General features: G+C 40.7%; 2 protein-coding genes across 6 annotated transcripts in view; both read left to right on the top strand.

The window, feature by feature from the left end:
* socs2 (suppressor of cytokine signaling 2) overlaps positions 1 to 6291 on the top strand; it is a 10553-nt gene extending 4262 nt beyond the window's left edge. For all 3 annotated transcript variants that reach the window (XM_048268626.1, XM_048268625.1, XM_048268627.1), the window contains exon 3: positions 5555 to 6291. In XM_048268626.1, the coding sequence (XP_048124583.1) occupies positions 5555 to 6060 (506 nt within the window). In that variant the 3' untranslated portion in view covers positions 6061 to 6291. The remainder of the gene's footprint in view (positions 1 to 5554) is intronic.
* An 8242-nt stretch (positions 6292 to 14533) lies between these two features.
* On the top strand, positions 14534 to 71433 carry cradd (CASP2 and RIPK1 domain containing adaptor with death domain). 3 transcript variants are annotated; one of them, XM_048268600.1, is made up of 3 exons: positions 14537 to 14700; positions 15037 to 15302; positions 69459 to 71433. In XM_048268600.1, the coding sequence occupies exons 2-3, from the start codon at positions 15164 to 15166 to the stop codon at positions 69752 to 69754; spliced, it is 435 nt and encodes a 144-aa protein (XP_048124557.1). In that variant the 5' UTR covers positions 14537 to 14700; positions 15037 to 15163; the 3' UTR covers positions 69755 to 71433. The 3 variants fall into 3 exon arrangements, with proteins under 3 accessions (XP_048124556.1, XP_048124557.1, XP_048124558.1); XM_048268601.1 differs by having other exon boundaries at positions 14537 to 14743; XM_048268599.1 differs by having other exon boundaries at positions 14534 to 15302.
* The last annotated feature ends 656 nt before the right edge of the window (positions 71434 to 72089 follow it).

Below are 72089 nucleotides of genomic sequence, written 5' to 3'. Positions count from 1 at the left end.
ATGTAGAAATAAACCAAATGTGGAAATAAACCATATTTGAAATGTGGAAATAAACCATATTTGGTGCTAGATTCATGTGATGCTGCACATAAGATTTCCTTTGAATGATGCAATGCATACTTCTGCCTTTGAGGAAAAGACTGTTTTCTTAACTTTGGGTATCTTAACTCATCAATGAAAATTATCTTATCCATCTTAATGCCAATTGGCAACACTACTCATGTTAATAATTGCTACTACTAAACCATAAAAATGCAGTCATGCTAATTAAGCACTTTGAATTGGAGAGGCTGCAGTGTGAGCAACAACAGTCATATTCACAGAAATCACCTCAAACAGATTAAACCATTTCATATTGACAACTTGTGTGTGTGTGTGTACGAATACTCACTTTCGGTGCTAATGTGTGTCTGCACATTACTGTTCAACATCTGTGCATACATATGCTTGTATATACAGTAATGACTCACCCTCTGTGAGAGTGAGTGAGTGAGTGAGTGTGTGTGTGTGTGTGTGTGTGTATAGGTGTGTACATGACAGCTACTTAACCATCTGTGCCTAGGTGTGTGTTCATGATCATGCACCTCTGACTATGCTCTGTGCTGATATGTGCAGATGTGTGTGTGTGTGTGTGTTGTGATTTGCACAAGTGTAGAACCGTTTTGTAGCTGTGGAATTCATTTGTCTGTGTGCAAAAAAAAAATGCGTACCTGCAGAAATATTTTGTGCACTTGTAAAAAACATTTGTCCACGGGGATTTAGTTTGAACGTGTGTGGAACCGCTGGATCTACGAAGCTACAAAACTTTTTTACAGACACGAATTTTGGCAGTGTTTTGTCGTCGTTTCTAAAGAGCCAATCAGCGAATTTTGGCACGGTCTTGACAGCGTTTCTGCAGAGCCAATTAGCACTTTGCATCGCCTATTGACTAGCCAATCAGGGGATGTCCTGCATCACATCTCTCGGCCAGGGTCGGCGAGCCGGGCATCATAGCACGCGCAGGCAGGCAGGCAGGCACAGAGCTAGCGAACTTAGGTCTTAAATCTAACAAGTTAGGCCTTTTACAACAAGCTTTTTGATGGAAAAGTGGTGTTTAATTTTTATAATCTTTGTTTAGTGAACGCATAAAACTGTCAGTTTGTAAGCAAGAAGAATCAAGAATAAGAAATCAAGAATTACGATCTTTGAATTTGTTTATCGTTACCTAGCAACCGAGGCTTTAAGTGTTAAAAAATATTGCAGTTTCATTATGTACAAGATGTGCTGTAGCACAGTGGTTAGAGGAGTGAGCTTTGATCTAAGGATCATTGGTTCAAATCCAGCATCAATCATTGTGCCAATGTTAGTTTTGGGTTAGTTTTCACGCACACATGAAGCACTGCCTTGCGCTCTATGCCGTCCAGTTTGGAGGAGAAAATAAATCCAACTAATAACTAGATGTACCGCAGAGCGGTACAAAATATGACCGCCGCCCAGTCCAGCACATTTTTTCCACAAAAATAAATCACGCTGAAAGGCCTATATGATTTTAACTGTCTCACTAAATTGCATTATCCACACTCAATTCTCACTGGTATCTGCTAGACAACAAGTACCAAAACATGATTGGTTCATAGATTTCACATGTAAAATTCATTTTATACAACCCCACCCCCATCTTGCCTGTTCATAATACTAAGAAATTCTTGAATTGTGTGCATGTGTGCGTGTACATGTTTATGTTTATGTGTGTGTGTGTGTGTGTGTGTGTGTGTGTGTGTGTGTGTGTGTGCGTGCTTGTGTGTTTGCCTCATGTATGTGTGTTTGTGCATGTGCATGCATGCGCGCATATGTCTACTGTGTGAGTATGTGTCATAATGATGATTACTGTGAATGTATGTGTGTGCGTGCGTATCTGTTTATGCACATGTGTGCACATGGAATGGGTTAACATGACCCCTGGAGGCAAACATAATGGAAAAATTGGTCATCCTAGGCCCCACGGTTCTCAAGATATTCACAGAAAACTGTGTCTGCCCTACCCTCCTTCGGGGTCCAGTACAGCCGGGGCTACAGATCAAAACAAAAACGATGGTTCCATGCTATCCATGTGGGGTTACATGCCCACCAAGTTTCGCGGTACCCGGTCTTTCAGTGTCCCGGGAATCCTTTGTTGGTGTACGGTCACTAAATGTACACATACATTATTTTATTGTAAGGCCCCCATGAACGAAAAGTTCACAAAACTTGGCATGCATTCGAGGGTGTCATAATGATCCTACACTTTCAATTTCGTGCAGTTTTGACCATGTCAGCCAGAGATATTGTGATGAAAACACCTCATTTTTGCTTTTAATTTTTAACTAGGTGGCTTATACATGAAATAAGTGGTAATGGGATGGGTTGACATGCCCCCTTAAGACCAACATACAAAAAAAGGTGGACCTCCTAAGCCCTACAGTTCTCGAGATATTCACAGAAAACTGTCTCCGGCCACCTACAGGCTAGTTGGTGTATAGTAACATAAATTAATTTATTGTGTGGCCCCCCATGAACGGAATTCCACGAAACTTGGCGTGCACTCAGAGGGTGTCATAATGATCCTACACTTCCAATTTTGTGCAGTTTTGACTGTGTTAGGTCACAGATACCTGCGATTACAACACCTCATTTTTACTTTTTTGTGTTTAACTAGGTGGCGCTATACATGAAATGAGTGGTTATGGAATGGGTTGACATTGCCCTTTGAGATCAACATACAAAAAAAAAATGGTCCTCCTAAACCCTACGGTTCTCGAGATATTCACAGAAAACTGTGTCTGTCCTACCCTCCTTTCGGGGGGTGCAGTCCAGCGGGGGGGCTACAAATCAAAACAAAAAAGAATGGTTCCATGCTATCCATATGGGGTTACATGCCCACCAAGTTTCGTGTACCCCGGTCTTTCAGTGTCCCGGGAATCCTTGACGGAAATTTGGACATGCGAAAAAGAAAAAAGAAAAAAAACTGACTAGCGCTGCGCGGCGGTCATAATAAGCTACTTTACCATGATAAGCCCATATAAAACTCTGAGAATAGAATAATAATAATGGTTTCCACACGCACATAGACTCAAGTAGACCTATCCTGTCCTGACTTGAAGTAAGCCTATTGCCTTTGATAAAGGTATACCTACATTAAAAGAAGACCGCTTTGTGAATTATGATGTTTTAATCGCCACCGCTCAAGCAACACAACCAACCCATAATCAGCAAAGTCCTTATCCTCACTATAGCTCAGTGGCGTAACTATAGTAGGTGCAGCAAGTGCAGTCGCACCAGGGCCCGTGACCTCCCGGGGCCCGTCGCTACCCCCGCCCTGCCTCCTTTTTTTTTTTTTTAGAACTTCACCATTAAGAATCAAACTATCAAATAAAAATGGCTAAATCAAATTACCATCTTGTCGTCATACTGTTTCGGCAGAGTATCTTTCTTTCTACTGAGATGCAGCAAGGATTTCTTGGTAGGCTAAGTGATTTGTTGTGATTTTTTGAATGGATGGTGGCTGCACATTTCAGTCATCGTTCCGACCAAAATGCCCTTCAAACACAAGAGCGGCTGCAAGAAGCGGCAGGAGCGTAAAGAGCAAGGGGAAAGGGTGTACTGCTCTCATGTTAAGACCTATAGCTAAGGAGCAGCATGGGGCAGGAGAGGCTCAGTGGGTTAGCTATCCTGTCCATTGAAAATAGGAGAGCCAGAGCATTAAATATTGGGAACATCATTGACGATTTTGCACAACGATAGGCTCGTAAGATGGCCTTTTTCTAATGGCCTAATTCACGCATATTGAGGATTGTATGCATATGAATGATTTTATTTGGTTTCTGCACGGTTAAATAAGTTAGGCTTTGTTTCTGCGCAGTGCGAGTTTATAAGCAAGCAATCTACGCTTGCAGTTTCAGCAGAGGGTTGAAAAGGCACATTGAGCGCATTGAGGGCCAGATGTACGTACATTTGCACACGTAGCGTTATCAGCGCCATGGACACACCGCAGATTGCGAGCGCTGTCAGTTTCCGTCAAATTTATCAATCGTTCAATCCTTAGTGTAAACTGCGCCTTTCTCTGCCCTTCTCCGCCCATAAACGCAATTTACGAACGTCCACAACTGAATGGCAGCGCCTACAAGCGCAGTTGAATGAAGTTAACTGATGACAACATTAAAAAGAATCAAACGTTTAGCGATCATGAAATAATACCATACATGATAAGATGTCAACAAGCAGGGAGATAATGAAGATCAGTAGTTCTACTCAAACTACTTGTGCACGTAGGCTATGGAAGATTGGTCAAATCTAGCAAGTAGGAAAGTTTAAGTGAATGACGGAAAGTGAAAGTAAGACATCACGAAAAGGCCAACGAAAAGTTAAGGTTGCTTTTGGTAGTACAAATACTTTCACCACAAAAACTGGTGTTCTAAATAGCGATTCTGTTGTCTTTGAAAGGTTCTCTTATTGACGCATTGAACTGCAATGTGGATTAACACCTGCTTTTACAAGGCGGAAGTATTTAGGCGCAGAATAGACGTGCGCTTTCAGGAGCAGTCTTTGTACATACCGTGGAAATGCATAACTAGGCGCTCTTTACTCTTCCCCTCCCATCTTTTTACGCTAAACTCCCACTTTCCCCTGGATCCTCCCATGAATGCATATGCATGACATGACAATCGCAATCTGCCACTTTCAGCTCCCGCGACAGGCAGTTTGCGCTTTTACATCATTGCGGCCTGTTTGTACATACCTCGCAATGATTTTATACGCACATTGCGAAACAAATACGCCTGAAATGGGTGCAAAAGCGTTAGTACATCTGGCCCTGAGTGTTCCCATAATTCCATGCGAGTTGATGTTAATGCAGTAATATTAGATTACCCTGGCCTGCAGGCTGTTAATAAAATTATTTTTAATGTTTTCACATGTAATGGATCCTATGTAGTTGTGTGTTTTTTATTTTAAATTGTAATCTGTAACTACTAAACTACTTCGGTGCCTCAGGCCCTTTGCATAAACAATTGAAGTCACCCTTAATGTGTATTGCATGTATCAGAGCTAATTCATCCTGGGCCAAAGAATGTAGGTGTGGGGCCCGCGGAGCGCACTTGCACCTGGGCCCACCATTGGTTTGTTACGCCACTGCTATAGCTAGCAATATAAATGCACTTAAACTGTAGACACACACTAACAAACTCTTATTTGGTTACTTTTACAACCTTTTGTGTTGGCATGTAAATATCCAGTCCAAAACTAACATTGGCAGAATGACTGGATTGGATATCAGTTGGATTTATTTTCTCCTCCAAACTGGATGGCATAGAGCGCAAGGCAGTGCTTCACGTGTGCTTGTGTGTGTGTACATGACTACTCACTATCTGTGCTTATGTGTGTGTGTGTGTGTGTGTGTGTGTGTGTGTACATCACTACTCACCATCTTTGTCTCTGTGTGTGTGTGTGTGTGTGTGTGCGCTGCGTGTGTGTGTGTGTGTAGATGACTACTCACTATCTTTGCCTCTGTGTGTGTGTCTGTGTGTGTGTGTGCATGCAGGCTGGTACTGGGGCCGCCTCACTGCCAACGAGGCGAAGGAGATCCTTGCAGACTCGCCGGAGGGCACCTTCCTGGTGCGGGACAGCTCCCAGCGCGACTACCTCTTCACCATCTCCGCCATGACCGCGGCCGGCCCCACCAACCTGCGCATCGAGTACGCCGACGGCAAGTTCAAGCTGGACTCCGTGGTGCTGGTCAAGCCCAAGCTGAAGCAGTTTGACAGCGTTGTGCACCTGGTGGAGCACTACGTCAAGCTCTCGCGGACCTCCTGCAAGCCTGGACAGGGTCAGGGTCAAGGTCCGGGTCCAGGGTCAGGTCCGGTGCCGCTCGGTTCCAACAACAATGTGACCGTGCAGCTGCTGCTGACCAAGCCGGCGTACGCAGCCACGCCTTCACTTCAGCACCTGTGCCGCATCGCCATCAACAGGTCCACGCGGCAGGTCCGTGCCCTCCCTCTGCCCAACAGGCTCAAAGACTACCTGACGGACTACACCTACCACGTCTGAGTGTGGCCCTTGTGGCGCCGCTGTGATCGTCGCAGCGTCCTCCAGGGCCCAGCGATGGCTTGAGCGTCACCATGGTTACGCTTACCTTGCCTGCAGCAGCTTTAGGGGTCGCCACTCGTAGTGAGGCCCCCCTCCTCAGGCATCGGGAGACGGAGCGTTGCCCTCCCACCGCGCACCCTTCTTGAGGACTACTTGATGGACTACACATCCGCAACGTGTCGGGGGCCCTCAGGAGGGTGCTATCATGAGACTACACTTAAGGGGGTGCTCTCGCGCCCTGCCCTCGGTCATCAGGTTAACATGCGGCCCGAGACAAAGAAAGACTGTGGTGGCCGTGTGTGTGTGTGTGTGTGTGTCTCACTGTTGTGCACCTTTTGTAGTGTTTTCACTACGTGATGAACTGAACTGAATTGACCTGAACGGCCCGCCACGACTGCACTGCAACAGGGCATATATATGGCCCCTCAGTGCGGTGCGAGGGCCGGCAAAGCACCTTTACATTGATGCTGAGCGCATTCAGACAAACTCCGTCTGTCCGCGTCTCATCCGATGCGGCTGCCGGACACTGTGTATACCTTTTTTGCAGTTTCTGATTCATTTTGTTTCTGTTTGTTTTTTTGTTTTTTGAGGACCTGTTTTATTTGCTCATTGGTTTTTGTACTGTAATCGGTTAATGAAGGGTCATTTTGGATGGGGGGTTTGTGGGGGGATCTTCTGATTTCCTGACGAATGCTTTCTTGTACATTACAGCAAGCAATACTTGAAACTCTGACGTTGGCTCGTTTTTATTGGAGTGTGCTTCTTCTCTTCCCGGTGTTTTTGTGTTCTGCTGAGGTCATGTCCACATTAAAACCAGAAGTTATAATATAATATAATATAAATAAATACACATAATTATTAGCCCTTCTTTCCACATTAAAACAGCGTATTCCGACACTGAAAATGATACTTTTCCAAAACAATATCTGAGGTGGTAGATAAATTTGAAGACTCCAGATTTGCGTTAATATGTATAGGGGAAACAGAGGGCTTCATATACGATGAGGTGCGGTTGCTATGATGATGGTGATAAAAGTCGGAGTTCCAGATACTACCAACAACAAACACTTCTATGATGTTTTAGTGTGGATGCAAAACTTTTGAAAAACAATAATGTGGACCGAGATCGTTTTCACCTCAAATGTGAGTATTTATATTTACATGGCTTAATGTGGACTGGACAAGTCGAGATTTGAAACTGGCTACTAGTACAGTAAAGTTGGTTCTAGAGCTGAACCACATAGCAGCTTCACCATGTTTTTAAAATGTATATACCGTGTACACACACACACACACACACACACACACACACACAAAACACACATAGAAGACTTATAGGACTTAAAGAGACATAGGTCAAAACTCATTGAATGTGGACTGAATGTGCATTTTCACCTCATGTGTTTTTTTATTTACCCAGCTTAATGTAGACACAGCCTCAAGGGATTGACAATGATGGAAGTCGTCAGAAACATACCACATTTGCATGCTGCTATTTTCTTATTGGCTGGAAGGCTTGATTGCTTATCTGCCAGTGTGTGTGTCTGTGTATTTGCATAATCGAGTAATGACACTAGCTTCCGTTAGACTTGTATATCATTTATTTTCATAGTGACTGCTAAAAGATTAGTTTTAAAGATCCCCTTCTATTTAGCATGTCTCTCAGTTAGTCATATGAGGTTTTAAGCCTTTTCACAGTGAAGACTAAATCAAATGCAGGAAAGGAATGTTCTCGGGCGTGGGCCAGGCCTATAGCATAATCATAGCATAATTCACTGGAGGCAGGTTGTTACAGTTAGCCTATAGCTCCCTTTTAACTATACTGTAGGCTAGCTATAGGTTAATGAGAATAACCCACTTTCAGTGAATTAAGCTACGCTAGGCTAACAGTGTGAAACTGTATTGCACGCAGATAAGAGGGGTATGTCTGTCTGTCTTATTTATGTTTATGTTTATAGTATTTGGCAGACACTTCAGAATAACTTACAGAATATGAACACTACAATAGTTAAAAATAATAGTTTCAAATAAAGTTGAAAAGCCTACATTAAGCATAATAACAATAGTATCAATAATAATAACACTATCAAATGAAAATAATGATTTTTTCATATTAACAAAAACCATAAACATACCAACCATAACTCTGTAACAGAATTAATTGATTAAGTGCAAGGTGAACAGATATTTCTTAAAAATCCCAAAACTATCACAAGAACTCTTGTCTTGACTATGACCTCTTAGTGTTAATGGATGGCCTTGTCTAGATAGATAGATAGATAGATAGATAGATAGATACTTTATTGATCCCCAGGGGAAATTCAAGGTCTCAGCAGCATACAGACAACTAGCATCTAACTCTGGGGTAGATAGCTAATAAGCCAATAAGCTCATTTCTGGATTAAGGTGCCCTGTGACATGTAAAAAAAAACTGCACAATTGTGCCAACCATATCACCAAAAGACGCTTTTCACCGTTGACACTCTTCCTGGTGCCAACTGCTCAGCTAGTTCTTGCTTGCGCTTTAGAGGTGAGTTTGCATGGTTTAGACCAAATGTCCTTAACGCTACTTTAAGGACGGACATTGTGCTGTGTAACATTGTGCTTTTTGTGCTAGTGGCTTTTTTGTATTCACAAACACAGGTTTGAAGCCTTTTTCCTACCATCTCCAAGATACTTGGCATGGCGTACCCATCCCATTTAGGTTATGTACTAGGCTACTGCACAAGTTGTTATTTTTATTTGGATTGCAATGCGATTTGACATACAGTAGTTTGATTGCACTGAGAGTTTATGTCCATTGCTGATTTACAACAGTTGCCCCTATAGTTGGGCCAGCAAGCCAGTAGTGAAAGTTTGAGAATCAGTCAGTGCAGAGAAAAGGTGATCCCCTCTCAGCCTGAAGATTAGCTGGGAACTGATACTCAACAAGTGACTGTGACTGATACTCACCTCTTTCAGTTTAGGTCCATTAGCCTTGTACGCATTATTGGTCATGGTGATTACTGGCCAGTCGAGTCGTTCTTGGAAAGGTTACAGCTATATTTGACTTTTACTTGTCAAATACTGTATGTGTTTTTTTCCTTCTTTTCTAAGCAAACCCAAAGCAATTGAAGAGACTGGTGGATTTGTGTTAAATCCTATTATAGACATGTGACATCATGGAAAGAGGTACATGGAGGGCTACACTTTTTGCACACCCTCAACATGCACACACACACACACACACATACACTTTTTGCACACCCTCCACATGCACACACACACTTTTTGCACACGCTTCACACACACACACACACGCACATCCATTTTTTGCACACCCTCCACATGCACACACACACACATACACCACCACTGGCATTTTGATGTTCTTTTAGGGTTTCTGCCGACACTGAGGCCAGGAAACACTGTGTAATGCTCCCTGTCATTTCCCATTTCTCCCAACCCATTCACAGCACGCCTTGACTTGCAAGCAGAAATATCATAGCGTTCCTGGTTATTCCTACGTGGAATCAGTCAAACTCTCCGGGCAGAACACATAACTGATCCCTGTACCCCAACAGAGGGCTGCTTGAATGATGATCTTTCAAATGGATGAACTATGCAATCGTCCCACCTACTTTTAAGGCCATATAACAATGAAATCATTATAACTATGTTTAAAAAATAGGATAGGTGCTAAAATGAACGGTGTGTGAACCTGACACAAAGTAACATTCATTTATAATGTGACCACTTCAGTTCTTTACCTTATATTCTTCATTCTTGCTTGTAGAATGCATTCATTGGAAGTGCAACTACTCTTTGATATGTATTCATGTCATTCATCATATTCCATATCAAATATCATTTCATAACATCAATGAAGAAACTTGTGTTCTATTTGATTTCAATTCAGTTCTCATATAATTTCAGTCTACAGTATACCCATTATTTTCAAAGAGAGTGAGATAAAGGGCCCTATTTTTGCGGTGCAAAACCTGGCGCAAAGCGTATTATTATTCTGACGCAAAGTTTTTTCCTATCTTATACTTCACTTTTATTAAATAATGCGCCCAGGGGTGTGGCAATTACTAACATAAGGTGTGGTCTGGCACATGATCTAAAAATCGCTATCTTATACTGTCTAAAAAGCATTACGCCACTGACCAAGAAAAGCCTGGTCTATAGTAAAAGGCACATAGGAAACATGTCACTTTCACGAGATGTAAGCAGCAATTCCTCTGCAGAATAAATATCCTTAGGTTATTTATTCAGTCATTCGAACATTATAGGGGGAAGTTTTGCTTTTTTCAGGCAATGTTTTTGCCTTTTATATTGCTAAATTAATGCCCAAAGTGTGTGTGAAAGAGAATAAGAGTGAGTGAAAGAGTGGGATCATTTCTTAACAACCAACCAACAACAGGATCTGCGTTCACATGCACTCTGTGGCGAGACAAGTTTTTCTTGCTTGTACTGTAAGTGGCATCCATCGGGGGACAAGAGGCACATTTTATATATAATAAATGTATTTATATTATTTATTTATAATTTGAACATACTGTTTACATACATCATAATAAAATATTTAAAAAATAATTATGGAAGTTTAAATTTAAAATAAAAAGCTTTGACATTTCAAAAATCGCTTAAATTGCAATCTAATTAAACCCTTTTAAAGCTATTGTTCATGCTAAACAGTTAGTCACTATTTAAATTATAAAAATAATATAATTGGCACCTAAAATTACATACTCTTGGCCCTGAATCTGATCAAACTGGTCTCAAACAGAAAAGATAGAATTTCTATTTAAAAGCAGAATTTGCAGGCATTATTATGGACAACTATGTACACACTTCACCTTTATGTGAATATTCAAACACAGTTTTTACATTAAATTGAATATTTTATGATTATTATGATTTATCAACATTTTTAACACATAGGTTACATGTCAAAGGTCATACCATTTGACATGTAACCTAAGCTTGCCTGGCCATGGCCTAAAAACACTATTATGTTACTTTAAGAGAGTTGCTAACCTTGACTCATAGCAGTTGGGGTCTTGAAGGGTCCTTCTCTATGACATAATTTCCTGTCACATGATTCTCTGACATAATACATACAAAATTGCTCCTTAAATGGTGGTTACACCACTTGATATTTTAAGTGGTTGATGTGACAAACACGATTCCCCATATTAATTCAAACATTCAGAACAAAGGGGTTTCATTACTTGTAATAAATATAGAAAAGTTCTTGTGCAAGATCATGCCAGATTATTTTAGAAGGGATTTTGGAGAGAATTTCACATTTTTTTCAGCAAGTGTAAATTATTTGGTTCATGTTTTTGTGGTTACACCGTGTTGACAATTTTACCCAAATTCAGTTAATACTCTTTCAAAATTAAATAAATCCAAAACTTGATTATGGTTTGATGAAAATGATATTTGAAAATAATTTGTCAAATTATTTTCAAATTTTAACAATTTTGTATGTAATGTATGTAACCCATATGTACACAACAAAATGAGCGTCACGTCATTGACCCGCGTATTGTGTGTGTGTGTGTGTGGACTGGGAAATTAACAGGCAACGTGTGTAGCAGAATGACTCAAAACAATGAGATTTAGATGGGAGATTACAGGGTCAGCAGAAGGTCCTGTTTGTGTCAAGAGGGACAAGAATTCCAACACCTCCCATCCCCCACACTAACACTAACTAAAAATCTCACAGTATCCACACAGTGTTAGGGGTACCACTAGGGTGTGGGGTGTGGGGGAGTTAGGATGATTCTAAGAGCCCAGCACTGACAGGGGACCCCCAGAGAATCCCCCTGATAATACTATTAAGGTCAAGTAGCTTAAATGTATAACACACACACACACACACAGCTCCCCCTACAGGAGCAGTGAATGTCTTCTGACGTGAGGGGAATCCTAAGGTTAATTACAGTTCTTTTCAATCTTTTTCGTGCCAAATGGTTCCAATCAAGCCATTAGCTTCAAAGCTTAAAATCTCTTAAAACTAAGCAGCAGACTAAGCTGGCTGCAAAACAGCATGCTGTCAAGTCCCCTTATGTTTTCCCTGCTCACAGGCACAAGTTTGAAAACACAAATGCGGGGGTGATAACTAGCTTCCCAGATGTCACACACAATATACCAGACACACAAGTTTGTGACCGTAAAATAGCAGGAAGGGATGCAAATGGATACTTTGCATTTCATGTCCTAATCTAGAGATCAAACAGTGCTCTACTGTTCATCTCAGGTGCAATACAACATAAAGACAAAGACTATACTGTCTTATTTCAACATTTTGGAAATATGCAAATAGGACATTCACCATACCAATCTAGAGAGCACACAAACGTTGCTTTCCTGATCATGTGAGACACAATGTTATGTTACACAGACAAAGGTTCCATTGTGTCGCAACATTTTGAATAGATGCAAAAGGGACATTCTGATCTGTTGTGATAATATCAGTGCCAAGGGTGCCATGGGGGGCTTTAGCACTCTGGCCAGGTGGCATATAAAACACAGCGAAATGAGTAGGCCTCACCCAGTCTCGTTGCAGCTTTTTAGAGCACTGGACCGAAGTTATAACTCAATAAAAGAAAAGGAGAAAAGGCCGCTCTTTGCAGAAACTTTCATGTGAAACCCTCAAAACTACCCCAGGTATTGGGACAACTTGCTATTGGAGGCAGTCAGGGGCGTAGGCTAATGCAAGCGAAGGGGGGCACAACAACCGAATATGTGTGTGTGTGTGTGTGTGTGTGTGTGTTTTTTGTGTGTGTGTGTGTGTGTGCGTTTGGGTGGGGGTATACAGTGCTGAATGAAGTTGGGTATACTCTATACGTCTGGTCATACAATTATTGTTTTTGTAAAAATTGTCACCAAAATACATCACTAACTAAGAGTGATCACAATGAGGCCTATAAGCCAGACAGAAATGTTAGCTAACCATGGAATATACTGGCTCTGGTTAACAATAACTGTTGCATAGAATATACTGGCTCTGGATGACAACAACTCCTGACCTGAGGCACTCAGACAGGGACTTTCTGTATGTTTTTTGAAAAAAATGCTGACTTTTCCCTCTGCATTTTGACTGGGAGATATCAAATGGAATTCAGAGTTTTAAAAACAAGCCGTTTAGCTTACTGCCATAATATTCAAACAACTGTGATTATGGTCTACACAACAACGCATTACCTAAATTATTATTTATTGACTACCATTCATGTTGCAAGGAATATAGCCTGTATGCTTCAAAAATAAAAATACCCACTCTATGGCTTAGCCACTTGCAAAGAAATATGTAGAGAAATAAATGGAAAGGAAATACATTAGTATTTTGAGATATTTTTTCATACATAGTAGGGTGTAATGTTGAATACAAGGCAGAAATCTGCTGTAATTTCTACACGAACACATACCAATGGATTTAATAAGTTATATTTTGACATGAAGTTCAAGAATCATGTGGTGAGTGAGGAGCTTGGGAGCTATTTAACTGAGTAGTAAGGGCGTGGAGATTGACAGAGAGCTGTATGTTATACATGAATAAATTTGATAGCTATAAATTCAAAGTCATTATTCTTGCAATGATCCCCTCGGCTCAGAGGCAATTTACAACTATCAGTAGTATGGCTGCACAACTAATTCGATTTTTGATTAAAATCACAATTTGAACTAGAAGTTAGCTAATCGCAAAGGGTACAGTTAATCATGCAGCTTGCAACTCAGCCCCAGTAGTTACAGTAATCTTGTCACATCTACGATTATCATCTGCAATGTTTTACAGACTGTGAAGCTTTCCTATCAGAAGTAGCTACTGTGCTTCTAAGCACTATGCATGCTCACCATGTCAGAAGTGGCCTAAATTAACAGTCTACGAGTCTGGGGGGTCTTTTGGAATATAGAACTGAAGCAAAACAAACCAAATCACAATATCTGTCAGAAAAATGGCAGATATTTTCCCCAACATGTGCAGCCCCAGTAACATTGCATCAGTGGTACCTATAAGGCCTTTGGAGCCGATGAGCATCTGTAATCTGTAATTTTGGCTGTAATAGCCCATGGTTAAATTGATTTTCTCAGTAGGCTACAAATACAGAGGAACAGTGAGCCAGGCAGTACCTGGAATATAATCTCAGATATAATTGACAAACTCATTCCTCTCAGTTATGATTCAAACCAAAGGATTTGCATTTTTCAAGAAATGTCAAAATGTGCTAAATTGCTAATCTGTCTAAGCCTGGCTTTGGAGTTGGATATTTTCATCGAAATAATTTGTTGTGGAGCTTTTTTTTTTTACATGACTTTAGACCTCAGGGATGTAAAAATATTACTAAAAGTATTACTAGGCTACTGCTGAAAAAGTAGCCCTAAGGTTAGTGGAATAGCATCAACAATATTCAAAAGTGCTGTATCACACACAAGCGCTTGCCTGTTTTTAGTAACAATGTCGGTAAAACGCTCAAATAGCCTAATACAACAGGCAGGCACTTCTATTCACGCCACACCAACAGATGATTCCGGGGTTTTGGTTTCTCATCGGACGGTATGTAGAGCGGACACGAGCCTCCTGGAAAAGTAAACACGAGAAACATTGACGTAAGAAGAACAAGCAAAAGCTATCGTAACATCATATTTCACAGTAAATGTCTTATGTTTTGTCTAAAGAAAACAATTTGCCCTTGAATATGCCTAGTAAATGTTTATTGAAGTGCAGGACTTTGATGAAGGCTAGATACGAGATAAATGCATGTTAGCTCATTGTGTGATGAGTGACTTCAGACTATCAAGTTAGCTTGCTAACTAGTCAGAAGTTCTTGGTTAGTTGTGACTTAATGTCATTTCATTCAGCCAACACGTTACCAACGTATTTATCAGATAATTTGCTGGTATTGACATGGAGCCTCAGCATAAATATATTCTTCGTAAACACAGACTGGATCTTTCCTCAAACATCAGCACAGACGACACTATCGTGCAGTACCTTTACCAGGAAGACATCCTAACATTGGATCACGTGGAGGAGATTCAGGCACAGAGCTCTAGCAAAAAGAGAACTTTAATGTTGCTCGACATCCTCCCAGGCCGAGGGCCGAAAGCCTTCGGGAAATTTCTGGAGGCTTTGGAGGTGGAATACCCATGGGTGCAGGAGAAGCTGTTGCAGAGACTGGACAACAACGCTGTCCAAATCACAGGAACAGGTAAAAATAGGACCCTAACCCATGGGCCTGGTAAAAGTCCCAAAGTATGTTATGTTTTACGAGGGTACATATTAAAAATCCTTACAACTTAAACTACTAGTTCTACAGCAATTTAACAGCATCTGGCTGTTTGGTTCTGTCCATTTGAAACACTGAAGATGTAAGCTATAATATCGATGCAAATGTAATTTATTATGACAATCAGTAAATCCTAACAAAATCATAATTTTTGACCATAATTCAATGACTTTTTTTGTGAATTGTGAAGTGTCTGATAAAAAAGGCACCTTTTAAAAATCTAGATAGAAATGTAGCCTACACAGTTTAGAAGAAGAAGAAACATTTTTTTGATGGCTGTTAACAAGTAACCTGACTCTCGCCAGATGAATTTCGTTCCGCCTAGCTCCACTCATCCATCTGGGATCAAGTGTTGCTTCATAAGGCTGGGTCTAATCAAAAAATGCTTGCATATGATTGGATAAGCCACTTGTCCGTCATCTATTGACGTGCTACCTCAACCACTCACATCGAAGCCAACCCGTGACGCTGATAACAGTCTCACAGTCGCTTCTACGCTATGTCACATCTATGAAACTCCCGCCCTGCGTCCTGATTGGCTTTACCATAAAATCTGGTGCAGAAATCACTCTCAACGGAAGAGGTCCCAGATGGATGTGAGTGAAGCTAGGCGGAACGAAATTCATCTGGCAAGAGTCAGGTTAGTTAACAAGCACCATTATTGTTGTTTTCTAGTGATGCTTTGTCATTCTGACTTCAGGTAAGAGCCCTGTCATAACATGATAGTTGAGAGTTTTCTTAAAAGCTCTCCCTCAAAAATGGCTCTGCCAGGTAGTCTATGGCCATTGCCAGTGTGAGTAAACCCTCCGGGTCAAAGGTCACAGCTTATTTCTTGGCAGTGCCAGTACACAACATATTGAGAGGGTGGCTGCATTTGGATTTTCTGTATCCCTGTAATTTTTCTATCCTCTTCCCCTTGACTTTGATGGAGAACACGATGAGGTTACAGGTGATATGTGGAGGTCTGTAGGCTTTAAAGGAATGATCCAGAGTTAAAACAACCAAGGGTCTATGTTTGGATGACTTACGTTAATTGGAGTACTTTTGAGCTAGATGTTGTGTGTGATGTCTGTATGCTACTGAGACCTTGAATTTCCCCTTGGGGATCAATAAAGTATCTAAAGTATCTACCTTAATGCAACGAAATGGCTAATAGCTTGTAGTGCTAGGGGCATGAAATCACATCAAAGCATAATCAACTTCACAAAGCAAACACGCATCACATTCAGCCAGGTCTGCACAGCGCTGCATATTAGTTTGAACTGGATGGGTTCTAGTCTGGGTTCTAGTCTGGGTTTCAGTGCATGTGTTTGTTGCCCTTCACCTGTCATAACTAGCCTGTTGCCTAATAACTACCGGTTATCAATATACATTAGAACTTCCACATGTACTGTACTTTATTTATCTGTTATTGTCATCTCTGAGCCAAAGTGGGGCCTCATAAGAGCTGTTGCTATCAGAAGATGAACCAATGGGGTGACTGAATGCCGCAATTATCTCGAAACAATAACTCGGACTGAATAAATGAGACAAACAAGAAGAATTAAACTTGACAAATGACAAAAGGGATGAATCTGAAATATGTTCCTGAACATCCAAAAGAGCCCGTTTGAATTCTTTAAGTTTCCTACTGCAGAAATATTGAATAGGCTACACAGTTCTGAGTTCTATGAGTCTCAGAATGACACATGGAGAGCATTGATATTGTTCCTCAGTTGCCTCCGAGCAATCTCTGTGTTTTTGTTTAATTGACCTTATGAGCACTTTAATCGGCCAATGCTCATTATGACAAAATATTATAATAATAATAATAATAACAACAACAACAACAACAACAATAACAACAACAACCTGGATTTGTATAGCGTCTTTCATGAAACCCAAGGATGCCTTTGAATTACAAAGAAAGTGTATTTGTTTTTGTAAGGATGATGACAAGTGATAATACACTAGTCATGTTGTTATGTCTTTATAATGTAGTGTGGCATGTATCTTGTTTTAATGAAATCATTTCACATTATTTAAAAAGTGTTATCAATATAGCCTAGAGAGAGTAACCTGACTCTCGCCAGATGAATTTTGTTTGCGTGTGTGTGTGTGTGTGTGTGTGTGTGTGTGTGTGTGTGTTTTTAGTGTATGCATTGGTGCATGTGTTTACTGTTGTATATCATGTGTATCTCTTTGCATAGCTTAAAGCAAGGGTAAAGTCGGGATATAAGGAGGGGATATAAGATTCATTGTTGTACCTTGAGACACAGACAGCGTTCAGTCCGGTTTTTCATGGAAGCAGCACTAGTTCTCAGTATTACTGCAGAACACACACACATACACACACGCACTCTCTCGTATCCTTCTTTCTAGGAAAAATATAATCAAAGCCATTTGGAGGCTGCTTGCCTCTGACTCTCCCTCCCCCTCTCTCTTTCACTCAGTCTCTCTCCCTCCCTCTCCCTCCATCTTTCTCTCACTACCTCACTCCCTCCCTTATCCATCTCTCTCTCTTTCACTCACTCTCTCCATGGTCATCTTTTTAACTCCCTCCATCACACTCTTTAATTCTCTCTCAGGCTAACAATTTCTCTCCCTTTCTTTTTCTTCTCTCTCTCCTTCTTCCCCCTCTCTCACCCCCCTCTTTCTTGTTCGTTTTATTGACTGGACTCTGAGGAAGACGCTCATAAATGGCGGTAGAGGAGGTACAGTGGGCGGTTAGCACGAATGCTGGAAAAATCAACTCCTTGGGATTCGAAGAAGCATCAAAAGTATACAGTTCTGTTTAATACAACTCTGACTGCAACGAAGCGTGTGATATGAACAAGGTCTATGCAGCATGTTTTTTGCACTGGAAAGAAGTTTAACACAAGTATTAATAACATGAATGCTAATAAATATTCATGGCTTCTGTTCTGCGAGTTCATTGTTTTTGTTGATGGCTCCGAATGACGCATGACCGTTGCCATGGAAATTGTTATGTCCCTTCTTTAAAGACAAGTCCTGTTGAAGTGGGAACTAGAAGCCCCACTCCCCCAACCCGTTTCATTTGGTATCAGACAAAAAATAATATCATATTATTATATATATGTATATAATAGACTGCAAATGTCTGTGTTCGTGGATAAGATGGAGCCCTATTCCTGTAGCTTGTTTGGTGCCGAACAATAAGCCTGTAGGTAGAGGCACACGTCACTACTAATTAATGTTGCATTCGCTTAATATTCTGTGGTTGAACAGACACCGCACATACCCGTGGCTGTGTGTGTGTGTCTGCGCCACTGCCTGCCCGGCTGGTAAACATTCATCTGATCTTCTCTCAGAGGAGCTCAGGGCGATGAGAGCTTGTGTGTGTGTGTGTGTGTGTGTGTGTGTGAGACAGGGCGACGAGAGCTGCTGGGTGTGTCAACACAAGGCGGACGCAAGTATATTCGTCACTTTTCAAATGTGTTTGTGACATCCTCCAGTCGAGTATGCACCACTGCAGCAGAACAAATACTCAATGTTGACAACACCATGTGAATATGAGTCAGTAGAAACAGCTGAGTAAATAGCTTAACATTTAATCTAATAAAGGCTTAGCATGGTACATCTTGCTAAGTGTTGTTCTTGTGTGTGAGAGTGTTTTATAATACTTTGATGTTGCCTTTGGTCCAAGCCTTACACAAAAAGTGCCGGGAACTGATGGAAAAAGGAGATGGTGCACTGAGGGGCCATCCACACGGAGACAGCAGAAAGCAGAATGACAAGAAAAGAGAAAAAAGTGTAGCGTGTTCTATAGCCTGGTGTTCTATAGCTAGGAGTTCTATAGCCTGGTGTTCTATTCCCTGGTGTTCTATAGCCTGGTGTTCTATAGTGTTCTATAGACCCTTTCAACAATAAAAACAAATGCTTGAACGTTCTTTTTGGTTCCCAATCTACTTCCTCTGCATTAAGATAACATATGGAATGTTAAAACAGAAGCCTTGTGGGGCCAACTATGATGCTGATAATGGAAAGGGTCTATAGCTGGTGTTCTATAGCTAGGTATTCTATGGCTCAGCGGTCCCCAACCACCGGGCCACGGCCCGGTACCGGGCCGCAGGACATTCCTAACCGGGCCGTAGCCTGCGACATGAGTTTAAAAAAAATGCATGCGAACTAAACTAAATTTAATTCGCAATAATGTCACGTTTTTACATGGCATAGGTCTATATGCAGTTGTTTGATTGCACGCATGTTTGCATTTTGCAAGGTCTATTTTCTTACGTCTGTCTGTCCCGCCTTCAACACTTTTACATATTGCCTTCAGCGCTGCGCAGCCTCAGGTCAGCTCACTTCACTTGATCAGTTCTTGGCGAACGGTAGTGTCACACAAAGTTAGCTAAACTGCTAGAATGAGCAACAAAAAACAAGCATCTATAGCAGGTCACTGGCAAGAGTGTTTGAGTTGCGAGAGCCGCTGCAGAGATTTCTTACAGAAAAAAAGTCACCGTTAGCTGCACATTTTAGTGATGAGGACTGGGTGTCAAAACTCGCTTACCTGTGTGACACATTCGGGTTGCTTAATGACCTTAATGACCTCAACCTGTCACTCCACAACCTGTCTTTAAACTGGCAGATAAAGTCGCTGCATTTAAAGCAAGCTTGATTTGTGGGGACGATGAGTGGACGAGTGGGGTGTATTTGATATGTTCCAAACAGTAGTGGGGATTTTGGGAGAGACTGAGGCAGGGCCCTTTCTCTCGCAGCTGGTGCGCGATCACCTTGTTGCGCTTTCAAATGAGTTTGAGCGTTCCTTCCCATCCTCCAAAGATCCACGGCAAACCAATGAGTGGGTCCGCAACCCATTTGTCAATATCCCGAATAGTCCTAACTTGTCAGCGCAGGAGGAAGAGCAGTTGATCGAAATTGCAAATGACGGTGGTCTTAAGAGTGTGTATAAGGAAACCTCTCTGGCGGGTTTTTGGATCAAAACCAAAGCAGAATATCCCGAGATAGCCGTAAAAGCGCTGAAAACGTTTCCCACCACGTATCTATGCGAGGCCGGGTTTTTGGCAATGACTGCAACTAAGACCAAATTAGCCAATCGACTGGACATTTCAAACACACTGAGGGGTGTCACTGTCTTCCATCACCCCAGATGGAAGCTTCTTGCTGCAGGGAAACAAGCAGGGCTCACACTGATTATATTAAGTAATGCACATTTAGTTCCCATGTTTTGTTCCCATATTTTGTTAAGCATGTTCACACTTTAGCTTCAAGTTGTTCAATATTCATAGTTCATATTGTTCAATTTTCACTTCTTCAAGTTCCGCGTTTTTCACAAGAGATCGTTACCTTCACTGTTCATACATAACTGGAGCTAGTTCTTTTCAAGTAATGCATGCACAACACATATGGAACATGGAACCCCCGCCCGGTCCGTGAAAAAAAAAAAATAGGAATCAAACCGTCCATGGTACATAAAAGGTTAGGGACCCCTGACATATCAGCTGCTGTTGGGTGGACTCCTTGTATCTCCAAATTAAAAAAAAAATGATTTGATGACGCAGTGTTGGATTATTTAGAAAATACAAGGATTTTTCAATTTCCTGAAATTTAATGGATTTGGAGATACAAGTTTTCCACCCGACAGCAGCGATATGTAAGTTGCTTTGGATAAAAGCGTCTGGTAAATTAATAAATGTAAATGTAAATGCCTGATGTAGCTGATTCAGTCTGTGAGAGGGTGTTGTCACAAGGTCTTGGGCCACGCATGGAGGCTGTAGATCTCTGTCTTGAAGTCCTGATTGTGATAAAAGTAAGGTGACCGTTAGTAAGCATGAACTGAAAGGTCTCGACAAGAGGTCTAACCCACAGAAGGCCCGTCTGAGGCCTGTGTGTCTCCTGCGTGGTCCTTAAGGCCCACAGCGTTTCGCTCAGTACATCCGTGCAACCCCAGTGTGCCCCCCCCCATCCCCTTCACCTCAATGAGGAAATGGCACAACCTTCATCTTCTCCTCTATCTAGAAGAGCCTGCTCTCGCCTAATTGCTTATTTTTTTTTGGGGAGAATAAATGTCCAAAGAGGCAAGACCAGCACATCCTTCGGCATGCCTCAAGTTGTTTTTCCGAGAAGTTTTTAAAAAGTTCCACAAAAACCAACCCTTTTTCTTTATTGTCGGTCGGCCCTCCCCTTTTCACATCCTTCCTTCTACTCTCCCCCGACTTCCCCGAACCCAGGCTCACAGTTTCCATGGAGATGTGATATGATAAAGGCGGCTGTCTTCATGGTTATGCCATTCCACTGCGACTCCTGTAGCACAGAGGTCTCGAAAAAGAAGTCATGTGTTCGTCTTTTGCCCCACCGTTACCACAGAGGCTTTCGAAAAAATGAAACCTTGTTCTTCTGCGAGTGTTCATTAAAAGTAAAGCCCAAGAAAAGAGGTTTTTGATGAGTTCCTATCAGTAGCATAGGGCAGAGACGTCTAGCTTGGCCCTGCACATTCAATCATTCCGTGATGTGGACAGTCAGACCCATTCAAATGAATGCCAATAAATTAAGAAATAGATACATAGATAAATAGATAGATAAAAAGAGAGATACCGGTTGATGAAATGTTTGATTGCACGATTTGAATAAATCTAATTTTCAAGATTCCAAGAATTAGCCTGTTGGTTGCTGACCAAGAGTCTTTCCTCCAGACTCTGTGTGTGCAGTGTAAACATCAGACAGGAAGTGTCTGTGTAAGCTGTGTTGTCATTAACGTTGAGGAGCAAGGTGTATGTGTGTTTGTGTCTTTGTCCGTGGGGCTGGTTACACTATGTCCTAACTGCAAGTGTCGGTGACAAAATTAGTTTGATTTCTTTGTTTTTTAATTCGAATGTCCTGACTTGATGCGAGCAAAGCAGTCCTGTACAGTGTGACACAACACAGTGCTTTGAGCACAACTTTTGTTGGACACCCTGTTTTTAAAGCTATATTGAACAAGACACATGGCTTAATAGCAGAATATTCATATTCTTTTTTAATGGATTCAGTGTGGACAGACAGCATTCAGTGCTGCATGACAGTTGGTCGCTCACAAGCAGTTAGGACAAGCTGTTACTGCAGTTACTACCCTGGAGCTGAGCAGGAGGGGGGGCAGGGGTGGGTGTGTGGGGGTGCAGGAGGGAGCCCCCCCCCCCATCCCCCTCTGTGAGATGGGCACATTAATAAGCCTCCTTAAAAGCTCTCTGGCACAGAGGAGAGCTTCTCCGTTTGTTTTTCTTGGCAGATATCAGCAGTGCTGTTCTCCCTCCTCCCTCCTTTTTCCCCCATAAACTTTTTTTTTTCTTTTTTCCTTCTCGCTGAGAGCCGTACGCTTTCCAGGAATCTTGGCGTGGCAAGAACTTTTCTGTCAGCGCAAGACTAGGGCCCCCGTTCTGCAAAACCAGAGAGAGAGAGAGAGAACAAGGGAGCAGTGAAATCAAAAGCAGAGAGGGGGAGAAGAAATCCAACATGGAAAGATAAAGAGAGAGAGAGAGAGAGAGAACACAAGGGAGCAGTGAAATCAAAAGCAGAGAGGGGGAGAAGAAATCCAACAAGGAAAGAGAGAGAGAGAGAGAGAAAGAAAGAGAGCACAGAGAGGGGAGAGAAGGACACAAGTGAAGACAAAAAAGGTCAGACAGTTTAAGGGAGATGAACTTTAAAGAAGGGAACAGAGAATGAGGGATTCAGGAAGAGATGAGGGAGACAGAGCTGTTAGAAAGAATGAACTAACACAAGTCACGCTCCTCTTGTTCTAAAAACTGCTGCTGGTTGTTTGTCCATCTGTCCAAATGTCCATATGGTGTAGGCTAGCTAGCCTACATTAAAGATTTATTTTATTCTATTCTAATCCACCATGCGTAATGTAGGGATGGAGAATGCTTTTCAAGTAGCCTATATTTAGGATTCAGCTGAAAAACTCGTTTGGAAAAGAATGGATAGGCTATCATGTGATGTCGTGGTCTTATCGCCCTCTCACGGTGAATTGCACAGATGAATATTACACGATTTTGTGCTTCTTTGTCAATCGGACCTTCGTGAAAATGAAACGCCATTGCGTGACGTATAAAAATAGCGGCCTGATTGAACATGCACTAAAATAACCGAACATAATTTAACATAACCTGAACAAAACCTACCCCCTACCAGGTTAAGTTCAGAGCCTATGTTACCATAGTTACTTACATAGCCTGATCATTTTTGAGCTTTCTGGAACTGAAATCCCAGGTTTACCGTTTACTCTGGGTTTACATACCCAGTTAAGCCAGTAAACCTGCTTTCTGGAATACCCCCCTGGTGTCACGCATCGCAGTTAGGTACCAGAGATTGACCCCGGGCGTGGCCCAGGGACTCGCTAGCGCCCCCTTAGGTGACTGATCCCGTGGTTGGCAAATATTTTGAGGTGGTTTACATAATCGTTATGTTAATAAATCATAAACATAATTGAAATTTGGCCCACACATCAAGTGGTACAGTGAATAGACAGGGATAAAAGCTTGGCACCGGGCGTTGCCCTGGAACTCCATAAGCGCCCCAGGTATCATCAAGTGGTACAGTGAATAGACAGGGATAAAAGCAGACTAATGTAATGATGCCGGGTGCGCTGAAACCCTGGAACTCCATAGCAGGGATAAAGCTTATGTCACTGTGACTTGTGGTTGGCATATAGTTTTAGATACACACACCAAATTTGGTGGGTGTATGTAACTCCCAAAAACAAACAACTTTTGTATTAACATGCCATTAGCCACACCCACAGGAAGTGAGGTAATTGGGATTTTGTGCATTGTGGACATGATCAATTTTAACATACTCCTCCTAGACCCATGGTTGTCAAACTGGGGTACGTGGACTGATTTCAGGGGGTACGCGAAAAAGATCTAAGTCAAATGCCTTTTCAAACGTTTTCTCTATCCCACGTTGGGAACTTAACTTCCGCATTTGCACTGCACATTAAAAACTTATTTTCTCCGCATTAACAAAATATTCGAGTGGAGACAGAGAGGGTAAATTAGTGAACGTGCTTGCAGATTCAAACATGCGCTCTTCCTCCAAGAAGAGGCGACTCGGAGCTCAAACACGCGACAGCACTTTACCTCGGGAAAGCCACCTTGCCTCGCTGTGAAACAGTACAGCCTTTTGGTCAGCTCCCATCTCCTCTCAAAGTGCGGAGAATAGACACGCTTTTAAGGGCCGGGTCTTGATGAAATTCACCACTCTCACAACCTCGTTCAAAATCTCATTCAGGCTACCTGGGCCTAGGCTACTACAGATAAAAAAATAAATAAAAAAAACTCCTGTTTTTCACGTCAGTTCGCGCCCCACCTGGCATGTCTCCGCGACCCACAGTTTGAGAAACGCTGACTAATGAACATTTCTTGACGAAGCTGGCCTATCTTAGCGATATCAGGGCTCTACACTAACATTTTTTTTCAGGAGCACTTGTGCGCCCAAGTTAAAAAATGTAGGAGCACAGACAAAAATTTGGGAGCACAGTCAGTTCTGTACTTAACTTACACATAATCTAACATTATACTGCAGCTAACAGTTAAACATGCCAGTGCACCAATTGCGAATATTAAGAATGACTGACAACATTTAGGCTACAGGAAACAGGATTTTAAAGATCAGTGCCTACTTTATTTTCAGTCTGTTCTTTTTACCTACATTTTGTTAATGTTAAATAATATAATACATTGCCATATTTGCATTTAGCCTGTATATTAAGTATCCTGCCAAATTATTTATTTATTTATTTGTGAATCCATCTATAGCTAATCCAAATATGCCCATGGTGACCTATCTGACTGCATACTGCCTAATAAGACTACTACTACTAAAACAGTCCATTTTATCTTCCACAAAACCCAACATAGGCTAATCAAGGATATATGTTTTATACTTTTAGTTTTTATTTGAAATATCTGCATTGATGGGGGCAGTAGGCAAACGTTAGGCCTACTTTCGTTTTGCACTTCAGCTTGTATTCGGTGTAAGGGTGTTTCTTCAACTCCGGGCACTTTTGGCCTTTCAACTTTTAGAAAAATAATTATCTCCAAACACACATTCAAAATCATTGATACACTCATTAATATGTCTTGAAACAAAGTATGATACTGGGCACAATTGCATGACATGGAATATTGTTATTTTTTATCAGTTTTCTAAATCGTAAGGGAAAAATGTAATTTCCACCACACCTCAAATTATGTCCTTTATTTGCAGATTATACAATATAATTCATTATGTTACATTATATACCAGTTACCATGTCTATGACTACCTAATCATACCACATAACAAATCCTAAGACTTTGTGAACTAAATGTATATTGCTTGAAGTTGCTTGGTACAATGAATTATGTTTTTCATAATAAAAAATACTCTTTATTTAAAGTATACATAAATTATTAAAGTCACTCACATGTTTTTCTATTAATAATGAAGTATGGATTATAGTTTCTGAAAATAGTATAAGTCTATGTCACCTGGAATTATGTTTTATTCCCTTAAAACATATGTTGTGATGGTCATTTCGTGGTGGAAATGACTGTGGGGACTGTGGTGGAAATGACATTTCATCACTGTCTTGCTGACTTTGTGGTGGAAATGACCTCACTTTGTGGTGGAAATGACTGTGATGGAAATGACATTCTCCCAGTTTTCAGCCATATATAATCACATTCCATTGCCATACCCAGATACTTTTGGAGATAGGGCACAATGTATCCAGAATACACACAACTATGCTTTTTTTCACTTCTTTTGCATATTTTGACAAAGTTACAGCTGTGGTGGAAATGATGTCGAATAAAAATACTCTATTCTCAAGTGATGGTTACAATGATTTTTCTTCAGTTTCTGATCACCATATGTCTCTGATATTTGCCATCAACCTTCCTCTTTAGTAACACTATGTTTTCCCCTGGTAAACAAATAAACATTTTAGGTAAAAAGTATATATTACTGGAAATAGTTTGTGTGGTGGAAATGACAGAAAACCTGGGGACACTGATGTTTTCCCTAAAAAATAGTATAAATATATTATTTGCATTAGAAATTGAAATGGTATGTGTTTATTTAACTCTTACTTGCAACAAACATGGTACAAAATCATCTAGGTTTAATTTGTCTTTAGTGTATTTTAACAGTTAAAGGTTACAAGTCTGGGTTGGGGACAAGCTCAAAACAGCCAAATCCACTGATAAAAGCCCCTCTAAGAGCAGTAAATCAGAATATATAGGCATGATTAATTTTTTATAGGATGCTGGTGATCTGGCCTTTGCAAATTGACATGATTGAAACAAAAATAGTATATTTTTCCACAAAAACAACCACAAGGACACAAAAGTGCCTGTAGTTGGAGAATCACCCGTAAACAAACATACATGCGTGGAAGCCTGGAGTTGTCAGTAGCGTTCTACCTTTGAATAAAATGGGAGTATAACGGGAGGGTACTTTTGTGCCGGTTCGTTCGCTACAGCTATATTTTGCATATTGCAGCCAATACGTCAACTGGGCTAAAAGGCATGTTAGGTTACATTTCCTTCTCTCACTGCATTCTCAGAATCTCATCCTGTTCCTCTTATATCCAATGAATTCGGTGGATAGAAGAACTAATTTCTTCAATCTTTGCATCTTGGCTGGCTAGTCTAACTTTCCCCTTTTTCTGCGCGCTCTTGGATTTGATAGAAGCGACTACTAGCGAGTCACAACGCGAAACGGCTAACGTTGATGGGAGGTGTAGTTTTTATGCTGCATTCGCGACGTGATTCTATGGTTTGCACCAGTAATGTTTCTCGATGTTGCGGTGTATTTTGTAGACAAACATTGACATGGTTAGAAGTCATTCGCATCAGTGCGCCTAAATATTTTTTGCACTTTCGCCGCGGCATCATTTTACTACCGCGTAATGCGAAAGTGAAATGGGCGCACTGTAGAGCCCTGGATATATTTGGAAAGCTCAATGAGTTAAATCTCCAGTTACAAGACAAAGACAAGCACCTAGCAGATAAGATCACTGCATTCAACAAGATGATTGTGTGTGAGATTAGGTGCAGATCTATTTAAAAACATTATATTAAGCACATTTGTAGGCCTATCATATGTTGACTATTGATGAGATTTGTATCATATGTTTATGATCCTATTCACTATTCTCGACAAAATTGATAAAACATAAATATTAATAAAACAATTTTAAAAAAACTTGTTAACAATTGGTGGTGTTGGGGGTACTCCGGAAGATTATAATGTCTCAGGGGGTACATGCCTGTTAAAAGTTTGGGAACCACTGTCCTAGACGATTGATCTGATTCATGTGAAAGTTGGTATACATGATACCAATATGCTTCTGATTCCAAATTGTGAAGCTTTTTTTGATATGTTGTAATTTGACGAAATGGCGAAACTATGAATTTTAATACCCTTCCACATAAACAATAAATGTCTTAATTCACCATGCATGGCTTGAAATGTTTTAAATTTCACAGGTCTTTGAATACCATGGTAGTGATGATATTCTCATGCCCATAATGCATATTTGGCATAGCGCCACCACCTGGCAACAGAAAGAATGGCAATTACACTGATGTCACATGATCAATTTGAACATACTCCTTCTAGACAGTTTGTCAGATTCATGTGAAATTTGGCAAATATGTTGCCAAGATGTTGCTGATGTAAAATTGTGAAGGGATTTTTGATATGTTGGAAATGTGTCATAAAGTCACAGTGCATTGAATCAATGGTCTGAAACTTCTCAGGTTAATAGATATTATGATGATATCCAATGGGCCTGCCTGGCATAGCGCCACCACATGGCCAAGTAGGAAATGCACAATGCCTTAAGTGATTGATCTGAAACTTGCTTCGACTTGGCCAGCTTCACTCGCGGTCCGCGCGTGGGATCACGCGACTTTAATTTGTATTTTTCCAGTGAGACGCTGCAACAACCCAAACAACCGGTAGATGGCTCAAGTGAGCAGGGTGTCTCGTAAAAAGAAATGGAGCCTGGAAAACCCTACACAGACTTCACTACAGACTTTAGCAGACTGGTTTAGAAATAATTTAATAGCCAGAAATATGCCTGCCCTGCCCTAATAAAGAAATATTTGGTTAACTGCGAGTGAATCCCGTTTGCAGCCGTAGAAGAAACGCAGGACAAATTAAACGTTCTGTTTTTCTCCGAGTGCAACGATGATAGACAGACATCATTTGGACAAAATATAGAGCACATTAACCTCCGTTGCTCAGCCAAATGCCTTCCTGTTACGTCCTGTTATCACGGAGTTACAGGCGATAAACGATTTTTGATGGTCACAAGTTTACTTCATTAGCGGTTTATTTTTTTTTTATTATTATTAAAGAGTGTTTTTCATTTAAAGGTTTGACTTCGTGCTTATTCAGTAGAGCATTTAGTGCTCTCCCCAATCCCAGACGATCACATTGCATGTTTGTTTGTAATGGACATAGACTGTATATATAGAACTGGACAGTGTGCCGTCTCTTAAGAGTGATGCGAGCGCTAGTCCAGAGCCCCCTGGTGGCTGGTTGCAGTAAAATGCGTAACTCCGCCCATCTCCATGTATTTCAATGGGCAAGTAGCCAACTTTCCGTGTCGCTTTTCTCACCTAAAACTATTTTTGCATCTACAACTTTTTATTCGAAAAAATAGTTTTCAAGATGCTTCAATACACACTATTTTTCTTTCTCGACGCTTTGTCGCTACCTTATTTTAACGACACCTGATATCGACACCTAATCTAACCTAAATAAGTGTTGCTGTTATTATCATTAGGCTATATCTTATCACAGTCTGATTAAATACATATTGATAGTCATACATTCTGTGATTGTTTGTAAGAGACATCGTTGTTAGTTGTGACAGATTCTTATTGAAAAAATATATGTGCTGTTCTTTCGTAGATGCTAAGTATATTAGCTTATAGCATGCTAAATCATGCTATCATTAGCCAGTTGAGAGGTAAAGTAAAAGGGCTCTGCTATATTGATCCGAAGTAACGTTAGCCATAGTCACGATAATTTACAGTCCTACTTGTTTCAAATGGTTTAATGTGACCAGTGATTGCCGCCACCACCACCGTTGCAACTTCATTTGAATACACTTAAGTCACTGGGAGAAGGCGATGTTAAGTTTCATTAACGTTAACTCTTGCTTAGTTTTGCACGAATGGCAATAAATGTCACCTAGCCTGCTAGGTCGACAACCTCGGTATGACCATTTATTAATAAGCCAGACAAATAACGTTACTTGTTTTTTAGTGAACACATATTGGACCATAGCTTAACGTGAGGAGGGATTCAAAGTTACAAATGGACAATTTGCTTAGTATGCTCATAACAGCGGTATCTGAAAATGCTGAGTTAAGGTATTGTTGTTACCTGCGATTGCACTGCTGGAGAAGCATTTTGCATTGGTATGATTTGATCAGGTCTTGCCAGTGATGTGTAAATCCTCCCGTAGACGGACCCCATTTCAATAAGTCTAAATTGAAAACTGTGACAACTCATCATAGGCTCTCTCAATATGTCTGTAATCGTATGACTCTACCACAGGGTTGCTAGTACTAGTCTTTCACCAGAGAGGGTGCTCCATTATAAATCAAAAATGTAATGTCGCAGCCTTCATGTCAGCTGTAAAAATATGAGAACATGGACCTACTACATTAGGATACTCTGTAGACATTTTACACATAATCAGGAAGCTACTTTGCTGTTCAGTGAGTCATGTGTTTAAAGTGGTACTACATTTAAAGAAACATATTTTTATTTTTTGCTTCAAGTGCATAAGAAAATACCACATTATGATGGCTAGGTTACACTTTTGTCCAAAGCCATATACAAATACAAAACAATATAATACTTAAATTTAACAGGGATCAATCAATAGCCTAATTAAATATAAACAATGAAAATGGAGGGAGGGAGGGGGCAATAATAAATAACAATGCCCATTCAATCAATAATATAACAATAACATGGTAACACTACATTAAGGAGAATATCAATAAAAAAAACAATGTCAAATTAATCAACAGCCTAATAAAAATAACACAGTACTATACAAACCATAACACTTAAGAAGCGCTTAATGAACTAAGTGCATGTTGAACAGATATGCCTTTAGACCCCTCTTAAAAGACCAAAAACTATCACAGGAATGAAGAGCACTGGGTAACTCATTCCACCAACATGGAACCACTGAGGGAAAGAGTCTTGAATTTGACCTAGCGTTTAAGACTGGTCGACATAACAGACGCTCAGCAGAAGACTGCAGTGGGCGGTTGGGGATGTACATCTTGATCGTTGAATCAAAATAACAAGAAGCAGATCCAGTCAGTGTCCTATAGGCCAAAGTGTGAGATTTAAATTTAATTCTGGCTACTATAGGGAGCCAACGGAGAGTAACTAGGAGAGGGGTTACATGTGTCCTCTTAGGCTGATTGAAGACCAGGCGTGCTGCGGCATTCTGAATGATACTTCAAACAAAATAAATAAAAACATTCAAAATTGATTTAGTATCAACCAATAATTATTCTGATATTAATGTTCTTCTAACTTCTACATCTGTGTGTAGGCTACTGTTAAATACCAAGGCAGTTAAATGCAGTGGTATAGTCTATGTGATACACAGGACTACACAGTAAACCCACTTAAAAAGCATCACCATCTCAGTGTACCCAAAAAAGGCAGTTAAATGCAGTGGTATAGTCTATGTGATACACAGGACTACACAGTAAACCCACTTAAAAAGCATCACCATCTCAGTATACCCATTTAAAATAGGCAAGGATTGCTCACAGTATACCCACCACTACAGCTAACTAGACTACACCACTGGTTAAATGGCGCATTGCAATTTACAATTTGTCTGAGTTCAGGGGCATACAGAAAGTTGAAGTTTGGGTGGCATCAATAAAGAAAATAGAAACAAAGTGATGTGTACAGCCTCAAGTATGAATGATGTCAAGTTAACAGAAGGTTCAGAGCAGCGGCAGACCTATCTTGGTGCCACGCAAGTTATTGAAAGTCATGTGTTTCGTAGTGGTGCTGTGCCATGTCCCATGTATAAGGGGCTTCAGGTTGATCCAGTGACAGTGGGTGGTGTCAGGGAGATGAATGTCTGGGAACTTGGAGAAAGGGGGAGGACATGCCACCTCAGACCACCCCAGCCAAACCACTTCACGTAGGCATTCCCTTGCAGACTAATGGAGACCTCCTTACCGCCACCTCCAGTACATTCAGCCATCACCCATACCTTATCTGCAAAAAGGAAAGTTACAATAAAGTTAGTCAGACAATTTTACAATATTACAAAGCATATAATGAGGCACTCAACAACACTAGTAATACCAATTAATTAAATATATGTGTGCAATAAATGTCACTGCCTACCTAATGTTAACTACACGTTTAAACATGCGATTTTAATATTAAATTCTATAATTAAATATGTGAATTATCAACTTGCGTCAGCTTGAAAAATAACGTTATCAGTATGACTGATCATGGACGTTAGATGACAAATTGAGGTGTTACTTTCACCGATATCCCTGGGAATTTGTGACTGGTTCTTGGCGTAGTGTTTAATGCAGGCGTTTCATTTATCGATCATTCACTTATGCGGTCTACAACTACCGACCTACCGTCACAGGTGTAGCTCTAACGGAGGTCTCTTTGTCGTTAACGTTAGAAAAAATGCAACGTTGGTAAACTGGCTAGTAGTTACATTAATATGACAAGTTGATGAGGTCCATGCTTCATATAACGTTAACTTACGTTGCTTTATCACATCATGAACTGTACTGACTGTAATCTCCATGTACAGTCAATGGTTACTCCATGTTGAGATGGCAAAACACCCGTTTTTTAGGAAATCAGACATGGGCTGCTGTAAAAGGTTGTCATATAAAAATGAAATCTATGATGTCTGAAGATCACAACCTGGGTGGACAACCCGGTCAACAAGCTGCTGGAAACTTGCTCTTTGCAGTTCCCTATCAGGCAGCTAGCAGCCGCGATCAAATGCCATCATCCATAACTGCTTTATCTCTGCTATATCATTTTAGTTGTGAAATCAACAGCCCTACCAACACAACGGGAATACAGCTTTCAAATGATATCTTGATTGTACAAGCAGGATGAAATAAAGTTGTGATCATGTAATGTTACATTGAAAGACTTTGAACTTCTGTTGCTAATTATCCATGTTTCTCCACTAGCACTAGTTCTAGCTTAGCTTGCTGCAAAGAAAATAGTTTTGATTGATCAAATAGTTTTACGTATACTACTTACCGAAAAGGTGATCTTGTAAAACAGTCCATGAATAAGATATCAGTCGGTTCTGTCTTTGTATCCTTGCACTTTTACTGTGCACAAACTTAGTCCACAAACACATCAAAAACACAACGTCTCCTTCTGCAGTGGTGCACGATTATGTTAACGCTACTTCCTGTATTGTTGGAAATCCCATGTAGGCTAACATAGGCTAGGCCATAGACATAATATACATAGACGCCGCATCGACCGCTACTCCTTACTAGCGCTGACGAGATTTGGAGCCGCCATCTTGGACCGGTCATCCACTCCACTCTGTAATCTGTTTGGCCGGTTAGATGAGCTGTCAGCGCACTTAATTAATCATATCTCACTGAATACCGAACAGATTCTCACGCGGTTTTTTTTGCTGCAAAGGTCATACATGTAGCTATGATACAGGAAACATGATTTAGCGTATTTTAATATTCATAGTGGGTTTAACAGTAATAGAATATTCTGATATATGATATAAAGTGACCTGACGTCCGATATCAAAACTGGGAACATAATCCATGTTTGACAGCATAGACAAAACTAGTTTGATACAAATTTAATGAGTTAAATATAGTTCACAGTTGACAGAAAAGTTCCATCAACAGCATTATTCACAGTCCACAGAAAGGTTCCATAAACATTTAAGTGAGATCAGTGCCATTCAGACATCTGAGGGGTATTCCAAGTAGGCCTATGTGGTTTAGTGACAAACTTGGGTAAATTGACTCAGTTGTAAACCTCCGAGTAAATTGACTCAGTTGTAAACCTCCCAGTAGAAAAGCTGTATGATACAGGAAACATGGTTGTGTGTATTTTAATATTCATAGTGGGCTTAACAGTAATAGAATATTCTGATATATGATATATTATAAAGTGATGACATCCAATATAAAAACTGGGAACATAACTAATCCACGTTTGACAGCATAGACAAAAACTGGTTTGATACAAGTTTTAATGAGTTAAATTTACAGAAAAAAATCCATTAACATTTTCAGTTCAGTGCCATCAAAAATAAAGTGATGAACAGACATTGGTGTGGCATAAAGGAAATGGAGTAACTGGGTTCAATATCAACAGCATTTGTTAGACAAGTTCCATAAATATTGTAAAGTGCAAGTTTGTAGGTTTGTTTCTGATCCTTAAAAAACAGACATTGGTTTGGCATAGTAAGTGTAACAGTTCATCAATTCAAGACAAAAAGGTGACTTGTCACTTGTACAGTGTCAATGGGTTCATCAACAGCATCTGTTATTTACAGTTCACAGAAAGGTTCCAGCCCCAATGAAGAGATTAAATAAAAAGGAATTAAGAAACATTTTAGAAACTGCTAAGATCAACCCGTTCATTGCAATCAGTAAAGAATCAGGGAGTGTGTCTTCACAGGCTCAGTAAGACAGAGTTACCGTCATGCAGTTGGTTCTATGATTTCGACAACTGGTGCATGTCATTTTGTATGTTCCCACTTTGCTAAAATTGCTTGGGTACACTTTGGCTGAGAACAAAAGTGCTTCAGACAGCAGGTGGGCAAATAAGATGGCATAGTAAACTGGGTAAACTCCATAAAAGAGGACTGAGTCAACCAGACGATGGGAAAATAGGACACAGAGTGGCGAATGCAGGTGATGAAGGTGGAGCTCATAAATCAAACATTCAGTCACAGTGTAGCAGATGCCCTGCAGTACTGCAATGAAGAGCACCTTCCTCAGTTCCAGGGGTGTGAGGAGACCGTTCAGTTCATTCACAGTCTTCTTGAACAAGGCAGTTGTTCTGGAGAGATACAAAATAATAAATAAATGAATGAAAAGGAATTTGAGGGGCATCTTATTCTTGTTAGGGTAAATGACATGTGAATAATACAGTGTTGGGCAAGCTACTTTGAAATTTTAGTGAGCTAAACTATCAGTTACTCTGCCATAAATAAAACACTACACAAAACTACAACCCAGTCAAATGTATTAGTAGCCTAACACAAACACAGCAGTAGGCTAGTTCACTACATAGGAAGCTACTTTAAATTGTGCTAATTTCACATGACAAGAAAAGTGTAGCTTGTCTGGCTAAGCTACTTGATAAATAAAGAAGTTGAGCTATTGAAAAGTTACTTTATTCAGGAAATAGTGAGGCTACACACTACACAGCAGGCTACACACCAACACACTTAGCTGTGCTTAGCTAGCGATTGCCCAATAGGCTAGTCTATGTCACTTGTGTAAAATTAACGCCAAATCTAGTATGATTTATTTCTACAATAGCCTTCTTGTGTCAGTTGTAATCTAAGTCAGTGTTATGGAATATGACTTATCAAGTCTCAGTTCATAGCCGGGTGAACACCGAGTAAACATAGCCTAGCTATCGATAGATGGCTACGATTTTCATACAGTAATATCACAGATTGCTCCTTCTCAGCTCTCTGGTAATATTCTATTCACAAAATACAACCAATAGTACGGTTATGTTAAATCTTACTTGTGAAAAGTAAATCCCCGAGTATGGTCCGCCCGATTTGAGAAGGAACATGCTGCACAGTGCTGTCATCTTGTGTCTTCTGCTGCAACGCAACGAGGAGTATGACCGGTCCAAGATGGCGGCCGCATTTCTTGTTTCCAGCAGCCAATGCGGCGTCTATGTATATTATGTCTATGGGCTAGGCTACTTGGATTTTCATGTCACCACTAGAAGGCAATAAATAACCACTTATTGCTGCTGTGGACTGCAAAGACATTGGCAGTGATAAAATATCGAGAAGCTGGCAAAATCAAGGTGGAGAAATTTCATGGTAGGTGCTTTTCAGTTTTCATTATAAAACAATCTTACAACCCCAAAACAGAAAAAGTTGGTACGTTGTGTAAAATGTGAATTAAAAACAGAATGTAAGAATCTGCAAATCTCTTAAACTCATATTTACTTGCAAAAAGGACACAGACAGCATATCAAATGTTCAAAATGACAAATTTCACTAGGCCTATTTCATGGAAAATATATGTTAATTTTGAATTTGATACCAGCAACATGTTTCAAAAAAAGTTGGGACAGGGATAACAAAATGCTGGAAAAGGTGTGTAATGATAAAGAAAACAAAAGGAGGAATGTTTCACAACTAATTAGGGTAAGTGGCAACATGATCCTCTCCTAGTTACTCTCCATTGGCTCCCTATAGTAGCCAGAATTACATTTAAATCTCTCACTTTGGCCTATAGGACACTAACTAGATCTGCTCCTAGTTATTTTAATTCAATAATCAAGCCTTACATCCCCAACCGCCCACTGCGGTCTTCTGGTGAGCGTATGTTGTGTCGACCAGTCATGAAAACTGGGTCTAATTCCAGACTCTTTTCTTCAGTGGTTCCATGTTGGTGGAATGAACTGCCCAGTGCTCTCCGTTCCTGTGGTAGTTTTGGGTCGTTTAAGAGGGGTCTAAAGACATTCCTATTCAACATATACTTAGTTGTTTAAAACTTATGTGTTATGGTTTATATAATGTTGTTTTATTTTAATTGGGCTGTTAATTCATTTGACATTATTGTTTATTATTGATATTCTCCTTAATGTAGTATTAGCATGTCATTGTTTTTATATTATTGATTGAATTGACATTATTGTTTTATTATTGCCTTTCCCCTTTTTTACATTGCTTTTTATTAGGCTATTGCTTGAATTGATATTATTGTGTACTACAACTATTCTCCTTACTATATTTGACCTACATTTTAATCTGTTCCCTGTTCAATTTTAAATATTATTATGTTGTTTTGTATTTATGTGTCGTTTTGGACAAAGGCGTCTGCTAAATCCATAACCATAACCATAACCATGATTGGGTATGAAAAAGAGCATCCCAGAGAGGCAGGGTCTCTTAGAAGTAAAGATGTAGGGGGGCAATTCCATGCAAAGGTCATCCTTACCATGGAAAAAAAAAGTTGTGCAAACGCAAATAGAACTGTTGTTAAAATCTTAATTTAGGTCTATATTTTATTGTTTAAAAAAATGATCTGATTGAATTTGATGGAGAATGACACTTTTTACATCATAAATATGGTGTGCAACCATACACAAACAACATTTTCACATGGTAATATTATACATATTTAAAAAGTGGATAAATGGACCCAAGGTTCAAACAAATTCCAGATTGACAAGGGAATGGTAGAGCAATGTCTATGCTCAGCTTGCCTTTAAGAGCACAACTCCTTACATTTGTAAGGCTTTTGTTTTTAAGTCAGCAAGTTCCATGGCCATGTCACATCCATAACGTTTTATAGGAAAAGTTTATGCTACACATACAGTGTTGATGCGACAATGTCCATAGTGTCTGTGCAAAGCTGATTTAAATCAATGTAAAGTGTGATGACCAAATTGTGCCCCTTTCTTACTTTTAAAACCTTTAATGGTGCGTTATGGATGTGACGTTATTGATGTTACATAATGTGAATTTACAAGACTGGGGACTTTATTAAAACGTCTGTTCTGGTGGCATGTCAGTTTCAACGCAATTCAACTTAGTGTTTACAATTGACATTTCAAAGATTATTAGGATGATCAAAACCTCAGGGAGGCCTTGCCTAACCATTAGCAAAACAAACATAATATTAAATTACCTCCAGTGATTAGCCTAGCCATAGCCTATTTTCAAGTGGCCTAATAACGAAAATCTGAACGATTATCTTCCTGTAACGGTCATACTGTTGTTGTACAGTAACTGGATTATCGTGTTAGCTGGTGAAGATGGCTGACTTTGCAGCTGGAGTTAACATAGCAACCTCCTTCTGTTGGAGATCTGTTCAGCCTGCCGTTCACGTCTGCTTAACACAGTTTAATTTTAAATGTGACACGATATGACAGCATAAGTGTCAGGTCCTCTGTAGCTAATACCCACAGAGTAACATGAATAAGGGCAGCAATAAACTAGATGTACCACATAGCGGTACAAAATATGACCGCCTCTCAGTCCTGCATATTCTCTTCGCAAAAATAAATCACGCTTGTCAATTTGTCTCCATCTCCTACTTGATTGATGTCGGTAAAAGAAAAAAAAAATTATTTTTTATATTTTAAATGACTTGTTGTCCTGATTCTTCCTGTGGATCTTAGTGGGCAATGAGGAAGCAATAATTTCATCGCTAGTTTTTCATGATTACTATTTCAATTGTTTCATATCAAAATTTACTACTTAAGTATGTGTTTTATGTAGTTTGTCGAGGACTGGTTCAGACACGTCACATCCATAACGTGAAACCGTCACATCCATAACGCCAGTTTTTCCTACATAATGCATTACTTAAATGATGCATAGTTTCAAAACACACTTTTTTGTGTTCATTCAAGTCTCCTTCATGCTACATATATCATAGTTTGGCAGTTTCCTTCAAAATTCACAGAGTTTGTAGAAAACCTGTAATCTCTCACAAAAGTGTGTCCACTTCATGTCACATTCATAACGCTGATAAAATGCCTTGTATTCTAAGGATGAAATTGATTATATGAAATTTGAGGATTTCTCAGTATTCAGACAGAGGTTACATTAAAAGTTATGCAAATTAATTCACTGATACTAATTTTGCCCCCCACTCTAAAGGCGTTTTGTTTTACCAATATGAGTCCAATTGTCACATCCATAACGCTGGAACTGCCCAGGGGTATTCATGTTTCCACACCTGTCATTGTATGGGCTCAGGACAACCTCTGATAACCTATGTGTACAGTTTGATACTCAATTCAAAAACTGCAGCCAAAATTTTAACAACCAAAATTGTATTGAGACACAATTTAGAAAATACCACCGTCTTATCTGGGCCTGAGCTTGTTTAAAATGAACTGAGGTAACATGGAAAAAGGTCCTGTGGTTAGACCAATCAACATTTGCCATTGTTTTTGGAAATCATGGACTCATCTGGGCTAAAGAGGAGAGGGCCTATCCATGTATCCAACCTATCCAACTTGTTTTAGTGCTCAGTTCGAAACCCAACATCTATGACGGTGTGGAGGAGCATTAGTGCCTACAACATGGGCATCTTGCACATTTGGCAAAGCACAATCAATTCTGAAAGATGTACATATACAGACATATATACAACATATACTGCCATCCAGGCAATAGCTATTCCAGGGAAGACCTTGAATATTTCAAGAAAACAATGGCCAAATGAATTCTGCACATATTTAAATAGTATTTCTCCAAAGAGGAAGAGTCCAGGTGCTTAAAATGGCCTGTCTGCAGTTCAGATTTGTCAAATTAGGTGCATAATGGAATGGAAAGCATGACTAAGAATACCCCATACTGCTGAGCAACTGAAAAGTGTATTGGGCAGTAATGGGACAACATTTTATTCTCAAAACTCAAAAATAGTCTCCTCAGTTCCTAGGTGAAGCAGTACAGTGATAAACATGCTCCTGTCCCAACTTTTTTTGAAACATGTTGCTGGCATCAAATTCAAAATGAACATATATTTTCTATGAAATAGTCCAAATTTTCATTTTCAACATTAGATATGTTGTCTGTGTCCTTTTTGATGATAAATATGAGTCTTACGAGACTATTATCACATTTAGTTTTTATTTACATTTTGCACAACGTCCCAACTTTTTCTGTTTTGGGGTTGTTTTTCAAGTCACTATTAATATAAACACTATAACTAGATGTACCGCAGAGCGGTACAAAATATGACCGCCGCCCAGTCCAGCACATTTTTTCCACAAAAAGAAATCACGCTGAAAGGCCTATATGATTCTAACTGTCTCACTAAATTGCATTATCCACACTCAATTCTCACTGGTATCTGCTAGACAACAAGTACCAAAACATGATTGGTTCATAGATTTCACATGTAAAATTCATTTTATACAACCCCACCTCCATCTTGCCTCTTCATAATTCTGAGAAATTCTTGATTGTTTGTGTTATGTTTATGTTTATGTTATGTGTGTGGGTGTGTGTGTGTGTGTGTGTGTGTGTGTGTGTGTGCCTTGTGTGTGTGTGCTGCGTATGTGCCTGTGCATGCAAGCGTACATATGTCTACTGTGTGAGTATGTGTCATACGTATGATTACTGTGAATGTATGTGTGTGTGTGTGTGTATCTGTTTGTGCACATGTGTGCACATGAAATGGGTTAACATGACCCCTGGAGGCAAACATACGGAAAAAAATGGTCATTCTAGGCCCTACAGTTCTCAAGATATTCACAGAGAACTGTGTCTGTCCTACCCTCCTTTCGGGGGGTCCAGTCCAGCGGGGGGGGCTACAGATCAAAACGAAAAATGACGGTTCCATGCTATCCATGTGGGGGTACATGCCCACCAAGTTTTGTGTACCCGGTCTTTCAGTGTCCCGAATCCTTGTTGGTGTCGTCACTAAATGTACACATAAATTATTTTATTGTAAGGCCCCCATGAACGAAAAGTACACAAAACTTGGCATGCATTTGGAGGGTGTCATAATGATCCTACACTTTTAATTTCGTGCAGTTTTGACCTTGTCAGCCAGAGATAATGTGATGAAAACACCTAATTTTTTGCTTTTTAATTTTTAACTAGGTGGCGCTATACATGAAATAAGTGGTAATGGGATGGGTTGACATGCCCCCTTAAGACCAACATACATAAAAAGGTGGACCTCCTAGGCCCTACGGTTCTCAAGATATTCACAGAAAACTGTCTCCGGCCACCTACAGGCCAGTTGGTGTATAGTAACATAAATTAATTTATTGTGTGGCCCCCCATGAACGGAATTCCACAAAACTTGGCGTGCATACAGAGGGTGTCATAATGATCCTACACTTCCAATTTCGTACAGTTTTGACTGTTAGGTCACAGATACCTTCAATTACAACACCTCATTTTTACTTTTTTGTGTTTAACTAGGTGGCGCTATACATGAAATGAGTGGTTATGGAATGGGTTGACATGGCCCCTTGAGATCAACATACAAAAAACAAATGGTCCTCCTAAACCCTACGGTTTTCGAGATATTCACAGAAAACTATGTCTGCCCTACCCTCCTTTCGGGGGGTCCAGTCCAGCGGGGGGGCTACAGATTAAAACGAAAAACGATGGTTCCATGCTATCCATGCACGGCGGTCATAATAATGATGAATCGCTTGGGCAGTAAAAAATCAGAAATTTTGGATGGTCTCTGGATGAGGGCCAAGCAGTTGCAGTTCCAATTCTATCTACACAGCCTGCCTGGCCTGTGTCAATGGCCATGGCAATATCATGTGGTTGTGTTAAGGGTTGTCAGAAGAACTGCTCCTGTGCAAAGAGGGCAATTCCATGCTACATAGAATGCCATTGCCATGGGTTGCCAAGCAAATGCTGTAGGATACTGAAGGAAGGTGGAACAGAAGTTGCAGGAAAACAACATGAAGGAGGTGTGGGACGGCATGAAGACCATCACTGGCCTGAAGAAGAGCAGCAGCTCTGTTGAGGGGGACCTGGACAGGGCGAACCAGTTGAACCAATTCTACAACAGGTTTGACTGCCCTGCTCCAGCTCCAATGGCAGTGGTCTGTCCACCACCCCCTGCTGACTCAGACATTGCTCTTGTTTGCGTGCCTGCCCTACCCCTACCCCCACCTCCCAGTCTCTTCAGCTCTGCATCCCGGTGACACCCAACGGCCTAAGCCACCATCACCTCATGCCCTGCCCCCACCTGACGCATCCTTGCCTGTGCCCGTTGAGGTGTCCATGACTCTGGCAGCCTTGACAGGGACATCAAGGAGGTGGTCATTCCCCAGACCCCCACACCCCCTCAATACCAGTGCAACACTCACCTTCCACCATCACAGGCTATCGTACCCCCACCATCACTGGATATTGCACCCCTCCCCCACATGGCGATCACAAACAATGACAACAACTTCAGTCAACAGCAATCAGACACACAGATCCCAGATGCACCCCTCCCCCTCCCCACACCCCCCATCATCACATCACAGCAGATCAAGTAAGAGTTCAACTAAAGAAACTTTAGCCCAACCCAAGAAGGCAGCGGGGCCTGACAGACTGTGTCCAAGGCTACTCAAGGCCTGTGCTGCTGAACTGGGGAAGCCACTGAAGCACATCTTTAACTTGAGTCTACGCCTCGGACAAGTTCCAACACTGTGAAAGACATCAAGACATCATTTGATTCCTCAAGTGCTTTTAACACCATCCAACCCCTCAGACTAGGAGGCAAGCTCTTGCAGATGGGTGTGGATGCTCACCTGGTAACCTGGACTACAGATTACCTGACCAGTCCTGTTCACCCTGTACACATCTGACTTCTGCTACAACACAGAGTCATGCCACATGCAGAAGTTTTCTGACGATACTGCAATTGTGGGGTGTATCAGGGACGAGCAGGAGGAGGAGTACAGGAGCCTGGTGGAGGACTTTGTGCAATGGTGCAAACTCAATCATCTTCAACTGAACACTTCAAAGACCAAGGAGATGGTGGTGGATTGCCGCAGGTCTAAGCCCACTCTGCTACCAGTCTCCATTAATGGGGTAAATGTGGAGGTGGTAAGCACCTACAAGCATGGGTCTCCACCCGGACAATAAACTGGACTGGTCAGCCAACACGGACACACTCTACAAGAAAGGGCAGAGCAGGCTGTACCTCCTGAGGAGGCTGCGGTCCTTCAATGTGTGCAGCAAGCTCCTCAGGATGTTCTCCCAGTCTGTTGTTGCCAGCGTCCTCTTCTATGCAGTGGTATGCTGGGGAGGAAGCACAAAGAAGAAGGATGCGGGGCGACTTGACAGGCTGGTAAGGAAAGCTGGCTCTGTAGTAGGAGCTGAACTGGAGTGAATCACTTCAATATCTGACAAAAGGGCCCTGAAAAAAATGATCAACATCTTGGACAATGAGTGTCATCCACTCCACAGCACTATTGTAAAGCAGAAGAGCCTGATCAGCTGGAGACTTTGCTCACTGTCTTGCACAACAGACAGACAAGGAAGTCATTTGTCCCCACTGTCTTACTGCCTCACTGTTTGCGTGCTATATTAACACATATGCATAACCCCTCCCTCCATGCCACAGCCAAATTGTGGCCACACTTATACCTTTTCTTAATATAGTTATATATATATATATATATATATATAGATAGATATATATAGATATATATATAGATAGATAGATAGATAGATAGATAGATATTTTTTTCTATAGTTTTCTTATATTACCTTGCCTACTCGCTGATATGTCCATACTTATTTTTTGCTGGTCTCTAGACTTTATTCTCGCACTGTTGCACTGTTGGACTTACTCATTTGCACCATCACCATGACACTCACTCACACAGAGCACCTTACCTTACCTTACTACAGTATGCACAGAGAATCATACTCAGTCCCTGCCTCAGTCATTGCAAGGGCCTCTTGATTAATCATCCACTATGTGGATACTGTTTTTAGAATTGATTTAGATTAGTGTTATTTAGTATTTGTATTTTAGTATATTTAGTATATTCTTTATCTTCTACTGTCCTTATTGCTTAGTTGCTTTTTTTATATAATATACCATTAATTACTTTTATATTAATACTTTTATAATTACTTTTTATACTTTTTCTGCTGTTAGTGAATGTGTGTGTGATGTCTGTATGCTACTGAGACCTTGTATTTCCCCTGGGGATCAATAAATCTATCTATCTATCTATCTATCTATCTATCTATCGAAACACTAGAGAGCAGCGACAGCAGCAGTGACTCTAAAAACAGCTAAACAAATTGTATAAACATTATTACAGAAATTAGTTATCACCCTGAATTGAAACCTGTTTGCCTGTTTCATTAATTGTTTTTTTTTTTTTTTTTTTTTTTTTTTTGTTTTACAAATTGCTGCTTAATGTAACCATTTTAATCATTTTTTTTAAAAAACTACTCCACACATGACTCCTGTGTGTTTTAGTCTTTCAACATTTAGTTGTCTATCTTACACTCCAAACACCTGGATTGAACTCCAGAATAACACGCCTAACCCCAAATCCTGAAATCCTTTTATTTAATAAATAAAAAATACCTTCGACTTATATAGCGCCTTTCATGGTACCCAAGGTCGCTTTACAACACATGGATGGGGGGACCTCACTAGTAACCACCACCAATGTGTAGCACCCACCTGGGTGATGCACGGCAGCCATTATGCGCCAGAACGCCAGCTTGAGGTGGAGAGTGAGGGAGTGAATGAGCCAATTACAGTGGGGGATGATTAGGGGGCCAGATTGAATGAGCCAGGTTGGGAATTTAGCCAGGACACCGGGGAACCCCCTACTCTTTACGATAAGTGCTATGGAATCTTTAATGACCACAGTGAGTCAGGACCTCGGCTTAGCGTCTCATCCGAAGGATGATTTAATTTCGATAGAATAAATAAAGCTATCCCACTTGTGAAAGAATATTAGAAATACTAGACATTACAATACAAAATTGCATAAATATGCAAACTATGTAGGCCTACTGTACATATATAGAAACAGAGCTGTACTACAATTCACATCAGTTAACAGATTAACAGTAAACCTTTGTTGGATCTTGTTTGACTTGATAGGCAATTATAGGCTTGAAATTGAATTCCCTCTAAATGGGTCTGAAGTCTGATTAGTGAAATGATCAAAATATTATTTCATCTGTAAAAGTTAACTTCACATGGTATTTTGTTTATTTTAACAACAACAAAGGGAAAAGAATGCTACCGAATACAATGGAATGTTCTTTAAATATTTATATATATATATTCTTTTTAGCATGATTGGGTGATTCCGGGGAGTTAAAGCAGAATTTGAGGTAGCATTGTTTTGACCCTACAGTAATTGCAAGTTTCCAGCAGCTTGTTGACCGGGTTGTCCACCCAGGTTGTGATCCTCAGACATCATAGATTTCATTTTTATATGACAACCTTTTACAGCAGCCCATGTCTGCTAAACCCCCTTTGCCCCCTGGGTACATACATTCAGATTGAGATATTTGAAAACAGCAAAAACTAATAAAACCGACTAAACATGCATCGACTCTTACGGGAGCTGTTTGCTAATCTTCACCTCAATGACCAACTTAGCCTACCGTTTACAGTAACGTTAATGTAGCTGCTAACGTTAGCATGTAATTCGCTGTCCGTATTTCTGTTGTTAGCTGATTAGTATTCACCATACTAATTTCTCACAGTCTGTAATCAACATAATAAGCTCTCTTAGACGTATTTAACAACAACAATAGACAAAAAAACTTTTCAGTTGATACACAAAACTTACCAGACAAGAACAAACCGAAGACTGTTGTTTGTGCTGTTTAGCTAACTCACAGCCGCTAAATTCATTCAGCCAGCTAGCCTTCGGCAGCAATCTAGGGACTGTTCGTTATTTATTGAAGGGGCCACCGGAGGAATTTTGAGTGCTTCAGTCAAAAGTTGCATGACCCTCTCTTGCCTGCTAGAAATTGTTCAATGACCCTCCGACAGAATTGTTAAAAAAGACATGACCCTCCCCTGCCAATTGTCGCTGTCTTCCGCCCGCGCCACAGCCACACACTGTGATAACGTTCTTAAATCAATCTTTCCGTGAGCTTGCATGCTACCAGTCCTTCCTTTTCAAATGTGTTTGCGCCTGTTTGCACAATTTCACAAATAATCATATGTGATTAATAATATGACAAATAATCCCTGTGCACGGGACCCGAAACAATGCATGCCAACTTTTTTCTGTGTTTATCATGTATTTTAACTTTCCCCCGCTGTCTTGCCGTTTTAATGTTTTCCCGTAGAATATCCCATATTTTAATACTCTCATAACAGCCCTGCCATCGGGCCTGTCTCTGTGTTGCCCTGTTGCTACCCCTTGCCCTTCCAACGAAAACAGATGTCTTCAAATCATCGTTTTTCCCTTGCTTGAAGGCTTAACTTAGAGTGATGTTAACCTAGTTTAACGGCGTGATTGTTGTGAGAGCACGATTCATTGGCGCTTACATGTTCGGCCTTATGTCTACGTGCGCACCTGAGGCTACTCTGCTACAAGAGAAAGAATTTCCCCTGTTTGTATGTTCACTCCAAGTTGGCCTACCATAACTTACCAACTCTGCACTGTAGACCCTAACTGGCTATTTATATTTTCTGTGAAATAAGCAAATGTATTTGTTCAACTTTATGAAGCAGAATTACGCATAGGCTACCTGGAACATAATACATTTGACAAAGGACAGATGTATGTTGCTAGTGACAAAATATTAACTTTCAGTGTTTTACGATGTCTTTCCCCATGCATTTATTCTAGGTTACTGTCAGTGACTGCCGTGAGAGAAGCGGGTTCTGTGTTTCGTTCATGTCAGTGACTGACGCGAGAGAAGCGGGGTCTGTGTTGTGTTGTGTTGCGTTAATTTATTTTCATTGGGCATGCCGTGCCGTGCCGTCCACAGCTCTTCAGTTCTGACAAAGCCAAAATTACTCCTTTTGAAACAATGAGTGCAGGAAGCGCGTTTGTATGGTTATATTGCTTGACGGGGGATCCCAAGCTAACCTGACCCTAGCCAGATGAATGTCGTTCGCTTAGCTCCGCCTAGCTTCACTCACATCCATCTGGGACCTCTTCCATTGAGAGTGATTTCTCCAACCAACTTTATGGTTTAGCCAATCAGGACGCAGGGCGGGAGTTTCATAGATGTGACATAGCGTAGAAGCGACTGTGAGTCTGTTATTAGCGTCACGGGTTGGCTTCGATGTGAGTGGCTTATTCAATCATATGCAAGCATTTTTTGATTAGGCCCAGCCTTCTGAAGCAACACTTCAATGGATCGGTTCCAGATGGATGAGTGGAGCTAGGCGGAGCGAAATTCATCTGGCTATTGCCAGGTTAATCCCAAGCAGCTTTCAGCCATAAGGATACTTTGAGAACATTTCAATTCACCCGATACTAATATTCAAAATGTTGAAAACTATTTCGGCATAGCCTATAAAGCAGTTTAATTAAATCGAATGTTAGTTGTAAACAAACGAGCTACTTGGTGATGCTTGGCCTCACAGATGTGCTCGTGCCTTAATGGCAGGAAAAATCTTCACGATAGGCCTATTAACTAACCACCCGATTCACGTTGGCTGGGGGGAAGGGGGGCCATCAGACATTTGTGCCCAGTTAATCGGCCCTGCCCCCAACAAATCACACCTTCCCACCTCTGACATCTTAAAAAAAGTCAAGAGGACTCCTTACTCACAGACCTATTCACAAACCTGCGGAATTTTACCGTGTTTTGAAATCCTATGCAGTTACAGGAGCTTCCAATCGTGAGGAAGCAATTTTGCATTGTAGGCATAACTAACATGCAATAACGCCACCAGCAACAACCAAAACTAGGCTAATCATTGTCAACATGTAAATTAAATGTAACATTATTGTGACTCAAATTAAAATGTTCTCTTTTGCAGACGTAGGCATAGTAACAGAATAATTTAATAATGTTACAAAGATACTACATCAATCCGTATGTTTCATTAGGCTACTAGGCTATTTGTTTTGCCTTGATTCATTTAGGCTAGGCCTTTTTATGCAGGGGCCGTATTCACAAAGAATTTTAAGGCTAAAAGTAGCTCCTAACTGGCGAATTTAGGAGCAACTCCTAAAAATAATGGGCGTGCCACTCCTAACTTTAGGACTCCTAATTTTTTCACTAAAAGTAATTCACGAAGCATTTTAGACCTAAAAGTAGCACCTAAGTCTGGGACAGCTTATGTCGAGAGGACTCCTAACTCACTAAGACCTATTCATAAACAGCTTTTTTGAGGCATTTTACGTTGCGATGTTTTGAAATGCGTAGCCTATGCGCAACAGGAGCTTCCAATCACAAGGGAACAATTTTGCATTCATAAAAGGGATGCAATAGCCACCAACAACAACCAAAACTACTCATTGTTAACATGTAAATGAAATGTAACGTTTCATTGTGAATCAAATTAAAATGTTCTCCTCTTTGCAAACGTAGCCTAGGCATATGGTGACAGATTAATTTAATAATGTTGCAAAGGTAGGCTACTGCATCAATCCATAGGCCTATGTTTCATTAGGCTACTAGGCTATTTGTTTTGCCTTACTCTTTATTCATTTAGGCTAGGCCTTTTTATTCAGTTATTAATCATCTTCCGTCCTTCAAGACTACTTGTGTAGCGACGATTCTCCGACCTGTCACCTGTCACTCATCATCGGAAGAGAGGTGTTTGGAATTCCCGCGTTACAATCGTCAGCCAATCAAGGTGGTCACTTCAGTCAAGCTCATGCATGAGTAATGACGTCATCCATAGCAACGAAGACTCACTCCTAGTTTAGGAGTTGTCTGAAAGGCTTTGTGAATAACTTTTAAGAGAAAACTCCAAGCTAAAATCTTTAAGTGCGATTTAGGAGTAGCCTACTCCTAGTAGTAAGATAAAAGCCTTTGTGAATAGCCTACGGCCCCAGTTATTCATCATCTTCCGGCCCTTGTGTAGCGACGATTCTGAGACCTGGGCCCACTTCCTAAAGCATCTTAAGCCTAAGAGCCGTGAAAGTCCCTCTTACTTAACGCCTTAAGATTTGCCGACTGTTTCCACGAAACCATCGTTGCTTAAGAGAATCGTGGAAAACACTTCAGAGATCTACGAAAGTGCTCCAGAGTACTCGGCACCGCTAAGAGCGCCTTAACAATACTTCTCACTGAGGTCACCAACAGGACATACAGAGGAATTACAACTTAGAATACATAATCCAATTTACGCTCCCATTCTTTATTGTGTTTACCTGTGATGAATCAGATTTTAGCGCAAGCAAAATAGCCTACATTTAATGGTCATAATAATGTGATGAAAAGCGGACAAAAATGCAATCAAGTTATAAAACGAGACGTTGCCAGAATAGTTTGACATTATCTTTGCTAAGTGAATATTTTATTAGGCCTATGAGGTAAAAAGCAGAGAAAGCAACATGTGGTTTAGTCTGTAGCCTACTGCATCAAAATCTAAGCCTACACATTTCCTCTCTTTCTTACTCGACTTCTTTCTTATCTTCAAACGTGTTCTTAAGTGGCACCGCGAAAAATTATTGCATGGTGCAACAATCTAATCTTAAAATAATTACAATTATTTATGTCTCTGTGTGGTATATAACCTACTTGGGATGCTTACATGCAGATGTCAAAGTGTTTCTATTTTCGTATTGATGTGAATTAATGTGTAAATCCAAAGTTTAAATGGTAGGCCTATAGCTGTGACGTGCAGTCACCTGACATCACCGTCAAATCAGAGGATATTTCAGAACTATTAACGTGGACAGCTCCCCTTAAGAGCATCTTAAGAGCAGTGCATGCGCTCACGCCACGAGCATGTTCGGGAAACAGTCGGAAAAACCAAACGAACGATCGTAAGATGAATCGTAGAAAACCCTCTTAAGAGCGTGTCTCTCGTGTCCCCGTGTTATCGGGGAAGTGGGCCCTGTCCTTACACTCATCATCGTAAGGGAGGTGTTTGGAATCATGACCGCGTTACAATCATCAGCCAATCAGGGTGGTCATGCTTGCCCATTTACCCAAATTAATGGTCGAATATCACTGATGATCATTGTTACTTAAGAACATGCAGTGTGGGTAGGGTACCAAAAACATCTTGCTCGTAAAAAAGCATCATAACGCACATTCTGGCGTGTCTGTTATTTACTGTAGGCTGCGCAAACCACAGGCCTTTAGCCTATTTTGGGCAAGCCTGCATTCATTCATTCATTCATTCATTCATTCATTCAACCTTTTATTTATTCTCGGAGGGTCATTGAGGGAAGCCCTGATTTTCAATGAAGCCGAGATTACAGAAGCGAAGCAAAGCGCTCCACAAAGAAGACAGCATTCGAGGCCTTCTGTTGAAGAATTTAAATAAAGCCTGCGCTAACAGCAATCCCCTGATAGGCCTACCACAGCTGTGGATAGTGTGGAATGTTCAAGTAATAACACAATCCAATGTGTGTCTCAATTGTCCCCCGCTGACCACCTCACACATTTCTCTAGATTTTGCAACGAACTTACATGACACAATGCCATAACATATGCCAGTTTTAGGACACAGAATAATGTTTGTAATGATACCAGGTAGGCCTACGTTTAACAGTAACAAGTGTAATGAGCTATTCATTGTCGAAGGTGCATGGTGAAGTGAAATTCTTACTTTGGAAAACAAACATTTGCCGATATCATCGCCGATCATCAGACTATTGCAACAGATTCTGTGTGTTCTGGACTGCAGGTAACTTGTTAAGCCAGTGGTTCTCAAACGTTTATTTCATTCCCCACTTTGATCAAGGGGCATGGCTGATGATAGTGGAGATAAGGTGTTATCCCGAGGCTTTTGCAAGTCAGCATCTTCGACGGTAGTCTATTAAAATATATGTTTTCGATGTCCCAAACGGAGAGCCATAGGCTACTTTATTGTTTTTAACGATCTCTATGCTACTCACAAAAATGTAGGCATGGGGACATGATGAAGTAGGCTATCCAACTGTCGTGTGTTAAATTATTGTGATTACGAGCCAGTGGTTTTCAAACATTATGCGTGACTCGGACATCAACTAAATGCAACAGGCTCATATCGTCCTCGCATTCGCAAAATGAGGACCAGTGTTTTGTCAAATTGCAAATAGCTATTCGTTTTAGCGATTTTTTATGATAGTATGAAGTGCTTTTTGTATAGGCTACTATCTTGGAATATGGGGAGGAAGTGGCGCGTCTGCAGTCAGCCAAATATGAATGTAATTCTGCGGCATAAAGCAAATGTATTTGTTTATTGTAGAGAAAAATAAAAATTACATGTCAAGCAGGCAATTGACTACATTGCAGTCAAGAAGTAGGGCAAATTAAGACACTGTTTTGATTTGCGTAGTTGCGTTACCCCCAACACTGACAATAGACGGCAAATTAAGATAATTTTTTCGTTTTGTGGAGCGGCACCGGTAGGCTATCAAAAGCACCGTGTAGTCAAGCCTTAAGCCATACCCAAGTAGCCTTAATCGAGGTAATGTTTAATTACGATTTATTTTGTTATTGAATTCGTAGGCTGGGATTCCTCTCGTTAACAATTACCACTGACAGAGCGATGTACAGTGGCAGAGCGACGCACAGTGGCTGAAAGTGGTTCTAAAGCTTCACGCAGCTTCACGCCTCGTAATGCGCGACTGAAGTGGCCATTTGAAAGCGATGCCCACTGTACCTCGTCTGATGTGTCCTCAGAAAACCATTATGCACGTTGACTTGTTAAACATACACATTACCTTTACATTGAGCATGTTTGTACCCTAGTAGTAGTAGTAGTAACTCCCAGTGGGTTTATGAGCTATAGATTTACACACACACAAACACACACACACACACACACAGAGAAGCACGGAGGTCAGTTTTACCAGTCCCTGTCCTGCAGAAAGGCACACACACACACACACACACAGCTTGGAGGTTTGCATTGCTAGTCCCTGTCACGTAGGACACTAAAGTGGTTGAGCTTGGGTGGGGTGGAGTGGTTGTGATGGAGATTTATTCCCTTCAGTGGATACAGCCTCTTTTCTGAGAAAGGACAAAACAAAAAGAAAAATGTCCCTAGTTGGTGGAACGAGGATATTTATCAGTCCAGTAGAGAGTGACAAGTAAACAACACACACACACACACACACACACACACTGAAGCTGAGATTTATCAGATAGGGCCCTGGAACTGGTGGGCTTTTCAGAGAATGTTCCAGAAAGCAGAATGGCCTCGAGCTTGAGTGATGTAAATCAGGGGATAATATAGCGAGCCACGGGTTGGTCGGGTCTGCTGGCCAGCCAGCAGTGAACAGGCCTCTTACTTTCCCGGAAACAGTAAAGCGTGGAGTTCCATACAGACGCTCACCCAATATGAACTTACAGCATCCCAAGCACACACACATACACACACATAAACGCATGCACATATGCACACTCTCACGCACGCACACGCACACACACATACTGTACACACCGCTTATACATTCACACACACACACCACATGCTCTCTAATACAGAGACTGATCACGCAGCGCACACGCTGTCTGTTTTTTTTTGCCTGTACTTGTCTGTACGAGTGCATGTTTTGAGAAATGCTTTGCTAAGAAACTGACACCCCCGCCATCAATAAACCCTTGGATGCAAATCTGTGGATGCAAATCTGTGTGTGTGTGTGTGTGTTATGAAATATTCCTCCAGGTGTTTTATTTAGCATTACACAACTTTTCCATCACTGGCAAAGAAAATTAGCTCAAAATGAGCTTATATCCTTCATAAGGCTCAAAATGAGCTTATATCCTTCATAAGGTTCAAAATTAGCTTATATCCTTCATAAGGTTCAAAATGAGCTGATATCCTTTATAAGGTTCAAAATGAGCTGATATAAGGTTCTCCTTGTCAGCACTTGACATCTATCTATGTTCTATGTTCAATTAAATATGGAATAACGTTATTTGTAAAGCATCTCTTTTTTATTTACATCTCTGTGTCCAACTGGGTTGTAAAGGTGTGTGTGTGTGTGTGTGTGTGTGTACAGTACTTTCTTTCTCTTGTTTGAAACGGAACACAGTATTTCTGGGAATATCCATTCCAAACTGTGATTTTATAGGGCTGTCACATAATTAGATCAATTAAAATTAATTACTGCTGTGTGTGTGTGTGTGTGTGTATGTTGCCTTAAGGTTGGCTAGTTGTCAGCACCCTACCCCCATCTACATGATTATCCTTGATTACAGTCCACCCATGACCGTGTGTGCGTGCGTGTATTGGGGGGGGTACAAAAGTTATTAATTTTCACATATTGTTATATGGTTATGGTTACGCTTTTGTCCAAAGCGACATGCAAATACAAAATAATATCATACTTAAAATGTAACAGGGAACAAATTAAGATGTTGGTCAGACTATACTAAGGAGAACAGAAATAATAAACAACCATGTCCATTCAATCAATAGCCTAATGAAATAAACAATAAAAAAAGACAAAATAGCATTAATAAACAATAATGTACATTCAATCAATAATATAATAACAATAACAATAGCATGGTAAGACTACATTATGTAGAATATCAATAATAAATAACAATGTCAAATTAATCAACAGCCTAATGAAAATAAAACAATACTATACAAACCATAACACATAAGAAGTGCTTAATGAACTAAGTGCATGTTGAATGATATATCAGATACATAGATATAATTGGCTGAGCAAATGCTTCCGCGAGAACTCTGGATTCCCAGGGTATGTCCTATAGGCCAAAGTGAGAGATTTTTTACATTTATTTATATACTATTAAATATTGTATATAACTAATGTAATTATCAGCACTGGCATAACTAGCACCTAAGTAATTATCAGCACTGGCATAACTAGCACCTAAGTGGACTTGCAGACGTGCAAATTGTAACACTAGTCAATGGCCAATCAGTGCCCTGAAGCCCACCTCCCTGTCCACCTGACATTAAGTGTCCACACGTGTGTGAAAACTCATGCTGGAGCATGTGCCCTCGTCATGAAAAAAGTCCCTGTTCTTAGAAGAGTGGAATGTTTTGCCAAATCTCTGGGAATGTTTGGAGAGCACCAGGCGTTTTTATCAACGGAGGCCTAGGCAGGGCAGTGGCTGGCAGTATACCCCTCGAGTGCCCATCCTCATTGGCACACATGTCTGCGTCTGCCTCTGCCCCGCCTCGAATTTGCTAAATTCGTTTAATGCTAAATTATTTCCCCCCAAAAAATGTAGTTTCACTCGCTGGCTGCCCACCTCTCCCTACCAACCCAACTAATCACCCACTCACCCTTCCCTCCCTCTCCCTCCTTCTCTCCCTCCATCTCTCTCCATCTCTCCCTCCATCCCTCCTTCTCTCCCTCCCTCTCTCTCTTTCGCTCTCTCCTGGTGCTCGTTTTTGTTCTTTGTTTGTCTGCCTGCAGCCGACCCCTTCGCATCCATTTTTAGTTCCCTGTTAGAACACATTTGGCCCGGTTCTCTTGGCATGGGGCTCGGAACGTGCTGCTTTCCCAGAATTCGTTCTCCCCAGCGTGTGCCGAAGAGCAAGTTCACGTGTGCGGCACTGGGAACCGCACACGCGCCGCGATTGGACTAAAGGCAAAACAAAAACAATGACACAAAACATAAATGTGGAATCAGGAAGTACCATCAGCAGTGTCTGAAACATGAGTCACACCGTGAAATGCACTTGAGGTCGATAATTGGGGGCACTCATTGCTTTTCTATGATTTCTTATTATTAAGTGTGCTTGCAAAGCAGCACACTTATTGTTCTTCTTAAGTTTTATTATTATTTTTCCCGTCTCCCTAATTTTTTGTCAGCCCTAGCGCCTAGGCCCTTTGAGTTATTAGAATTTCAGAGTAATTTAGGAAGCATTTTAGCCCTAAATGTAGCGCCTGAGTCTGTGACAGCTTAAGCGAGGACTCCTAATAAGACCGATTCACAAACAATGTTTTGTGGTGGCATTTCACGTCGCAATGTTTTGAAATGCGTCTAACAATCACGAGGGAACAATTTTGCATTGTAGGCATAACTAAGGGATGCAGTAACACCAACAACCAAAACTAGCCCACTCATTGTTTACATGTACATTAAATGTAACATTTCATTGTTAATCAAATTAAAAGATTCTCCTCTTTGCAAACGTTGGCATAGGCATATGGTGACAGATTAATTTAATGTTGCTGCGTGAATCACGGTAAGCGCAAATGAAGTGGCCATTTCTTAATGGGACTCACTGTATGGAAGTAGGCTAAGTAAAATAGAGATGTTTAACATAAGATAAAGTTAGGATATGCCCGCTTGACAACGGCAGAGATAACTGGCCTTTGGCTATAGCAACCATCCATTTAGAACGACTGGCCTTCATAGCAACCAAGGATCTTAGCTGTGATTCATGTAGCTACAGTATGCATGCAATGTGATGCAAAGTATAGAAAGGTGATGAAATATACAGAGACAGGTCAAGAAATATAGTGCAATGTAGACAGTAGTATACAGTTGATTTACATAAGGTGGTTTAAAGTAATATGAATTAAATATAAATGTGTGCAGTGTATTAGCAGTTATCTCATACAATAAGTAGAATAATGTATGTAGATGTAGCAGTAACATTATAATAGAAAATAATAATATAGATATATGCAGTGTATTAACAGATTATAATAAAACAGAATAAATATGGATATTCAATATGACAAATAAATAACAGATATGTACATAACATACAGCTATGTGCAGTGTGGAAACAGTATTTTCATACATCAATAGGCTCTCAAAACAATCCCAAACAGACATAAGGTCTTTATAGAGCAAATCCATATAGATTATTTGTCAAATAAACCAGTAAAACAGAATTAGGGGATTGAATATATTAAAATAAATAAGTGAAAAAGTATCCTGACAAACAAGCTGTTGTTTTATTTTATTGATTTGATTTTAGTCATGGAAGCTAAATTCGAAGGCAGGCCACAGGTAAAATTTAACGAACCGCATTCACCCCGCAAGGCAATAGTTGAATAGAGCTTTTGAGGTATTGCTACTGCTCCAACGCTGAAAGGCACTGTTAGAATGCTTAGATCAAGCCAGGTTTAGCATAGCATATGTCACTGTCTGCTCACGTTGGTGACCGGACCAGGGCAAGCACACTTTCGCAGTTCCCGCCGGAAATGCAGTCTAGTTATTATTTTTCCATCTTTCCTCTGCCATTGAAGTCTATGGCAGCCCATAGAACCGTCTGGTAAAAAAGTTGTGAAATTTGGCACACTGATTGGGGACAGTCTCATGATTAATTTTACCAAGTTTCATACCGGCACCTTGAGCGCTCTAGCGCCACCAATAGGCCAAAGTTGGACGTGCGTTCACGCATGTAACTTTTGACTCGTTGACCGGATTGTCAAAAATTAGGTATCGTTGGAATCCTTGGACCAAGCCGAGTTCAACACACTCTATGACGTCAATTTCCGCCATGATGGTTTTTCCGCCATTTTGGATTTCATCAAAAACACTAAAAAGTTTTCACAGGTCACAAATTTTGTCCAATCGACACCAAACCTGACACAAATGATCTTCAGACCAAGCCTCACAAAAGATACTCCTTTTCGTCTTCGGAACTAAAACCGTTCGCCTGTTACAGCCAATCTAAATTTGCAGCGAAGCCGCAAAACATGAAGTGAGCTCATATCTCAGCAAACCCATTGATCTATCATAACCAAACTTTGTACATGGACTCAGGACCCAATCAGGGGGACGCTCAAAACAATCTGGTGACCTTTGACCTCTAGGGGGCGCTGTAATTTAGAAACATGCCTTTTGGCCTGTAGCTGCTGTTGTGCTTAGAATTAAAACGCACTAGTGATGTCTGGTAATACTGTTGGAGGTCCTTAGGCTGACCCAAGCCAACTTGTGATGTCATCGTAATTGATTCGGCCGCCATATTGGATTTATTCAAAAACACGTTCAAGTTTTCGCAGGTCACAAATTTCAGCGGATCCTCACCAAAATTGGCAGAGACCATCTTCAGATCATGTACTATCAGTGCATTGCTTTCTGGAACAATTGACAGAAGCGTTCGGCTATAACAGCCAATCGAAATTTGTGAAAAATCGAAATTTGCAACCGCCAAACAGGAAGTGAGCTCATATCTCAGCAACCCTGCCATGTATCATAACCAAACTTACTGCATAGATTCATGACCCCATTAGGACGCACAAACATTTGGTGACCTTTGACCTGTAGAGGTTGCTGCAATTTGCAATATTGCATTTTGATCTGTAGTTGCTGATGTGTTTCATCGATCCGCGTGCTAGGGCGGGGCGGGACGGGTAGGGAAGGGCAGGGGTGATTAGGTGGGGGGGCGGCTGGCTGGCGGAGGCAGTGGGAATACTCAGCTCTGTTTCAGCCCTACAAAATCAGCTATGTTTTGATGTGAAACTTGTTGAAAGTGTCAACGGGTGTCTGCTGAGTTCTATCTTGTCGTCGTTGCTACTCCGGCCTATTCTGCTTGGCCCCCTCATTGCTGCTTGCAGCTATATTTGGCCTTGTACTGAATTTCTAAGAAGGAAATCTCCCCGTGCAGTCAAGCCACGGTCAGCTTTATATGGCCTGGTTCAATCCCACTCACTTTAATTTTCTGAGCACAAACCTTATCATCCGAATATCTGATAGAGCCACCCTTTAACTGCCTCATTAAGTTCATGGAACCCACATGGAATTCTTTTAAATTAACTCACAATTGGATTGTTGGAATGGAATTGGAATGTGTTTTTTACAGTCTATGAGGCAAAGATTCTAGAGCGGAGCTCTGTTCTAGAATCTTTGCAATGAGGTGAGGTTGTTAACTATGATGCTAGCATTCCATGCCTGGTGAGGTTCGGCATTGATACACGTAGCTGGGGTTATGGTTATGGTTATGGATTTAGCAGACACCTTTGTCCAAAGCGACACAAATACAAAACAACATAATAATATTTAAAATTGAACAGGGAACAGATTAAAAATGTAGGTCAAATATAGTAAGGAGAATAGTTGTAGTACACAATAATATCAATTCAAGCAATAGCCTAATAAAAAGCAATGTAAAAAAAGGAAAGGCAATAATAAAACAATAATGTCAATTCAATCAATAATATAAAAACAATGACATGCTAAGACTACATTAAGGAGAATATCAATAATAAACAATAATGTCAAATTAATTAACAGCCCAATTAAAATAAAACAACATTATATAAACCATAACACATAAGCGCTTAAACAACTAAGTATATGTTGAATAGGAATGTCTTTAGACCCCTCTTAAACGACCCAAAACTACCACAGGAACGGAGAGCACTGGGCAGTTCATTCCACCAACATGGAACCACTGAAGAAAAGAGTCTGGAATTAGACCCAGTTTTCATGACTGGTCGACACAACATACGCTCACCAGACCGCAGTGGGCGGTTGGGGATGTAAGGCTTGATTATTGAATTAAAATAACTAGGGTTAAGGATGTTATTCTTTGTACGGAAGCACTTAACCATAATCCGCTCTAATGAACCGTGGCCTAAATTGCCTCCAGCATGCACTGCTGACGTGTTTATATTTAGCAGCAGGAGAGAGACACAAATAGGTACAGTAATCTGAAAAATGAATACCAGGAATAACTCAGAAGAAAATAGGTCCGTCACTGTTCCGTCTAATTTAAGATGCCTTCACAGAGATGGATTGCATTAATGAGGGTGGTGTGTGTGTGTGTGTGTGTGTGTGTGTGTGCGTGTGTGCGTGCGTGTGTGTGTTAAAACAGAGAGCAGAAATGTGTGTCCTGTGCATTTGGTCCTGTGTGTGTGTGTGAGAGAGAGAGTGTGTGTGTGTGTGTGTGTGTGTGTAGAGCTGGTGTTCACTGATGAACACCAAACACGTCCAACTCTAGGGAAAAAAAAACATGGAAGCTTTAAAATGCGCGCACACACACACACACACACACACAAAACACAAGCAATCCAAATACCACTAGACCTATGCTATTACAGCATACCTGAACATACCCACTAGGGTTCTGATAGCCTGAAATAAATGTTGCCATCATTTCACAGATGTCATGCTCTGATGATAAAAATGCCACAGAATAATAAGGCTTTTGGACACATCTGTAGTATAGCACATCTGTAGTGTAGCACATCTGTAGTATAGCACATCTGTGGACACATCTGTAATATAGCACATCTGTAGTATAGCACATCTGTGGACACATCTGTAATATAGCACATCTGTAGTATAGCACATCTGTGGACACATCTGTAGTATAGCACATCTGTAGCATCTGTAGTATAGCACATCTGTAGTATCTGTAGTATAGCACATCTGTAGTATCTGTAGTATAGCACATCTGTACTAAATCACATCTGTAGTATAGCACATCTGTAGTATAGCACATCTGTGGACACATTTGTAGTATAGCACATCTGTGGAAATATCATGGTCTGAACATGCATAGTGTTAGACACTTGGGTGGGACACTTAATAAAAGGGTAAGATGGTGAAAACCTGTGTGTGTGTGTGTGTCATGGCTGTGGATGAGTGGAGATCAAGGGGAGTGTGTTTGTGTCTATGCTAGAAATGTGTATGGTGGGGGTGGGGTGTGTGTGTGTGCGCGCATGTATGTAGAGTATTAAGAGTTGAGTTAAATGGCACAAACACAATGAGACCAAGGAGAAGATCATGTCGTAGCGATAGACTAGGCTGCAGCCAGACACACACACTCTCTCTTTCTCTCCCTCTCTCTCTCTCACAGCATGCTCTTCTTTACACAAGCACAAAAGGGTCCAAGTTCCCTACTTCTCTAAAAAACATATACTCACACACACACACACACACACACACATGCAGAGGAAATCATTCACCCTTGCTTAAAAACACACACCAGCTGGCATGACCATTGCCCTGTAATCAGGCTGAATTGTTCTAAACTCCTATGGGCAGTCAGTGGGCACAGTCAGATTCTTCTGATCTGGGTTCTCTCTGACCAGATAAACCGGTTCCTTACACGTGGAACCCACCACACAAAACGCCTGAACCAGAACATGCTCCTGTATATATTTATTTATACCGAGCACAATAATATTCAGGCATTGACACTACTGAAAAACATCTCAAAATGCAGAGGTGTGCTTAACAAGATACTGAAAAATTATTAATTTATTTTTCCTCTGTGTGCGTGCATGTTTGTAATAAAAAATAAAAAAAAAGTGTCCAAACTGACTGGATAGGAGGCGTCTCTGTGATCCGACATGTGTGTGTGTGTTGACTTAGCGTAGTGCTCAGCTGTTGTCTGGGGCCCAAGCCAAAAGGTGGTGTTTTCGCTCACACGCCGTTTCACAACACCACATGAGCATCTAGTTCTGTACGAGTCTGGCCCACTCCACGGTCCTGGTCAAACATGCTCTAATGAGGGGTGTATGTGTGTGTGTGTGTGTGTGTGTGTGGCCCGCTCCACGGTCCTGGTCAAACATGTTCAAAGTGCCCTGTCAGAGCCACGTCCCTCCTTCCAATGACACAATTAATTTAGAGATCATAATATGGACGCTGAGCAAAATGTAAATAAAACCAGAATGCCATGATTTGCAAATCAAGTGAACTCTATATTTAATTGAACATAGTGCAAAGACAACATTTCAATTGTTGAAACAGAATTATATTTCGTGTTCTTTTGAAAAATAACTTGATGCCAGCAACAAAAAGTTGGGATGGGGGCATGTTCACCACTGTATTGCTTCACCTCTTCTTTAACAACAGGCTTTGGGGACATTTGAGAACTGAGGAAACCAGTTGCTAGAGTTTTGAGAGTGAAATGTGTATCCCATTCTTGCCCGATAAAGGATTTCAGCTGTTCACCGTTGTGGGATTTTCATAATCATGTTTGTCATTCCATGATGCACCCAGAAGATTTGATATTCTTCTCATATTTACCTCTATATTCCCCTCACATTTACCTGCAATTCTCCTCATGTTTACCTGATATTACTCTCACATTCACCTGATATTCCCCTCATATTTACCTGAAATTCCCCTCATATTACCATTTACCTGGTATTCCTCTCATACAACCCGAACTCTGATGCTTTGTAAAATGTGAATAAAGAAAAGAATGCTTCGATTTACGAATACTGTCAACAGGGTCGCAGCGCTGTACCAGTGCTGTGGTTTAGTGTGGTATGATCGTCCATGGTTATCATGTTGTGTACATTTGCTTAATGGTTTTAGGGCAATTTCATGGAAAATTATGTTTTTTGTAACATCCATAACACCAATAAAATGTGATGGTATGGTATGATGTGAATGATTACCGTTTTTTCGGACTTTCGCACTTTTTTTCATAGTTTGGCTGGTCCTGCGACTTATAGTCAGGTGCGACTTATATTATATAATTGAACATGTTTTTAAATGTTAATTTATATTAACTGACATGAACCCTACATGAAACATTATCGTCTACAGCCTTGAGAGAGCGCTCTCAAATGCACAAGTCGTGAAACACACGTGCATACTTAAATCCTCAAATTACGGCCAGGATTCTATTTATAGCCGGGCCTCAGATTCGGACAAATAAAAGCCAGTATAATTTTGTTTCAATTTAACTCATAAAAGAGCTCTTAATAATTTATATTGTTGGTTGGTTTAATATTGTTGCCAATGAAAAGTTATCGTCCTACACCATGAGTCTCCAACACCTTGCTCTCAAGCTACCAGTCGCACGCAGGTTAACTTACATTTAAACACAATTGTTGCTGCCAGGCTACAATTTTAGGCCTACGAATTTTATAAAAAAAGTAAATCATGCATAATTTAAAAAATAACTAAATTTAGGCTACCTTAGACTCTTTGGCTACACGGAATAAGGTTTCCCTTGCAGCACAGCACACGTTCCATGAATGAAAGCGGATGTATTTCATACATGAAACTTAATAGTGAACCATTAAGGCCTATAACAATTAAGGCCTATAGCTGACTAGGATAGGCTACAAGCCATGGTCCAAATAAAGGTGCTGTGCTTTGCCCAGCCATAAATTCAGGATTCACGATAGTCCCCTAAACATTCCTCACCCGTTATCTAGACATGCATGAAAACATTTTAAAACAAAACTCACTGCCATGTAATATTTGATCGCTGTTTTGCTACTAATTATCTTTCACGTGAATAGGCCTACGCACAGAAAGTGAAAGTACTAGAACTAGAAGAAAGAACTATGCGCTCTGTGTCTGTAGCTGTCTGTTCACGTCCGCAATCGATTATAACGTTCCTCAAATGGAGAACACATCCATGTTCTCTCGCGTTATATTATAGGCTGTCATGCTTCTGTTTTTGCAAAATTCCTGACGGTTCCTGATCGCTAAACGTTTGTTTTCCTTTCCTGTCGATAGCGGTTGATGTAGAAGCACCTATAGGCTAGGCTATAATTTGACTTTAGCGGTGACAAATCCTGCTGAGAGAGAGAGAGAGAGAGAGAGAGAGAGCAAAGAGAGAGCAAAGAGAGAGAGGCACCCCCAAAGTGGTCCTGCGCGCGTGCGCATCTCTGCATGGAGTTCAATTGAAGTCAGAGTTGGTCCGTCCAGTCAATAGTCCCGCATTCAGGCCGCTCCATTATTAGATTAACGTCAAACAGCACTATAAAATGTGTGGGAATTTCATGCTTTATGATGGCTATAGTTGCGGGACTTTTATTAGTATGCTCAATACTTAGTAATAATGTATGCGCAATCCCACTCTGAAATTTAGGCCCTGGTTTTAAATGCGCATCTTTTTTTCTTTCGCTCTCGGCGAGCATTTGTTCTGCTGCCAGCTTGTGCCAATATATCGTCCAAAATGCTTGATTACATTGCATTCTCCACATTTTTAGCTAAATTTTCATGTACCACATCAGCATTTTTGTTTAGTGAATCTTTTGTAAATTGCTTTACAATAGCGTCGGGCCCTTGTCAGCAGCCTTCGGCTTGCCTCTTGCCACTATTCACTCCTTCGTCTTCAACATTCCCTGTAGAATTCTCAATATTTTTGGCCTCCATGTGTCCGGTTACATAGTCTGTCTGTTCTTAGTCTTGGATTTTGTGAAATAAATTTCTAAATATCACCTGCTTGCTGCAGCTTCGGTCCGCACATCCTTTTAAAGCATTTAATCTGCACATCCTCTCAAGCATTTAATCTGCTGCCGGCTTGTCTCTCCACATCGTCCAAAATGCTTGATTGCATTGCATTCTCCACATTTTAGCTAAATTTTCATGTACCATATAAGCATTTTTGTTCAGTGAATCTTTTGTAAATTGCTTTACAATTACCGTCGGGCCTATAGGCCTATTGCCTGCTTGCCTCAGCTTCGGTCACGTCCTTTTAAAACCGTCTTTTTCTCTATCAGGACGTGAGCATTTAATCTGCTGCCAGCTTGTGACTCCACATCGCCCAAAATGCTTGATTGCATTGAATTCTCCACATTTTTAGCAACATTTTCATGTATCATATCAGCATTTTTGTTCAGTGAATCTTTTGTAAATTGCTTTACAATTACTGTTGGGCCTATAGGCCTATTGCCTGGCTTGCTTCAGTCATGTTTAAAACTGCATCTTTTTCTCTCTTGTGAGCATTTAATCTGCTGCCAGCTTGTGACTCCACATTGACCAAAATGCTTGATTGCATTGTATTCTCTGCATTTTAGATACATTTTGGTGTACCACATGGTATTTTCTTTCAGTGAATCTTTTGCTTTGCAATTACCTTCCTGCCCTCCTTCACTCCTTCGTCTTCATTAACATGAATCTTTTTGGCCTTAATAATCCAGTCTCTGTTTTTGGTTTTTGTGAAATACATTTCTAGTGTGTCAGGCATTCTTGTGTGTCAGGCATTCCTTGTGTGTCAGGCATTCTTGAGATATCACACTCAAGGTGGGTTTGGCCTTGACATTTGACTTCATCATTGAGTCCATACAAATGTTCACACCAAATTTGAAGCATGTGCGTCAAGCCGTTCTGAAGTTGTGACACAAGCATGAAAGCTGCCCTTTGGAAAATGTAATTCAGAGTATGCAATGCAAGACTACTGTACCTGCAAAACGGGGCTTTCAGTTGGTGTTGATGACTGCTCATTCTGCAGACAGCTAACAATTACTTTGTCAACGTTAAAATAATTGAATCAACGTCACACTGCAACATTTATTCTACATCACTTTTGCACCCTTCATTAATATTAAAGCAACGTTGAAATTCTAACTACAGATCAATGGGATTTCAATGGTATTTCCACTAAAATGAATATAGAAACAATGTTGAAATTACAACCAAACTAAAGATCAATGTGATTTCAGTGCTATTTCAATTGATATTAAACCTCAGTAAACCACTATTAGCCAACACCATAATCTGGCAAAATATTGCAACTGGCTACTGGACTTCCTCTGTCAGAGGCCCCAAGTTCATATCCTGCAAGCAGCATTATCTACAGCCAGGATAAATTTGGCTAGGCAACCTGGTGGGTCTCATCACCAAGGGCGGCGAGACTCAATACAGGTTGGAGGTCGACCATCTGACCACGTGGTGCAGGGACAACAACCTCCTGCTGAGCGTCAGCAAGACCAAAGAGATTGTTGACTTCGGAGAGGTCACACAACACCTGCCACTGACCATCGGCGGTGCTGTGGTGGAGAGAGGCGAGCAGCACCAAATTCCTGGGGTGCACATCAGTGAAGACCTCTCCTGGACCACCAACACTGCATCACTGGCTAAGAGAGCTCAGGCGCCGCCTGTACTTCCTCTCAAAAACTCAGGCGAGCAAGTGCTCCACCAGCCATCATGACCACATTCTACCGAGGCACCATTGAGAGCATCCTCTCCAGCTGTATGCTGTGTGGGGGCTTGAAGCTGCACTGAATACAACAGGAAAGCCCTGCAGGCATAGTGAACACAGCTGGAAGGATCATTGGTGCTTCACTCCCCTCCCTGAAGGACATTTACACCACCCACCTCACCCATAAAGGCGACCAAAATTGTGAGTGATGCAAGTCACCCCCGCTCACAATCTGTTTGATCTACTGCCCTCTGGGAAGAGGTACAGAAGCCTGCGCTCCCGCACTACCAGACTCACTAACAGCTTCATACACCAAGCTGTAAGGATGCTGAACTCTCTCCCTCCTCTCCCCCCTCCACCCTCAGCTACATAACATCCTGGACATTGGACCCACAATGGCCGCCTGCACTACTCCACCTGCACACTTGAACACTTGCACACTTGTACACTTTACAACTTGGTGTTGTTGTCCTGAAAACACAACACTTCTGCTGCTCTTACATAACTTGCACCACTATGCCACTTTCTTTATTACTTAGGTCAAACAGTATTTTATAGTATTTTACAGTATTTGCACTAGTATTTTATTGACTGTCTATGCACAATTTCAACAAAATTTTGCTGCTCTTATTTTTTTCATTATTATTATATGTGCCCTCTTATTTACTTACTTTTTGTTTACTTGAATGTTATGTTTGTCTTAAAATTGGTCAAATATGTCTTGTCTTCATGGGATAGTGAGAAACGTATCTCTTTGTATGTCTGGAACATGTGAAGAAATTGACAATAAAGCTGACTTTGACTTTGACTTTGAAGTGCATTTATTCACTCTTCATCTAGAAATTCCCGTGTACTGTGTTTTCCTGCCATCCATAGCAGTTGCAGTCAGCCTGATCCTTTTCAGTAGCAGAGTGAAGCGGCACCTAACAGAAATAGAAGGGGGACAGCTGTTAGATAAATATGTTCAACTGAGCAACAAACTAACAGCTAAGCCTACAATCAAGTTATTTTTACGCCAGTGGTTCTCAAACTTTTCTTTTATTCCCCACTTAGATCAAGGGGGCATTTTTAAACCCCACCTGTCCCTCATCGCTCTAAGAAAGTGGTAGGTCAAACTTAAAATTGTCAAATTTATTGAAATAATGACAAGTTCCAAATATATCCTCGGCAGCAGAGTTAAAATCAGCTGGTGCTGCAGATATAATAAATAAATACATAATGTGCCATTGTAAATTAAACACACATATTTCTGTTTTCCAGCAACATATTAGGAAGCATAGGCCAATATTTTACAGCATTGTACAATATATTCAATGAAATACCAACATGCTGCATTAAATGGATCACTGCTGGTTGGGAAATATTTTTGAAATAAACTTTGCAGGGATGTGATGTAGGCCTACAGTGGCTCCCGAATCAGACGTTTCAGTGATTTCACTCAGATTCTCAAAAGCATAATACTGTCGTGATCGAGGCGCCTGTCCCATACCTCAAGTTTTTTGGTGAATGCAGTAATCTTAGATCTGCTAGGTGAGGTAGGTGCTTGTCTTAGCCTTGTAACTGGAGATTTAACTCATTGAGCCACTCATACAAACGTAGTTCAAAACGAAGACTAAGTTTCAGCCAGTGATTGTTTGCCATTTCCCACGTCAGGCCAGCTATCGCTACGAAAGGCGGCTGGCTGGCAATTTGAGTGCTTAGCTAGCTGCTACCGCCTCCACTGCACACAACCGCGAACCTAGAAACATGAACTTACTATGTTGCTAAGCTACAAGTTTAAAGCTAACGCCAGCTTGCTTGCTTACTTGATTAGCCGAGTCGTTTTAAACAGACTTCACACACTCCATTCAAATACAAAACACAAAATAATTGTAACTTACATTGGGTGTGGAAGGAAAACGTCCGTTTCGTCGTCGTTTGTTGGACGAACCAGACAACAAGAACGTAAACTTTCTTCAAGAGGATGCTTGACAGCAGCAGTGCCTGTAGAATCAGTAGGAATAAATGAGGCAAGGAGAACGCTACTGCGCATGCGCACAAGTTAATTACGGGATGTGTAGTTTTAGGGAGCACCAGATTGTATGCATTAGAAGCTGAGACCGTTGAATTCAGGTGACACCTGTGACACCTGTGCCAGTGTTCTAAATTAGCCAAGCAGATATCACTATGAACTTCTCTGAGGTATTACAAGTTTGCTTAATTTAATGTTTACATATGCAAATTAGGCATTATCTAATTAAATATCGCTAATTTGCATACATTTTAAGGCACGAAAACCTGAGTTAGAATGCTAACTTTTGCTGCCTTTAGGCCATTATGACATCAACACACTAAATGCCTTTGTTGTAGTAGTCTATGGGGTAACATACTAGCTCAAAAATGACCAGCTTTTTTCACCATTTTTAATCCCTTATTTCTCAAAAGCCTTTGAAGTATAAACTTTTTTTTAAAATCTGAAAAAAAATCTGAAAAAAATAACTCTCTTGCCCCACTCCAGACCTTCAGAACGGTTATTTCAACATGTCTGTACGTTAAGCGGTTAGAGTCGAATTAATTCTTGAAAAGGTAAAAAGAAAAGGTTATAATAACTAGAAAGCATTTCCTGAAGGAAATACAGTGCATGAAAATGCAAAAAATATGATGTAAAATATCATACAGAGTAAAAACAAACTATATTGGTTGCTAGGTAGACGAGGTTTAATATAGTTGGAATGACTGAACAGTTAAATAAGTGGATAGTTTATATAGTTAAATGATTTGCTTGGTAGATAAGGTTTAATATAGTTGGAATGATTGAACGGTTAAATAGGTGGATAATTTAAATGGTTCAATTATTTAGGTAGATAATTGACGATAACTGACAGTTGGAATGGCTCTAATGTTTGCTAGTAGTTATGCTAACTGTTATCAAAGATAATAATGTTATCCAAGTTACTTAACTTAGTTAACTTAGCTAATGTTTTCATTTTTAGTAGTTATGCTAACTATCACTATGTTAACCATGTGACTTAGCTAACCTAGCTAATCATTTTTAGTAGGTATGCTAACTATGCTAACTAGCATGCTAACTAACTATGTTAACCATGTTACTTAGCTAACCTAGCTAATCATTTTTAGCAGTTTTGTTAAAAATGCTAACTAGCATGCTAACTATGCTAACCATGTTACTTAGCTAATCATTTTTAGCAGTTTTGCTAAAAATGCTAACTAGCATGCTAACATGCTAACCATGTTACTTAGCTAACTTAGCTAATCATTTTTAGCATTTTTGCTAAAAATGCTAACAATGTGAGCAGTGTTAACATGCTAACTATGCTAACCATGCTAACTAGCTACAGTGGGTAGGAGTCATAGTTGATGACAAGTAACAGTTACAATGGCTGAACAGTTAAAAAGTTCAGTAGTTTAAAGGGTTAAATTGTTTAACAGTGAAATATTGTAGTGAGGACTTTTATTTTGATTGTTTATTGTTTTGTGTAAAAAATGTCCTTATCTGTTGCACTTTTTGTCTTATCTGTTGCATTGTTTCTTCTTCACAGTGGGATAGAGAGAAACACAATTTCAATTCCTCTGCATGTCTAGTATATGTGAAGAAATTGACAATAAAGCTGACTTTTGACCTAATATCAGTATTGAGAAAATGCAAATGAATTGACGTAATGTGGCTGCTATATTAAACATGTTCGCCCATTTTCGAGAACACCGCCTTAAACCTAGCATGGTTTAGACCCAAATTTTCTAAAGGTTTGTGTGGTAATTCCCAGGCTACCATCCCCAGCCATGATTTTCCCACATCCCAGCGCCAGGCTAAATCTGACGTGCAAACAGACACAAAATACAATACTGTATTCTGTGATCTCTTCAGAGACACACATTATCACACCCGCAGAAATCTTAAAAAGTCCAACTCGAGATCAAGTGTGCCTGTCGTCGGCGTTTCCAGCTCGAGACTTTCCTCATCTCCTTGGTGTGTGTGTGTGTGTGTGTGTTCCTGTCGTCTGTGCGTGCGTCTTGTTTCCCCCCTCCCTCCTTGTGTTTTTCATTTCTAGGAATAAGCATAGTTTTTAGCCTTAGCCTGCCAGCACCCACAACCCTGTTATACAATACTTTTTTTTTCTCCTCTACGTTCCTTCTCTCCCTCTCTCTCTCCCCTTTATCTCTCTCTCTCCCTCCCACTCATATATATTGTATTTTAATGATTTCTATCTCTATTCTATCTCTCTTTATTTAATGAAATGAATTTTCATTGTAATCTGATATCATTTTAAAAGGCTAACTGAGAAAACATTGGAGAACCATTTTGCAATTATGTAAGCACATAATGTAATCTGAAAACCGCTGCCCTGATTAAAAAAACAATGCAACTGATCTCAGCTGGCATTTTGTCTATAATGGAGTGGAACGGAAATTTCAAAGTGACCCCAAACTTTTGACCGGTAGTGTAAGTTGGTGCTCTTAAAAACAACCTGTTGTATTCGGAGCAATGTTTTCTTTGTCAGTGACACACACACACGCATGCACAAAAGATTGTGAAATGGACCCCCGATTGCACAGTGTGTCGTTGATAGTAGTTTTTCTCTGCTTTGTGGCCTAAAGGGGTGACCTCACAGGCTCTTTGGTAGTCAGTTCGCAGCAGAAGGGTTACATCACTCAGGCCAAATTATTTATTTAGTTATTCATTTTTTTAAATGTATTTATTCATTTTATTTGTTAGGGACTATGTACAAGTTTTAACATAAATGTACAAATACAAAGAGCACATAGGGAAATTAAGGTTACACAAAAAACATGCACCCAACTGTGTTGGGGCCACATGATAACTGCTGTACAGTAGTTGCCTACTATTTAAAGTGCAGTCAGTGATCTGATGATTTCAAGCTCATAACATTTTTTGTCACATTCAGCAACCATCTCCTGACGACCACTAGCTGCCCATTCACTGTGCATTCACAGCACACTGTAAAAAAAAACCTGGTCTCTGTAGGCTGCTCAGGATCTGACAACTGGAAACAAAGTGGGGGCAGCCTGTCCCCCAAACAAAAACGAAACCCTGTGTGTGGAGTTTCTCTGGGAATACTGAAGGGAGGGGTGATCTAGCTCTCTGGTGTGTCTCGTTTGGTCCTTGGCTAAAATATAATGTACGTTCTTTTGGACAAAGGTGTCTGTGAATAAATTTAAATATAAACATAAACAAATGTGACTTCTGTGACTTAAGGATTTAATTGTTTATTGTGTCTACTGTTTACAATGTGTTTCATGTATTGCATTTCATGTGTTGGATGTGTCTTTGCAGTGACTTTAGTCCATTCTGTGGATCATGCCATAACATTTTGAACTAGTGGAGTTAAACAGACAATTGATCTCTCTCTCTCACTCTCTCCTCTTTCTTTCTTTCTCTCTCTCTCTCTCTCTCTCTCTCTCTCTCTCTCCTCTCCCTCTCCGTCTCCTCTTGTTCTAGACCACTGGGCTGTTTCAGAGTCGGTTCTGCAGTCAGTTCCGTCCGAGCGTCAGCTGAACCGGCTGGCGGGTCGCCTGGGTCCAGAGTGGGAGTCCGTTCTGCTGGACCTCGGCCTTTCTGCCGAGGATGTGTACCGTTGCCGTGCCAACCACCCTCTGGCCGTGCAGAGCCAGGTTCTGGCAGGCCTGGTTCTGTGGAAGCAGCGGATCGGCCGGAGGGCCACGGTCCAAGCGCTTGTCCAGAGCCTGCAGGCCGCGGAACTGCACCCCTCAGTACTGGACCAGGTGTTTCTGTGACCCAGGGCCGCATACTCCACCCTGTCACCTGCAAAGCACTGCAGCACTGCCTACAGGACCAAATTCACCTGCAGCACTGGTAGCCTACAGGACCAAATTCACCTGCAAAGCACTGCAGCACTGGTAGCCTACAGGACCAAATTCACCTGCAAAGCACTGCAGCACTGGTAGCCTACAGGACCAAATTCACCTGCAAAGCACTGCAGCACTGTCCGTCACACTCATAGCATTCACATGCCACTATATGTTGCCGTCAACCACTCACTCTTAAAGCACTGGACACCATTACAGCTCCCAACGCAGTAAGGTTACGCTCTCCGCACTCACGTCAGAGTTTGCGCCTGCCACACTTGAACCAACAGGAAACGGCTACAGGACTAGCAGCATATTCAATTGACATTCATAACAGACACCTACAAAAGGATTGCCCATGAACTTGAAAAGCTACTGACTTATTGGTCATCTCTTAAAATTCTTTTGCAAAGTAATAAAATGGAGAAAATTAGGTTTACACAGCATGAGAATAGCATCCCAATGATTCTTTTCCCCCTCACTATTGTTTGTGAATGCAAAGGTGCTTTGTGTCCTATCTGGGTTCCTGTAGCCCAGCTGGGTAAGCATGCGTGTGACGTGGTCTGTGTGTGTGAGAGAGTGAATACGCTTGTTTTTGCTCTTGTTTTAGTGTTTGTTTACACATTCGACCAATGTGTCCTGTTTGCCCTCAGGTGAACCCATTCACCGGCCTCTGATATCCTCACCTCTCTTCACCCCAACACAACCACACTCTCACTTACACACACACACAGACCACCCCCACTCGCCCCTGACCTGCACTTTCAAAAACACACTCATACATGCTTCTGACCTGGACTTTACCCAGCAAACTCACCCACTGACACAGCCGATGGTACAGGGCCCAGTCAGGCGCCGTGGCGTTCGTGGCGGGTTAGGGGTGGGAGGGACTCCCCTGTCCTCCCTGTTTAATGATTGACAGGAAGCCACTTGTTTGTCTGTTTTTTGTTTTTCTGTTTTCTATCTCAGGATTACAATTGAAGTGTCCGCGTTTTCTAATCTAAATTGAATTTACAGGTTGTCTATACGAATCAGCACCATCATCACCTTAGTATTTGACTTGTTTTAGGTGTCTTTTAGACAGAAACTAATTGATAGTTTTCAAATGAACTAATCAAAACAAATCAAAATGTGCATAGGGGCCATTACTATGTTGTTGTGTATTATCGCAGAGAGTAAAGTTGCACCTCTGGTTAGATGCTAACTGCATTTCATTGGCTCTGTACTTGTACTCAATGACAATAAAGTTGAATGTAATATAATTTGATCTAATCTAGAGGTTTAAGACTTTCAGATTGGAGGTGCATGTGCATTAATGAACTTTAATGAAAGGAAACCTTTATGAAACACTGATGTACGCTGAAAAATAGTCCTCTTTTATAAAATAAAACATGTAAAATGAAAAAAAGACATGTGTATCTGTGTTTTTAGGCCTTTGTGCACTGATCAGGGATTTTGCATTTATCATTTGCAGTTATCATGTGAAGCTTTATGAGATTTTCTGTCTCTAAAGGTGTTTAGTCCCCAACGTGTTTCTCTGTTAAAATCTTGTCATGTTTTTTTGGTATTCTAATTTAACAGACCATTAAATGGATGATGGTGTCTTGTCCAGGGCCTTTTGTTATCTATTAACCTTCTGTGTTGCACCACATACCATTGATGTCCTTTTTCCTTACCAGACCATGAGAATGTATGTTTGGGTGGCTAAGGAACAGGGCTAGCATGCAGTAGCCAGAAAAGTGGCCACCTTTTGGCACTTAACCCCGAGATGCTCTGGAAATCAATGGAAGCGTAAGCGTTAGTTCTGTCAGGAAGACTTAATTGGTCACTCATCATTCATTACTTCCGTCCAATCACCTGTCTGCATCAGTCTTTATAATGACATGACTTTGCACCTGCCTGTTGCTTTCAGGTGCCGGTTTTCGATGTTCCGTATCCATGCATGGGTAGCTAGTCATTCACTTCGCCAAAACTTTAACTTGTGATGCAGTCACTGAGCTTACCTTACGTTCGCTTTCAACTGTTTTGGATGCATCACCAAAGTCTCGGGGTTCCATTAATGTAGGAGGACATATCTCTCGTAAACGTCGGAGAGTAGGTAGGCCAAATTGTTGCCACTTGTTCGGGTTGTCCGCTTGGTCTTGTTATCAACAGAAAGAAACAAACAAGTTCCACGGCTTTTGAAGATTTCTCTTTTTTACCCTAGTCTCGTTAAGATCATAGTTGCTTAATGATTTTACGTTCGTATCGCTAACAATGCAAT

Source organism: Alosa alosa, chromosome 17 (genome assembly GCF_017589495.1).
Source record: "Alosa alosa isolate M-15738 ecotype Scorff River chromosome 17, AALO_Geno_1.1, whole genome shotgun sequence".
NCBI classification, from domain to species: Eukaryota; Metazoa; Chordata; class Actinopteri; order Clupeiformes; family Clupeidae; genus Alosa; species Alosa alosa.
The sequence above is the reverse complement of the archived record's forward strand: the minus strand, read 5'-3'. Positions and strand labels throughout refer to the sequence as shown.

Bases quoted from the DNA above. Each gene is read 5' to 3' on its own strand.
- cradd (XM_048268599.1), top strand. From the start codon at position 14,999: ATGGAGCCTCAGCATAAATATATTCTTCGTAAACACAGACTGGATCTT. The intron at 15,303-69,458 runs GTAAAAATAGGA...CTCTTGTTCTAG, and splicing joins TGTCCAAATCACAGGAACAG to ACCACTGGGCTGTTTCAGAG.